This window comes from Acyrthosiphon pisum, chromosome A1 (genome assembly GCF_005508785.2).
Source record: "Acyrthosiphon pisum isolate AL4f chromosome A1, pea_aphid_22Mar2018_4r6ur, whole genome shotgun sequence".
Lineage (NCBI taxonomy): Eukaryota > Metazoa > Arthropoda > Insecta > Hemiptera > Aphididae > Acyrthosiphon > Acyrthosiphon pisum.
This window is the reverse complement of record NC_042494.1, coordinates 129,004,553-129,076,641: the sequence shown is the minus strand read 5'-3', so window position 1 is coordinate 129,076,641 and position 72,089 is coordinate 129,004,553. Positions and strand designations below refer to the sequence as shown.

Below are 72,089 nucleotides of genomic sequence, written 5' to 3'. Positions count from 1 at the left end.
ACCTATTTATAGACATTTAAAATGTTCAACTTTTTAGTTTTTTTTTGTATGCGATTAAAAAAGCTTGAAAATGTAATAAACATTTCTAATAAATTTTCTTTACTTGAATTTAGAATATAGTTTAGCTTAATTATGTATCAATATTATTTCGTCTATATGAAAATTGAAGTTTATATGTTGACGACATATTTGGATATTTAAACACGGTGCTTAATTTATCATCTACACTCAATGAAAATATCCACACTAATTTTAAGCTACCTACTTAATATTCAAATTTTGAATATTTAAATGATTTTAGTTAGTTGTTTTAATTCAAAAAGTGAGGTATCTATAATATCTTTCACACAATACATGGATTTCCTTGGTTTTTACCTTAACAATTAATAAATAATAATCACGAATAACATATTTTCTTAACCATCTGTGAATTAATACAATATTACATTATAAATAAAATATTACACGATTAGTAACAGATTTTTCATTATCAAATATTTAATCTTAAACCGTTTATTTCTTCATGTTTATCCAATAACTAGAATCTAGTATTTAATTTAGCTGTTCACTATAATCATTCACCAATTATAGAAAAAATATTAAAAGATGATAAAAAATAACGACTATTTGCGTAATCTTAATAATTAATGTAATTTCACATTAACTATTTAGTATACACATAGATTGTCAACATGAGTGGATGGCGATGCTATAAGGAATATATAATATGTGATAGGTAATAATGTAATATAATATATAGATGGTTAAGTTACAATATATTGATATTATTCTATAGGTATCGTACATTGTGTAAAGTGTTAAGTGAAGAATTAAAACAACTACCATAGGCCATAGCAAATGGTAAAATATGTACGGATTAAAATTAAAACTCAGTGATATGTAAAAATTGAAAAATATGACAATGTGCAGGGGTAGAAGATACAAATTTATACGGGTAACTATAAATGGGCATCACATCCTAAATCTCATACCTTTTTTATTTAATATCCATATGATTTTAAATTTAAGTTAAACTAAAAATTAATTTTACTCTATATTATACTTTGAGAAAAAAAATTCCAAATTAAATTTGTTTAAAAAACTTTAATAGGTAGTTTAATATTACTGTTGATATTATAATACTTTCCAAATATAGTAGATACAATAATACACCAAATAATTTATTATTTTTATCATCGTATATTTTAGACTGTTGTAACTGTCAATTGACAAATATTTTATTACAATATTACCTATACATTAAAGAGAAGAAAACAATAAATTAACATTAACAAATATCAGTGTGGAATTTGCAGGCCACTGATCTTGTACAAACAATTCCTTTACTCCAGACCTCATAATAATACAAATATATAGTTTTAAATAGGTACTAAACATGTGGGGTTTTTTTTTTTAGAAAACTTGGACTGGATTTAGTTCCTAGGTGTGGTGCCGAGATGGTTGATCCGGCTACAATGAGTGCCGTAGAGCTTTACAAAGTCGTAAGTGTATTTAACTATGCAAACATCACCTATATTATTTAATTGTTTTTAGACGTATAACTTTTCTTTTTTTAATTTTCAGCATGTTCAAAGTTCGGAAAACATTCAAGGTGTATCGGTTAGTATTTTATCCTTCTATTATTATAGAGTTATTTAATAACAATAAATTAAAAACCATTTTTTCATAATTTTAGGCACGAGGAACGATAAGAAGACCTAAGGATACGTCTAAAATCCAGACACGTCATATGTTTATGTGTATGCGAGACTTCGGTTACCATATCGGGGAAGAAACTGAAGTATATTTTTCACTCTACGATGCCAAAAACTTTAAATTTATCAGGCAGGTGTTTTATATTTGTTGTGAACATAATATTAATATTTTATTATGTTTCTCAATCACTTTATATTAATACCGCATCGTTTTTGAAAATTTTCAGTGAACGATTTTTAGTGAAAATTTCTAAAGAAGGCTTTTCTAATTATATAGAAAAATTACACAATAATTGTACGATTTTTACCGTAAGTTTTGAATGTCTCTCGACCATTAAATTATTTATCGATTAGACTGTTATAAATTATAATAATATAATATGAATGCATGCACCCGACTATATTTCGTTGGTATAATAGGAACTCGGGTTGCAAGACTTGTCGCGTGACCTTTACATCGTTGCTCACGTGATGCGCATAGGCAAAATGGTGTACTCCGAGTCGTCCAAAAAAGTGTCTTTGTCGTCGTCGTCATCGTCATCGTCTGCACAGACACCGGCGTCCTACTTCAAGCGTCCGTTGGGAGTTGCCGTCCTGAACATCGGCGAAATGCTGACCGCGAACAGCAGCGGCGGCGACGAGCGGGAGTTCACGTTCCGCGTGTTTCAGGCGGACGAGAAGGACTTCTGTCAGCTGCACGACACACTGATCCGGAAACAGAACAGCAAGTACAGCCCGCTGTCCAGCCACCCCAACTACGGTATCGTCATATCGCTGCGGATACTCGACGGCGACCTGCGGCAGGTGCGCGAGGAGAACCCGTTGGCGTTCAAAAACGTGTCGACTACGAAGAAGATGGGTTTCCCGGACGTGATAATGCCGGGACACGTGAGGAACGACCTGTACCTGACCCTGGAGAGGGGCGAGTTCGAGAAGGGTGGCAAGTCGACGGGCAAGAACATTGAGGTATCCATCGTCGTTCTCGACTACGAGGGCAACGTGGTCCCGGACTGCATATGGGGCGCGTCGGGAACGGACTCGTCTTCCGAATACCGTTCGATGATCATCTACCACCACAACGCCCCGTGTTGGATGGAGACCATCCGACTGGCCGTGCCCATCGAGAAGTACAATATTGCGCACATACGATTCGAGTACAGACACTGTTCTAGTAAGCTATCGCCTCGCTGCACGTTATTTTAATAGTAGAGATATAATTTAAACATAACCGTATCATGATAATATACAGTTACTATTTTGCTAGTCTGTTATTGCCCATCTCCTGGCCGTAAGAAAATTACCATCCCGCCAAGTGGAAACCGCTCATTCACTTGAGATTAACGCGATCAATAAATTAATAATTAAGTATTTTAATAGGTACTGGTATTATGCTATACTTGTTATACTTTACTTTGTATTGAAATAAAAATAAAATATAATATAAAAAAATGTTAGGCTTATTATTATAGGTACTAAGCAATTCTGTAAAATGTAATGTATTTACCTATTATAATTTATAAATAATAGTAAACATATTATATACATTATACATTATAATATTACAACTTTAATAGATATTTCTTAGTATAGGCACAGAATAGACATAATTTATAAAGGATGAATAGATGTATAAAGGGCTACAATTTTTTTATATTAGGTATATTTTATTTTTAGTTCAATACAAGGTATAACAAGTAGCAGTAAGTACCTACACGGCTACACCTACTAAATGATCAATTTATTAATCACGTACGACGTATCTTATACGAGTTTAATTGTTTAATTTTTGTTTATTCTTTACTATAGTTTATTAGGCATATGATGTAATAATATTATTAATTTTCAACTGAATAATAAGTACCTAAAAATTGATTGATTAGTGTTTAAGCCTTACACATCCATAGTTTAAAATTGATTCATTTCAATAAATTAACTTAGTCAAAATTACTATTAGTCATTTTACAGTCGATGGGCTTAGAGTCTAAAGATTAAGATGATGTTAAAATAAATACAATTTTACCTGGAAAAAAAATGTAATATTAATTTATTATTAATCCTAGGTACTCCAAAATTAAAAGTGCAATCTCATTGTCCTTGATTAATTTTGCTTACCTAGCTTTAATTGTATTAATATTTTTAATGATTATTATACTTTACTGACCCTTATAATATAGGTATTAAAAAATTCAATAAATGTATTTTTTTTATTGATCATTAAGCCCGGCAACTATGGCCATTAGCTGTTTGTTTGTAGGGCAGAATTTCAAATTGGGCACCCGTAGGTTTCTGTCATGCTCGGTCGGGGGTTGGCGGCCTCTCTCTCTAGACAGCAGACAATTGCCTGCCCAGAGAGAAAAAGCTGCCCGTGGTCAAGATTCGAACCGGACGCCGTAGTCCGCTCGGCCACACCGTCTCCATTAATTAATGTTAATATTGAAATTGAAAACTTTAATCGTAGAAAATTGTTTACCCAATGTACCTATGAATTAGGTGGCTGTATAATACAGTTTTAATATAGGCTGTATTAAAACTGCGCGGATTGCTATATACGGACCACCTAATCACGTTAATTTGGCATTTGCGTTTCTAGCTCGTGACAAAGCGGATAACAAGAAACTGTTCGGAATATCGTTCGCGCGGCTGATGGAACCCGAAGAGGCTACCCTACAAGACGGCGTACACGAATTGTTCGTCTACCGCTGCGACGAACGCACGAAACCTCACCCGGTCGATTACTTAGGTCTGGCCGCCAGCGTACACGAATCGTCTACTTGGACCAGTTCACCGGAGCCGGGTTCTGTGTTCTCGTGCAGCCATAAAGAGATAATGACGATTCGCACGATGTTGTGTTCGACAAAATTGACGCAAAATGGTACCTATTATAACCATCTGAATTATTTTATAACACGGACGCCAAGCCCTATATAGGCGACAGCCAATTGTTTCATCAAGTCTAGTTAAAAGTTTAAAACCACATCAGAAAAAAATCGAAATTGCACGTTTCAAATTCGTGTTGCACACACAAACATAAAGGCTTTAGTTGAAACGTTTATTTTGTTCGAATAAATCCGATTAGACTATGTCGTGATATTTCATTGGTTTTTGTTTACAAATAAACTGTAAATACTGTGCGATGTTTGTGTTTTCAGTGGATTTGTTGTCATTGTTGCAATGGAAAGAACACCCTCACCGGATTCAAGAAGCCCTGACGCGAGCTTTACGCCTGGATGGAGAAGAACTTGTAAAGTTCTTACAAGACATATTGGACGCTCTCTTCTCGATGTTTTCCACTGACGATGGTAATTCAACCATCCACTCTGGACTTGTATTTCACGTTCTAGTCAGCATTTTTAGTTTACTCTATGACAGCAAATTTGAACATTTTAAACCAGTAATGAACGCCTACATCAAAGAACATTTTGCTGCGGCTTTAGTATACAAGTAATTGCCTTATTATAATAAATACCATAGATATCTAATATGCCTGTGATAAATATCGTTTTTGTGACAAAAATTGTTTAATTGATTAAATTGAAAAACAAAATTTATATTTTATAAAATTATAAATATATAATACATTTTTTTGCCTATTTTATATTTAGAGGGTTATTAAGCAGTGTTCAACATTGTGCTGAGTTAGTTATGTCTACAGACCGCCAAGAGCCTATACAAAAATGTTTCCGCTCGTTAGAATATATTTTCAAATTTGTTATTCAGTCTCGTCTATTATTTTCTCGTGCTACTGGTGGACAGTTTGAAGATAGTTTCCGTTATGATGTACATCGTGTGTTTGCTTCATTGGACAAAATGTTGTGTTCATCTTTTGAAATGATTTTACCTACTCAGGTAAAAAAAAAATATTATTTATTTGAATAATTATTCAAATGAATGTATAATATGTTGTTTACAACTATTTTTCTTCCTTACAGATTGCGTTATTGCAAAGTGCAAGTGCTGTGTTTGATCAATTAGTTCAAGTATTACCAGTTATCGAGGTAGCTAAACTTGGAGTATCCATGTTAGATTGCTTGCCATCTCGTGATCTACCTACACCATTGACCCAAGCTAAATTAGGCGCTATTAAAGATTTGGTAGCTGGAAAGGTTTTCAAAGATGATGGTAATATATTATAAAATATGACTTATAGTACAATTTAAATAAATATAGATGTACATGTTTATTATATGTCTTTAGGCTTATAAACAAGATTTTATTTATTTATTTATTTATTTATTTATTTACGTTTGAATCAATTAGATTTTAGCATATTATATTGTAATTTTGTTGTATTTGTTACATTTTAGAAGCAAGAAATTTATTGTTGATAACAATGTGTAAACATCTAAGACACCATATTAGTGCTAGAGAAGAAATTCAACTTTGTACAGATATCCTGGGAGAAATTTTAACATTTCTATTCCATTTAAATCGATCACACGACAGTAGCAAGGTTAACATATGTTTTCGCCGCGATTTAGAAATATTGAGTCTTAGTACATTAGATATGTTAATTGAAACATGTCTTATTGTAATTGATAGAATGGTCTCTGTATTGGTAAGTTACTTTTAGGTCTTATTATGAATTAATATTAAATACTATTATAGTATCATTTATCTTAAATATTGTATAATTCTATTTTTAGGCCAACATGGTTGCATGCTTAGTTTCTCTATTACAACTTCTTGACGATTATCATTACAAACGACTTTGGGAAGAATTGGGCGATCGTAAACCTCTAAAAGATTTTCTATTGAGAGCATTTTTATTGTTTAGACATTTAATTAAACATGATGTATTTCCAACTGATTGGATGGTTATAAAAATGACTACCAACAATGTAATTCTAGCAGCTCTACAACAATTAGCCAAGCCACTAGTATTTTGCTTTTTAGAGACATGGCCCCATTTTGATTACCAAGTGTGGTCCACTTATTTTAAATTAGCTGTAGCATTTCTCACTCAACCTGCTCTTCAGTTGGAAACGTTCACTATTGTAAAGCGAACAAAGATTATTGAGAAATATGGTGATATGAGAGTACTGATGGGATATCAAATACTGTCTGTGTGGTCAAAACTTGGTAAAATACATTTTTGATCTTAAAAAAAAATTCCAATAAACTCAATTATAATTTTATAGGCGACCACAAGATAAATTTTATACCATCCATGGTGGGACCATTTCTAAAAGTGACTTTGGTACCAGAAGCTGAATTGCGTAAAGCAACACTTCACATATTTTTTGATATGATGGAATGTGAACAACGAGCTCGAGGCAATTTCAAAGAAGTCGAATCAGAACTTATTGACAAATTGGATTATTTGATTAGTGAAAACAAGGGTGACGATGAATACAGACAACTTTTCAATACTATGTAAGTTTTTATGGTTTTAAAAAATTTAGTCTTAAGTCAATTAATTGATATAGATAATTGTTTTGTATATGCTGCATATAGGGAAAATTTGAGTATAGTGTAAGTCCAATGAAACTTAATAAAAATAAAAGTGTAATTACATTTTATTTTTTGTATGATTTTATAGACTATTAGAAAGAGTACATCAAGAAGAACAAGATGGTAGTTGGCAAGAAACGGGTTCAGTGTTCATTCATTCTGTTACACGTTTATTAGAAAGACTATTAGATTATAGGAGTGTAATGCGCGGTGATGATAATCGTGACAAACGTATGTCATGTACAGTGAACTTGTTAAATTTCTACAAAAATGAATTTGATAGAAAAGAAATGTACTTAAGATATATTTACAAACTTCATGATTTGCACGTTTCTGCTGATAATTTCACTGAGGCTGGATTTACACTTAAACTTTATGCTGATCAACTGACTTGGACAGATGGGCCAGTACTACAAGGTGATCCAGCTACTTCAATTTGTCAATGGCAAAGAAAAGAACAGCTATATCATGAAATTATTCAATACTTTGATAAAGGAAAAGTAAGTTGTATAGAAACATCAAAAGTTAAACTATTTTATTTTATGTAATTATTGTTACAGTGTTGGGAAAAAGGACTACCTTTACTAAAAGAGTTATCAGATTTCTATGAAAAACGATTATTTGATTACACTAGATTAAGTGCAGTATTGAAAACACAAGCCAAATTCTGTGACAATATTCTTACTCAATTACGACCTGAACCAGAATACTTTAAAGTTGGATTTTATGGACAAGGATTTCCACTTTTTGTTCGGGTACCTACATTTTTAATTTATTGATTAGTATTTAAATATCTAAAATATTTTTATAATAATTATAAATTATTTTTTCAGAATAAAGTCTTTGTTTATAGAGGTTTAGAATATGAACGCATGGAAGCTTTTACCCAACGATTGCAAACTGAATTTCCAACTGCCCAGCTTCTAACAAAAAATAGTCCACCATCGCAGACAATTTTACAGTCTGATGCTCAATGTACGTTATATTTATTATAAATAAATTTCAAAGATTTAACTTTTAACTTACATTTCAGATATCCAGATTTGCAATGTAAAACCATTTCCAGACATTGGTCCACCTTCTTCTGACAAACCTTTAGCTATGATTCCTGAAAAAGTAGGACGTTTTTATGAAGTAAATGATGTTTGTACTTTCCAATTAGATAGACCTATGCACAAAGGTCTGGTAGATCGAGATAATGAATTCAAAAGTCTTTGGCTGGAACGTACTATTCTGATTACTAGTGAACGTCTGCCTGGTATACTTAGGTGGTTTGAAGTTATAAGTACAACAACCGAGGAAGTGCCACCAATTAAATTTGCTTGCGAAACTATTGATTCTGTTAACAAAAACTTAAAACTTATAATTAATCAATACACAAACGAGCCTAAAAGAAACATTAATCCATTAAGTATGAGACTTCAAGGAACAATTGATGCAAATGTTATGGGTGGCATATCTAAATACCAGTCAGCATTCTTTTCTCAAGACTTTGTTCAAAATAATCCTCAATATTACTCACACGTTTTACATTTAAGCTCATCTATAAATCATCAAGTAGGATAATAAATTTCATCAAAGATTTAATGTACTCGTATGAAATTATATTTTACATGTTAATTTTTCTAGATTGAAATAGTAGAAAATGGACTGTTAATTCATGGTCAATTGGCACCGCCTGAAGTACAGCCTCTTCATCAACGTTTAGTGGAACGCATGGTACAACTGAAGCAGAACTTGAGAGCCCCACCTCCACCAGAAAGCATAATTAAGTATGAATAACCGATAATACTTTTTTGAAAAATACAAATAAATAATTTATTAAATAATGTTATAACAAACCAACCTTCAATTGTTTTAGTACCCCATTACCACCAATACCATGTGTTCCAATTGATAATAATTTCCATTTCCGTTCTACTGAAGAGTATACAAATACCGTAACTTACTTTGATGAACGACGTGATGAGTACGAAGATATATATAGCAAGACATTTGATCTACCAGATGCATGTGCTCCAGTAGTTCCACATAGAGAAAATCGTATTAAATCTGAAGGATCCTTACCAAACAATAAGATTAAGTAAATAATATTTTGTAAAATTATGATATTTTTATTTATAAACTTACTGTAAATTTTGTTGATAATTTAGAGTTGATCCTAAATCGAATAGTTCTTGGAAACCAGGAAGTCCCAATTTACCAAGGCACTCTATAGATAGTAGTATGAGAAATTCATGGACACTTGAAGAGAGTTCTCCACCACCATTACCTCCAAGAGGTAACATTGAAGCTAACATTCTTATAAAATGTTCAATTAGTTATTTATTCATTTATTCATTTTTAGCCCCAGAAAGGAGAACCAGTGACGCGCCTCCATTGCCACGAAGATTACCTTTGCGCCGTGTAAGTAATGTTTCTATTGTAATTTTAGATCAAAATGTTTACCATTTTATTTGATAATATTATTTTTCTTTTTAGGATTCTGAAATTAATGATTTAGATACACCAGTGTTGCGTGATTCAGGCTATTCAGAATCTTTACATTCGGCATCATATGAAGAATTTGTGTTACCTTCAATCGATAAAGATAAAACGCCACCTCCGTTGCCACCCAAGAATACACAACCTCTATCTAATTCTGAGCCAAATGGTAGAAACCAAATATCTTTAGATCACATACTTTCAAATATACTTTGTTTAATATATTCGTATTTTAGAACTTCCGATTCTGGAAAATTATTCTGTGCCTGGAACAATGAGACGCTTGGAATCCAGCCCCTAGTCAAATACAAGACTCTTATTTTAGAATTGGTGCCATTATATGCATAAATGTAACTATTAGTTAATATGTATTAAGTTATTCTTAAATTATTTTTATACCGCATTATTGCATTATTGAGTGTGTTTGTGATGTTTTTATTTTATCATATTTTTTTTTAACAGTTTTTTTTTATGACTTAAGTTAAAAATTAGAATGTAATTCGATCAGTGTTATTTATGTGTGTATGAGCATTGAGCATTACTATTTATACCTATCAATCCTATCCGATTGGCCATTTTCATATACTTAACGATTACATTTATTCTATATGGTATTTAATATTTACTGGACGACCATCAGAGGGAAACAATATTCTTCATCTCTTTTGACAATATACTAAACTTGTATGGTTTTTTTTCCATTTTTGAATATTAATTCTCATTACTCATACTTAATTTTACTGTAAACATTATTTTTATTAACTATTAATAATTACAATTTTTAGTTCTTAAAATTTTATTGTAGACCGAAAATATTTTTACAATATTATTATACAACAGTTTTAGAGGAAGTTGTGTATTAGCATGCGTTGTCAATGTTTAACTTAACATAGATACTACAATGTACGTCTAGCAGTTCCAATTTTGTGAGGTTATCATAAAATATATTAGAGTGAACTGATCTATTATAAAACTTAAAGGTATAGAATCTAAGAGCATTATCTGTGGTCTCTCTCTTCGTTTTTTTATTTATTTTTAACCAAGTTATGAGTATGTAAAATATTAAAATTAAAAATTCTAATAGGTCACTTAAAAATTATATTATTGTAAAACAACCAACGTGAGAACACAGAGAACGTTCTTACTTCTTGTCTTTAACTTCTATAAAAGTTGAATTCATTCTTAATTATGAACAACACAAAATTGAAATTGCTGAACTCAAATTTGTACGGTATGTAAGGAATTATGGACAATTTCCTCCCGGACATTTTTCCTGTAGTTGGACATTTTTCCCCGATACTTTTTTTAACGCAGGCTTTTTTCTTCCAAAATTTTTTAAAAACGAGTAGAATATGAAAATATTTTTTTTTGTCTATTGTCTAATTTTGTCTTAAAAGAGTCACAGAGTCACAGAAATGTCCGTAGGGGAATTGTCCATTTACTGTTTGTATAACAGAGGACAACTCATGCAGGGGTTGCGTTCTCTTACAACAATACAGGGTGAAACAAGAAGACCTAACAAAAAAAAAAAAAAATTAAGCTACTTAAACGTATTATAAAAACTGTTAAAATAGGATTAGTAAATAATTTAAGAAATATACTCATGTCAGCAAATTCCCAAAAATAATATTTTGAAAAAAATTATTACGTTCCAAATTAATTTAATCAAAAAAATATTGATATTTAAAAAAATTCTAAAAAATAAATTAATTGACTTAGATAAATTAATTTACTATCAAAATTGTTCTTATAATCAGATTCACCAATTGACTACTTTGGATTTATCCAAAAAAATTTAAATCGACTTTTAAATTTAAAATGTTCAGTATTAAAAAATAAAAAATAATCTTTATATTAGTTATATGTGCAGCGCATGTGACTATAAATTATCTATTTAAAAATTGATTAGAACAATAAAGTTATTTCATCTGTCGGGTCTTCCTGTTACGCACTGTATATTGTTAAATAATACTCTTGTACAATATTATGTTTGTTTAAATGTTTTTTGTTTTTTCATCGCATCATAGTATTGTACTACTTGTCATTCAGCCCATTAACATATTATCATAAAGAACAATGTAGTTTACTAATTACTCCTATTGTATGACTGACGTTACCAAATCTGTATACTATGTGCAGGACTGGCTTTTAATTCATACATTAATATTTTAGTTCTCCTGCTCAATAATTTATTTTGTGTGTTATTTAAATGTGTGTGTCAATTTTATATTATTATTATTATTATTATTATTATTATTATTATTATTATTATACATTCCAGTCTTCCACGACTTTATTAATTATATTATAATTTTATTTATATTACATTATTAGCTACATTATTATAATTTATATCCTCGTAATCCGACTTCATGATGCTCATTATTTATTTACCATGAAAAAATAGATAATAAATTATTATAAAAAAATAAATAATCGATATATAAAAGTCAAAAACGTGTTGGTTTTATTTTAAAATTAAACATTGTACTAAGCGTACATCAGTCATTATCTCAAAAATAATTGACTTTTTTTTAAAAAAATTATAGATTTACGCTGTTCTAAAATTATATAATTTTTTCATATTTTTCACCCTTATATTTATTTGGAAAAACACTATGAACTTTTGATTTTCAAATGGTAACCTATACTTTTGATTTCATAAATTAATAAAGTTATTATTTTTATGAATTATCACGTTTGAGTTTTCATTTTTCATAAATCCATTGATGAGTTTTGGGAGATGTTTGTGTGTTAATGCGTGTTACACCTAGTCGGTAGATACCGCAACAATTAGGATTTTTATGCCCTAGGGTAAAACATATTACATTTTTCAGATCAATTCACTAGTTTCTTCAAGTTGTGCCCCTAAATGTATTTTATAAGTCCCATTTGGCAAGGTTCGCGCAGATAGTCCCACTGAAGGTGTTTGCGGCATTGGTCATAATAATATTTATCGATTACAAAGACCAGAAGCTATAAGTAATAAATTCGATATTGTTCGACCTCAAGGTACACTGTTGTACCTACTCACTACAAGTAATTGGACCATTACTGTCACTCGTCATAATATGACGCATATACTTGCGTGTAATCCTCTTGTCCCCACTGGCCATTATAAAATACCTACGGGTACGAAACAATACGGTGATGTCAGATTAGCATAAGCGCAAATTGGGGGGGGGGGCTAAGCCCTCCCAAAAAAAAAACCTAGGACTTACAATTTTAAAAGGCTACATTGCAAAGGTCTGCTTACCTTTAATATATTCAGCCCCCCCCCCAAGTCTAAAGTTGAAATTGCGCCTATGAAGATTAGGCTGATTCACGATTTTTTTGACATTAGGCAGTAGTGATACACCACGAACAACTGACTAACATAATTGTTGGTCGTCGTGATCGGCATAGAATAGAGATCCAATCGGGGTCGGAATTTTGGAAGCGACAAACGACAGAAGTAGTCCAATTAGTTATACGTAATAATATATTAGTGTGTTGTTGTAGGACGTAGGTATAGGTTTAGCTACCTCTATACCTTTGATCAAACGATAATAATTTATGACATATATAACTTCTGGTCTTTATAATTGATAAGTACTTATTATTATGAACAGTGCCGTAATCGCCTTCGTGGAGCGAACTGCGTGATTGCCTTGAAAATGAGCAGTATAAAATACATTTGGGGGCTTTGTGAATTAATTAAAAAAGTTTAATATCTTTTGCCCAGGCCGCCCAGGGGCATACATATCCTAATAGCAGCGGTATATATAATGACGAGGACACAAGGTATAACACATTTACACAGAAAAAACCAAAACCACCCAACTTTGAGGAGCAATATCTCATCAACGGATTAATGAAAAATGAAAATTTAAACGTGATAATTCATGAAAAAAATGGCTTTATTAATTTATGAAATTTACATTATAGGTTACCATTTGAAAATCAAAAGTTGATAGTGGTTTTCCTAATAAATATAAGGGTGAAAAATATTTAAAAAAAATATACATTTCTATAACAGCGTAAATCTATCATTTAAAAAAAAAAAAATTTGAAAAAAGTCAATATTTTTTGAGTAGTGACTGTTGTGCGCTTAGTGAATGTGTGTATAGTGCATAGACTAAATTATTAGTTAATAGGTCTATGGCTTAGTTTGCACCTGTATTATACAAAATAAAATTGTCAAAAAAATGTGGTCATGTGCTGTGCGCAACACAGCAGTGCCCATGACCGTATATGTGTGTAATTCCATCCTTGTCTAGGGGAGTGCTAACCGTCTCTCCTTTTATACAACACGATAAACATTGGCAATTCTCTGGTATATATACTATCTATTGTGTCAGGTACCGTAACAAGTGAGAGCGGTAGAAGATGTTTTAGATCGCTCTATGTGTCGAGTGCGCGTTATGCAATGTTTTCATAAACTTCTAGATAGCGTTGTATGTATCAAAAAAAAAATAAGACGTTTTTTCGCTGTCAAAAACATTTGAGCCAATATTAAAATATTAAAATTGGACAATTTGAAAACTTAATAAATTAGAATTTAACCGTCAGGCAGTAGAGCTATAGCTATTCGTATTTGTACATGATCTACGTAATTGTAATTTTTACTTATATTTTATTTCATATTATTTGATTATGACATCATTTAAAAAATGTTTGTGTGACGTACTGATGTCTGATGCGTGTAAATCATTTTAAATTTAGATATTTTGATCGATTACCATATTGTAAACGTACTCACGGCCTGTGATAACTATTTTGATTGAAATCGTTATTATGAACTTCTTATAACACTACCTATATTCTATATTCGTGTGACCATTCGTCTATTCAATCACCACAGTGACGTACGCAGGGGGGGCTAATGGCTTGTAGAACCTCCCCCCCCCCCATTGTCGTATTATTGTTATCTGCATTTATTAAAAATATTTATCAAGTTTCAACTAGAGTTCGTAGCCTACGAAGTCTCTTACTACTAGTGCTGGGCAACGATATAATTGAGTAAGTTACTACGGATATTTCTATTCCAAGTGAGGCGCTTATCCAAGTTAAGTCCTAGATATCTAACTGTGTCAGATGTGGGAATACACTGAAAATAATTTAAAAAATAGAATATATTTTGTTGATTCAACTTTAGATTCTTCGAGCAACATTTTTAACTCAATTATTCTTGAGAAAAAAACCTCACTTGAAATTTATAAAAAAATCTCGTATTTTTAGAAATTTCAACAGAATAAAAAAGAATATTTTTTTATAACTCCGACTTGAAGGATTCAAAATATACTTCAAATGTTTTCAAAATTATTATTGGAGTAAAACTCAAGTCGGTACATTAGAATATTTTATAGTTCATTTTGCTCCAAAAAAAAAACTGTAGTGTGGAATTTCCTTAAGATGTAATTTATAACAACTGGCAACTGAAAATAAAAATTAAAGATTAATGTAATTAATTTAGAATTAGAGAAGTAGAAACAGAGCAGTATATAATTTATTTATTTTATTTGTAATCTAAATAGGGTTTATTATAAGCTAGGTATTTTACTTGCTCATTCTATTCAAAATTATCTATTGTAACAGTACAATGTAACTACATGATTTGGATTCTAATTCTTTTATCTTTTCTTAGCAATTAATTTACCCCTTATTTTGTTGTACCCATTTTCTAGTATTCTCAGAATAGATTATTCAGTGTGTGGTCAGCATTTCATATGTAGGAATTAAAATATTATGAACTCAGAACTATGAGCACGCAATATACATCTTGTTTTTTTAAACATAAATGAGCTCAAGTGTATAGTCTACTATCAAAGCTCTGTGTAGAATGAGCACACCGCAATAATAAGCACATAATATTTAATTTAAAACATCATTATATATTTCTGTAACTGATAATTGTATCAATTAAAAAAAATAATAATAATAATAATCAATGCACAACATAGGTGTTCTAATATTAAGGATGGTAAAAATGTCTTGATTAATACTAGAGTTGAAACAATTAACATCTACATTATGAATACTTATTTTTTTTATGTTAAACTTCAGTGATTAAACAATCATATGCAAAAATAAATCACATTTTATTTTATTACTAAATTTTTTCAAATAATAGTAATTTTAGGGCATATTATTTTTTTTTTAAATTGTCAACGCTCTTATAAGATTAGGTTTTTTAAGTTTACGATCTTCATGCATGAACATAAATATTTTAAGATACTAATTTATACATAAATCATCAAAAAATAAAATTATAATAAACTTTAGAAAAAATAAAAACTATCGTTAGATTTATTCAATAATTATTAATAAGATATTTGTGATATCACTGATCACCTATCATTTTATCTATTTAAATTGTACTTTAAACCAAGTACAGACTAAAATCAAATTAATGTGACGGATTTGTGATGTTGATTAAACCATGTACAATAAATTGAATTATGTATACATATTAGTTATATAAATCAAATTCATACATTTATACGATATGATATATCATATATTATTATATCCCTAGATTATCAGTCAAGACGATAAAATACATTTTCTTGTTGAACATGACTATTCATGGTTAAAATAAACAACAAATCGGATAATATTTAATTATTTTTAATTAGTCGAGATATTATGCTGAAATAAACATCAAGTTATTGCTGTAAACATTTTTTTTAACAATATCCCGTGTACCCTAGAATAATTTTTTTCAAATTCGAAAATTGACTAACTTAACAGGCATTGTACAATTTTGAGTTAAATACATTTGCCAGAAAAAGTAGGTAAACAAATATACTCATAAATTGGTCTAAAACAAAAAAAAATTTACAATAATATTTAGTAATAATAATAATCAAAATATTTTATACATATAAATGTTTCTATACACTTCTATAATGGAAATTAATTGTAATAATTACAAATCAATAGTCCTACATAATCATTAATCATACACGTACACTTATACAAATGATAAAATTTTCAATATAATATACTCAAAAAAATAGAATGTACATAATCAATGAACACTTTATTCAATAATAATCTATTAACCCCGTATCAATGGGATGTGTATATAATTTTGCAGTGATTAGTATCAGTCTGTTTTGGCCATTTTGGCTCGCAGTTTAGCATGGACCTGTAGAAATTCTGGTTTGTCTTCGTCCTTTTCTTTTGCATCAGTTTTTTCCATTTGCTACAAATCAAAATAAAACATACTATTAGTGTCATAAAATATTTCCATCTCAAAAATAGTCGCGTAAAATATTTAAATATTTAATTTTTTTTGGAAAGTCGTACAATGTACATGTAATTTATATTTTAATACGCTTTACATATCATTGACTTTATTATAGTAATAATATGTACTCCACCCACATGGGACATAATATGGTTGAATTTTTTTTTTTTTGGGGGGGGGATAGGGGGGCGTAGGTTTATCGTTATCCAAAGTGCCCGCACTCCGATTATTACAGTTGATTTTCAATAAGTCTAATAAAAATAAATTTGACTTGTGTATTTTTTGAGTTAGGTAGATATACCTCAAACACGACTTAAAAAAATACTACAAGGAGCAAAAAAAAGTCAAGTTACCCAGACTCGACTTCGTCCACGAATGTACAAACAATATAATAAAGGAAGGAGATACTTTACCTATTATTGAAATTTCTGTGGAGCTAGAACCCCGGAATTTCTTGATGTCCCATGTCCCTACGAGTAGCGCCGTTTGGGTATTATATATATCTAAAATTTCAGCTTTCGGGTTATACTAAAATATTATATTATATCCTAAGATTTATTTCGCATAGCATGGGTTATTCGTTATAATTGAAAAAATGGTCTAAAATAAAGATAAAATATACTGGCAAAATACGATCAGAAGTTATACACAATTTCGGACTCTTGTTAACATTTTTATGAGAGAAAATATCAATGGATACAAATTGTCTGTACATAATATATTATTGCAATACGATTTGCGGTTAAGCCTCGATGTTAAGTGGTGTATATCGAATTTCTAAAGCAGTGCCCGACGCGGGTCAAATCATTATTATTATTTAAATATTGCCGCGGTTTGGCATACCTACTGCAAGGTTTAAAAATATGTCTATAGAAATCCATATATATTATATTATATATTATTATGTACCTACTCTTTCCCTCTCGAGAAACTTTTCTATGGATCTATTTACCGAGTTCCCCGTCCAATATTATACAAGTATATCATAATATTATAACAGCTATTCGGCTGTACAACCGACGATTTTATAATATCGAAAACGTTGGAAAATCTAGCGTTTTTTTTTCCGCCAGTAATATGAATGCATCTTTTATTTTCTCTATTTTTTATTTCTACACGGTTCGGCACCGGTGAACACAAAAATGACACCATCAATTTTCTATTGCCAACCTAAAATACTAGTGAAATGTTTTACATATATATATATATTTAAAATACCCGTAAGTATATCGAATACCGAAACGTAAGTTTTGTGATACATTGAGCCCAGGCCCACGGTTACTGTAAATAAATAAATATTTTATATAATATACAATATTATATAGAGTTAATGTAGGTACTACCTATACATTGAAGAGTACTGAGTAGATACATAAGAGAGACACATTGGTTTTAAATTTTAGTATTGACAGACAATAATAAATGTCGTCAATGTATTAAAACGTACTTAAATTATAATTATGGCGTAATAATAATATACACACAAATTGATATACGCGTACTTGAAGTGTTGAAAGGTACTTAAAAATGAAGTGGTATATATTATAATTAAGCTTATGAGTTTGTTATAGTTTGTGTACAAAGTTACATAACAGACCTGCCGTCATGACGTGGTTATAATATAGAATTTGAAATATAAAAAAGATCAAACTTCTAGTAAAATTTAGTCATTGTTATTATTATAATTACCTATTTAAGACACAAGTCAGGCACAATTGAAAAAAAACTATTGAACATTAAGTTGTGGTTTAAATGTTACATATTGCCTAGGCCGTAGGTATGACATAATATAATTATAATTACGAATAATAGTGTATTTTTATATAACATAATAACATAATAATTTAGCTATGTTTATTTATGTCGTTTCAAAAAACACTATCATCATATTTTTACACATATTATACCATAATTACATACCACAATATAGGTTATAGGTATTGTAAAATATTCCGGTCGTTGAGAATAAAATAAAATAATAAAATAGTAAAAATACCGTTTCGATTTTTTTGGCCCGCTCTTCAATCATTCGTTCGAATGGTGTGCGGCAAGAGTTCTTTTGTTGTTCGATCTCCTTCTGATTTTGCGTTCGCTTGTGTTTTTCCAGCGCTTTTTGCAATTCTGACTTTTGTCCCAGAACATTTTTCCCGCTAAAATGCCAATCAAGTCTTATGAAAAAATCAAAAAACATTTTAAACGCCTAAAATATACATTTTTTGATTGAATAGGAGTTCTCTATGAAGGTTTTGATGGTCAGCGGAGGTCAGGCATGGGTTGGCCGGCTTCCGTGGTAGGATTAGTCCATCCTGGTGCATGTCTCTCGTGCAATCAGTCGCCATTGTCATATCTGAATAATACAACACACATGGCCATAATTAATAACGAATAAAACAAAGCAAAATGTGTTTTTACAGAATTATATAATATAATTGTCACAATAGTTATTAATTATTTAGAAAAAACGCACATGTTCAGTAATAAAATAAATCCTACAGAACGTACAGACATGGTATCGATACTAGGAATTGATTTATGTTGAATTAAAAAAAATATTAATTTTTAAAAGACCATATTATATATTTTTATTCACCGAATGTATTAGCTAGTGTAGATTATTATATAAAACAACAATTAGTTCGGTGACCCCATTACACAAAGTTTAACTTTTAATATAATCACAGCACAAATTTATAAATTAATAATTTTATACTTCCTTTCAAAATTCGAGCATATTTTCCCGTTAGTCACTCCGGCTTTGGATTGATAATTTATGGGTACAATGTGGTCATGGACTAAGATATCTTATAGTCCGTGGATGTGAAATATAAAACTATAATAATGATTGATTATACATTGCCACTGTAAAGAGGCTAACCACCTATCACACATTTTTGTTATTTGCTCAGAAATTGGCTTTTTCATCTTCTGTTAATAGTTTCAAAAACTTAAATAGTAGTGTGACTATATGACGATAATCTAGCAATTATTTTTATATTTTTTTCAGAATGTATTGTACACAGAAAAAAAATTGATAAAATCAACAAGGCTTATGAAGTTTACAATTATATGTTAAATGGGTAAATTTAATTTTAAAGTTTTTATAGTATGATTATACACGCAATCAGTTTAATTCGCAATAATTTAAGTATATTTACTAAAAAAAAAATATTAACATTCATTATTTGTACATTTTGGCTTATTTTACAACTAATACGCGTGCCAATGATGTGATTTATTATATTTCTAGAGCACATTAACCTAGTTTATTATACTAAAAAATACACTACTGAAATCAATAGCTTTTCTGTACCTGCTCAGAATATAAAACGTACCGACCAAAGTAAATTTTAAATGTTTAATCTTACATCATAGAATTAATTAAATTTCCCTGGACGTAACCCGGGTACCTAATCAATTTTTATAAACATAAAATGTATTTGTATAGTATGACAATTATTAAAATAGCGTCATTACAATTACATTCAGCATTGTCAATTCATTAGTTATTTGATTGAAGTATATTGCGGTCATGCGGGTAAAGAACAACTCATGTTAATTGTTAACATATTATACCGACGCTCGCTTGCCACTTCGAATGTTCGTTCTTACTTTTTGAGTATATTTTTAGATCTACCATAGGTCCATGAATGATAAGAACACCACTTTAAGTTGGCCCTTGTATAAAAGCTGACAGTAGCAGTACGACCTTTTGTGTGAAATAATTCACAAAGATTCATAACGGGTAGAATCGACACGTTTCTATTGGTTTATAAAGAAGTTTGAAATTATAAAAAAGGCAAACACCATGATAACAAAATTAAAATTAAATAACGATGATTCAACGAAATGAAAACTAACAATAGAAACATTTTTTTTTTAGACGAGAATTAACTGACATCACGACGACTTGAGAACTTGAGTATTTTGCAGTAATAAGTTCACATTTTCAATTTGTTATACATACAATTTTTTTGAAAACTCTATCTATTATAAGTTAAATTATACTCAATTTTTTTTCACACAGCCAAGAATAATTGTGCAGACCCTAAAATGTTGTGATTTAGAGTTTAGAAGTTATTGCGCTACAATTTATAAATTATAATATATAATATAGGTTATACCATTTATACTATTTAATACTATTTATAAGTGTTTATAGTTTCCTTATTTATAAGCTAATTGTACTGACGTAGTGACGTATTATAGACACATAAGTAATTATTACATTGTTAAGTGTTAACATAATTCATAAGAATTAGAAGGCACAAACTATATAATTGTAAAATAAAATTATACGCATAAGGTCGTTAAAAACATAAGCGATTTATAAGAAACATGACGCCGGTTATGGCGGTTACCGCTAGGCGGTAATTTTAATATACCCATAAAATATTGTTTACCTTACAAAAAAACTTATGTAGATATATTTTAGTGGCATTGCCTGCAGAGGGTACTAAGAGGGAAGCAACCCTCCTAAAAATGGCAGGAAAATTTAAAAAATGCTTTCAGTGTTCTGTGAACGTATTATATATTTATATATTATATTACAATTGTAATCTATACGAGGGTTGCTGCATAAGTCTAAAACTATATGGCCACGGCATCAGCATACCAAACTTAAGAGGGGCTCTACAGTTAAATCTAATTATCAACTACCCCTAAAAAAAAAAATCAAAATTAATAATATATATTTTATATATATTGGGTATAGGTATATAAAAAAGTTGCTTTAAATTTATCGTTAATATAATATTATTTATTTAATATATATTTGAAGACCTTATAGACCTTGTTGAAGATCTGTATTTTTATCACTCATAATAATTAATAATGATATAATTTATGAGACATTTTGTAAAATGTTAAACGTAAATGATACATCTATATTTTTTTATGTTACAATTGAAATGAAACTTGGCCTGACTTAATCAGTAACATGTAAACAAAAGTTTGACATTGGTTGAATGTATACCTACTCTATAATATTTATTGCCCATCTGTTACACATTTAGAAATAACACACTATACCGAGTGTTGTAAATTGTTCATTTTAGTAATTTGTAAAAATTATATGCATGGAACGCGAAGTATAATGATTTGCGAGTTTCAATTGTTTTAAATGGAATTGTTCATCAAATATTAATAGCACAACATTTTATATGAGCAAGGTTGAGAGGAGTCATATTTTTTTCATGTTCAAAGGGTTTATATTGAAGTAGGAAGGCGTGAAAGGAAAAATGCAAATAACGTTTCACAGTAGAGGATCCTTGATCTACTCTTGTTGAATTTCTAAGGAATATTAATTGGTATATAATAGTAATATATATATATTTCTATTATAATTACTGCAGAGAAAACTATTTGTTGTGCGAAATTAATTATTAAAATAACCTATTTGTCTTGTCGTAGAATAACGATAATCTAAAGCAGTAAAAAAACAAAACCCATCCTATTTAATTAATTTAAAAGTTATTATTAAAATAATAAATGTTTAATATTACGAAATACTAATTGAACGGGTAGATATTGTACATGAATAATTTATTATAGGACCAGACATCTGCACGGCGTAAATTAAGCGTCCAGTGGGCAGTGACACAACTTCAAAAACACGAATTTTGGATTTTTTATAAAGTACTTAATCTTGAGATTTAAATTGAAAAAATTGAAGTTGGCCAAAGTATAGGACAATATCAATATAAGCAACAATAACACTCAATTAAAAACTATAGGTATATTAGGTGTAATGTTTATTTCGTATAAAATATAACATATTTTTTAACGTTTGATTTTCGATCCTATAACTAACTAGACCCTATAATATAGTTATTAATTACTAATTTTAACTAATAATAATTAGTAATTAGTATAGTTAAAAGTTAAAACGCACCAAATGTCTAAATAGTGTTTTAGGAACTCTGCCTTTAGTCTACTCGTCAATCGTATATTATACTATAAAGGTATAGTACCAAATATGTGCTTAGTATATTACAATAATAATCAACAAAGAACATTTTCAAAAGGCATTTATGTCGTTTGTTGATATCAATAATACCTATATATGATAGTAAGACACATTTTCTCTTTCTATAGTGACTATTATACGATTTAAGTGGCACAAACACATTTATGTCTTTCTGAAGATTTATTGTAAGAACAATAACAGTATAGGTTGATACCTTCATCGTGCACTACTTGTTGCTGTTCGGTTGGTGTATACAACTGCTGATACGCAAAACTGTCACTTTAGGAAATGGTGGAAATACTTTGCAGCGTTCTTATCGGAATAGCACAAAATATACAAAACACGTACGCATAGACATATACTTAACCGGCCTGACCTATGAGGTATTTTCTACATGTATATTAGGTATGTATTTATGTGTGTGTCCATATACCTATGCCTAAGGCTATTATGTGTGTGTAAATATAAGAGGGTACAAATACTACAAGATTTTCGGTTTTCTAGGCTAAGATGATGTGTCTGAAATTTATATGGACGGGCGCGACACGAAAAAAATAATAACGGTTTAAACTATGCGGCCACTCCTCTCTCACGAAAAAAAATAAATATAATATATAAGCACTTCTGTTAGAATTCGAGTGGAAATTATAATCGGGTAACAGGTAACAAGCAGTTATTTAAGTCATTAAAGTAATAACAAGAAGGTGTTGAATACATAATAAAATCAATAATAACTACCTATGTAGATTTTAATTATTTTGTCACATTTTTTTTGTATGAATATTTCTTTTAAAAATCAGAAATTTTAATTTATTGCAAAAGTATATATTATTATGATTAATATGTTCATGGTACGCGCGTATTATATTGCTTATACTGTTTAAATCGCATGCTCCAAATATATAATTTTTATTTCAGTTTGACCTTTGAACATCAAAAATGTAAGTACTTATAGTTAATTATTAATTAATTATTTCATACATGTTTAAATTTAGTATTTAAAATAAAATCTGAACCATTTTACAAATAAAATACGTCAGTTGCTAGCGTTTATTAATATTATCTTTTCAAATCTAACCTTTTACCTTTATAATAAAAGTGTAGGTATATGTCCTATATGAATGATAAATAAATTATAAATAATTAAAGTTATAATATATTATTCCATATATTTTTTTTTCTTCAAATAATTAAATCCCTCTCATGAATAATTGTATAAACAAATAAGCTTTATATAAAGTACAACAAAATATCCCATATTTTAATTTATAAATATATTTTTAAAATAGTTTATTATTGTGTATTTTTAGTTTGAATAGATTAGGTTGCGTTTACACTTTGTAATATTATGGCATCGTCGTATAGCTGGTTGAGTATACAATAAATAAATAAATATAAATACCTACATGATTATATAGGGTAATATGGTAATATAATTAGTTTAGTGTGTATGCAATTTTAAATTTTAAAAATATTTTCACTTTTTAACTATACCCATTACACATAGATACACTTTTGTACAAACAAATATATTATAACAATATATTATATTATAAACTTAATAATAATTCCTTTCTACAAACAATCTACTAAGTTTACTGTACACTCAATCTGCAGAATGATTACGCTTGAACTTTAAAAGGGGGTATTTTTCCGCATCATACTGTGTCCAGTGAAAAGCTGGTAAGTAACGGTGACTTTTAAGTTTAAAACTGTGCAGTACGAAAAGTCGGCGAAAAAATAGCCATAGTTATTATATTGTTTACTTATATTTTTTAGTATTGTTTGGTTGCAGTGGATAATGAATGTAGGTATACCGATAAACGAAACTATCGTCGTAATGTCGTTATTCATTCTACCCGAGTCTATAAGATGTGTATATTTAATAGTTGATGCAAACGAATATAATATACATTTCGTTGTACCTACGTATATTTTGTGAATATACCATATTTACGCGAATTTCACTCACGTGTTTCCGGGGAAAGAATCGTCTACGTCAACATGCGAGCTGCAGTTGTGTTCAGCACCACCACACGCAATAAATAATAATACGATGTTGCTGATTTAATATAATGTACATTATAGTAGAAAGCAAGTATTACAGTATATATACGTCGTCTCCTGCAAAAGGGAATACGCGTCGTAATAACCGGCAGTCGCCATTATAGTTGACATCCCCCCGGCCTTGGAACGACCTAGGGGTCAGAGCGCGCGAGGTCAAGAAACCCGTTCTTCTGAAATCCAATTAATACATAGGTTACCTACCCAAGACGTGTAGTATAATGCCTTTCCAACACAAAATACTATCAATTATTACATTCTGTGATACTATATACAGGAAGTTTTCTCACGAATGAAACACCACGACTGTATACGCTCGTCACAACCCGCAATCGATCATATCATTCGTCTCGGTCATTGTTTCAAACGCGTACGTGCGATTCTCACGTGTTGATATTATTCAATTTGCGTTGGCACTACATATATTAATATTATTTTATAATACGCCGCAATCGCAACCTACGATACGCAACTCAACACCGCGCGGCGGTATCTATTCATTTTTTTTTTATGAAATAAACGTTTGTTCGATGATCGCGTACGTGTTGGTCGTACTATATCATTTATAGTGGCACGGACACAAGTCGGTCACGATCGTCCGAGTGACCTACAATTGCGGCCGTCCTAGTGTCAAAGATAACGTGTTTACATTATTGTACCTATATTGTAGATTTTTCATTGTTCGGCACGTCTATTATAATATGTATATTATATATATATATATATATATAATACAGTATAAGGTCTATATATCTATATTATAAATAAGTAAATATATATTATATATTATCTACCTATTATACGTGTAAATATATATAATATATCCTATATATAAGGGGCAACGAAATAAATCGGCGCAACAAATGGTTCCGTTTACAATTCACCGATGAATTACACGCAGACAAACCGGAAACTAAATCGATTGGCATACTATATGATAATATTATAATGATCCGATTCATACTATATTAAATCGTATTAATGAATAAAAATAGAGTTCTAGCTCATTGTATTAGCGGAAAAAAAGTACGAGAAACTTTGAAACACATTCATTCATCAGACACCCAGACGAGCAAATGCAATAGACTTTATGCATAACTCACGTTTCTATTGTACATTTATTTGTATAAAATAATATAAACAAGTCGATTGGAAAGTCTTTCACTTGGACCACGATTATTATCAACACGATTATTATACATAAAAACTAATAATATTTAAAATACATATGTGCTCGAGATTTTTTGTGAGGAATTTCATTGTTCGTTTTTTTTATTTTTTGATATTATTATTTATCAATGTTTTTTTATTTACAAATAATAAATATCTTAAACATGTGTCATTATTTCAGACATTATTTGTAAACCAACGAAAGAGAATAAATTAGTATGAACTCTTGTCATATGAATCATAGAACAAAAAATATATATTAATTTAATATAAAAATATAAACCTCGGCAGCAGTGGACATTGAATTTTCATGGGATAGATTTATCTAATCGCATTATATAATATATATATATACAATGTTATATTATATGTATTACAAAAAAAAAATGAATTGACGGTCAGCAAATACGACACTATAATATACATAATATCATTGATTATACATAGTATATACTTTATTATACTATGTATAATCAATGATAATATTAAGACATATTATTTTAGTATAATATTATTATTATAGGGGTCTATATAGTATATCATATAGAAATATATTCATATCTATATAGAAATATAATAATATGAAAAGTAATTTACAACTAAGTTGACAAGTTATCGTGTGGTATACTAGTAAAAAAACAAAACTAAACACACTCTCGAGATAAAACTGTAACGATATAAAAAAAACCCTTATAGTTTAGTGATGGTGTCATAAATCATAATGTGTCTTTATTGAAGAATATGAAAGTTGGTTACTGTCCTGGATTAAAGTCCGTTACTAAAGTTTAGTAACTTAACTATAATAGCGTAGCGTAGGCGTTTTGTGTTTACAATAATGTGTGAATACTTAAGGGCGTCGGTGCCAGTATTTCCAATTTTCAAAATTGTTATGCTATTTGAATATTATGTTTTATATTTTAGTTATTGGCTTCATTATAATACTTTTCCACTAATCTACAGCTCGATACTTATTCAGACGGGGTCGATACGGTGTATTATATCAACGAAAATGACTTCACGGCGAAAAACTCTCACGCCCTGTAGAGTTGTCGGATTTCGTTAATTTTTTTTTTCTAAAAGATGAGAAGTTTCTACAGGTCGGATCAAAGCTCGATTTTTTATTTTACTTTGAATAGTAGTAGAAAAATACGTTTGAAAAAAGACAAATATTATGCATTTTTCAAATGCATATTCCAGTTTCTATAATTATAGTTTTCAAAATCGGGCTTTGATCCGACCAACAAAATGTTCTCTACTTTAAGATAAAAAAAAAATTAACGAAATCCGACAATTCTACAGGTTGTGAGAGTTTTTCCTGTAAGACATGTTTTTGTACCAAAAAACGCACCGGCACCGACACCCTTAAATATAAATTAATATAATTTGATTTAAGATTAATCTTAGATTAGATGTATAACTACTGCACACTGTATACGTAAATGTAAGTCAATAACTACATCAATAGTTATTATTTTTGTCTTAAAAAAATGATTTACATACTTAACGACCTCACTGAAAATATTGGCGGATACAGCAATTTATAATTATATGAACATCATTCATAACTACAACTAAAATGCATTGAATAATTTTAATAAATACCTAAATACCTAAATGCCTACTATAAAGTATAAAATATGGACGAAGGACGTTTATGAAAATATAATCTCAATGAGAATGTAATTTAATACACTATACAGTGTAGAATAAAATAGGTAGGTTGGTTAATAACATAACACCGCTACGGTTAGTAACCATTATGAATTAATTAATTCGATACGTAATAACAGTTATTAAATGTCTGAATAGAATAATAAAATATTTTTTATTTATTGATTCAAAAACCCAATGGTTATTGCATTTAATACGCAAATAAATGTATATTATTCGTACCATTTACCTACCTATTTGCTTTTCGATAATTTTATTTGCAAAGTAAATCTGTAATCAAATATCACAATTTTACACACGTCTAAACAGTATAAATTAGAAGACTAGAACCGCATCGAGGAGTTTTAAAAAAATTCAGATAATCTATTTATCCTATTAATATTATACATACTCGCTTAACACAGTTGTATTTTGAAGAAAAATCCATCTCTAGAGGTGTTAGACAAAAAATAACTAGTCGAAAATAAAACATTAAAATAATGCCAGTAGTCTCCCGAAATTTGGTGTTTCGAGACTTCGAGAGGATTTTTTAACAATTTAAACGAAGAGGTTCAATAACCGGATAACCTAATTAAATCAATTCATTTTTTCGTACCCAAAGTTAAGTTATCTAACCTTTATCTAAAAATATATACTACTGTATTTCATTACAAGCCAATAATTTATTTGAAAACTAAATAATTAAATCAATATCAATTACAAATTGTTACACTAAACACCGACTGTGTTTGCTCTTAGAATCGATTTCTGTATGAATAAATTACCATTGAATTTAAATTTAATATGTTCATCAGAATGTCTACCTTATTCATTGAGTAATGATGAGATAAGCTCGAAATCTTCTATACAGCAGAGCGCTTTTTCCGGTTTTTTCAATCGAACTATAACAATTGCTTTGACTTAAACAATTTACTGTCTTTATATTTTAACTTAAAAATTAATAATAATAACTAATAAGTTAATAATTATTATTATAGGTATAGGTTTTTTGTTTACTTACTGTTTAATTGATTGAGTTGATGTTTTTGCCCATCGAGAGTCTTGTTATCTGCCTGAAAAAAAAATATATTCATGAAAAAACTCATTTAATTTAAATTAAGACATACCCAATGTGTCATTGTGTTCATAAAATATTTGGGTTTTTATTTTATTAGTTTATTAATTTTGATTTAATATAATAATTTAGTTTGATATTTCAGTAGTAACCATGGTATAAAACATTAAAAATAATAAATATTACTTATGTATACGCATGTACATTATAATCTTTCAAATGTACCTACTATGCAGATAATTGCTTACTAGGAAAAAAACAATTTTAATATTATTACTTTTTATTGATATAAACTAATTATTCAAAACAATAAATTCTAAGCTGTAAATTAAATAACGAAAACATAAAATGTGTATTAGCTTGCAATTTATTGTATTATTATAACGTTATTTTTTAATGAGATAATTTTGTTATCTGTCAGTTCTTACAAGAAAATAACTATCATAAAGTAATTTTTATTCATGTTCATTATTTTGTATGGGATTGTCATTTATTTACTTACAGACCTATATGTCTGTAATATATCTATATAAATGAATAATCAATGTATATTTATAAAGGAATAAATATTAAATTATTCAATTTAGCTGTTTTTAATAATTTTCTAATACCTACAAAACAATAAGTTTTGTTTAAAATTTTTAATTGGAAGAATTTAACTAATTTAATTAACAAGTAAAAAAACTTTCATTAAGTATAAAAGTTAATTTATATATTTGAAGATCATTTTTATTTTGCTATATTAAATATTAAATTGCTATATTTTTTTTAAATATAAAGTGTATAATTGCTGTTCCCCACTAGTAGTGAATTTTACCCCTTTTCATGATAGATATATACAATTACATGTACACTTAATAAAAATATTCCATAAAATTTCCATATTTAGAAAGACGCGTTCTGGCTTGAGTATGGGATATCAATGTTATTAAAATGGAACTTGAGCTTAAAATACACATATAGCCATATAAAGGCAATACCTATCATAATAATAATAATAATAATAATAATAATAATAATACAAAATACATAGAATTGTATATTGTTAATTGATGACATTATTAAATTAAGAGTGTTATGCAGATACAATATCGTATGATAGTGATTAGGTAATGTAAGAGATTTAGAGATAATGTGTTATAAAATAATAGTCAAATTCAAAAATAAAAATTTGAAAGTTGTCAGTTGAACGTTATTTGATAGTACCGGTCCATCCGGGTTGTAACGCGGTACTCTTCAGGGCAAGTGATTATAAATTGTAAATAGTGAATAAAAAAAATAGAAGAGGGGCAAACTCCATATACGCAAGACTTAAAACACTTTTTATTGTCTGAAACCCGTTTCATCACAGATAGAAGTTTTTTTTACGCATCTAGTTCTAAACAAAATCACACGTGATGAAGGGGAAAAAACCATAACATCCGTTGCCTGTAGTGATAAGTTCAATAACAAAAGTAACAGTAATGTAGTAGGGGAGAAAAACCGGATATTAAAATTATAATAATAATATAATGTTATGTTCGTGCATATGCAGCGAATTATTTACTACTCACGAAGATTAGATAACAATCGTATACATACATAATCACTTGCAATCTCGCTTGCTATGTACTCCTAATATGTAACAAAATTATTTATTATTAAAAAATGCTCGGATGACACTTATTTTTTACCTAGCACGTTTAAAAGTATTATGTAACACGACTGATATACTACTATAATATATAGGTATATATTTCGTATGAAAAAGTATAATATAATACAAGCTACAATCATAATTATTTGGGCTTGGGTAGAATACGATTGCGGTTCGGTGCTTATTGGTAACACATTTTTCATCATACGACTCTGTACATTAAATTAATTTAATTTTTTTGCAATTTTGTTTCATCATGCCAAATTTTACAAAATATGACTTAATATTATAAATGTATAATGTACAAATGAAATACATCTATATGTAACAAAAAACGCTAAACGATTCAGACAGATTCCATAAAATGTACAACGGTCAATCATAATGCGCATACATCAATATATAAAGTAATATACGTATTAATGGTAGGTAAATGGAGATGTTATGTTGAAAAAAAGGTAAAAGTGTTCATTAAATGAAAAAATGGTTCTATCTAATTTACCTAATACGTAATCGGCCATATTTAACCATTTCAACGACTTGTTTGAAAAGATAATAAATAGGGATAAATAATGAATAATTGATATACAAGTAATATTATGTATAACAATACTTGTAAAAATAATATAAATAAAAATATTTTTAGAATTATTAGACACATAATACATCCCACAGATCAGGTGTAATAAACTAATAACATTAAATCTATATTGAATACATATTAGAGTTAATAGTTAATAACTCAGATTTCTAAAAAACAAAATTATAGTGTCTATATACACTGCAGATTGTAGAAACCTACTTAATTTAATTTAAAATAAAACTCGTTTTATAGGATACTTATGTATTTTTTTTTGTGTCAATATCTAAAATTTAATTTAAAATTATTACAGCTAAAGTAGATATGTGTATAACTTAAAAAATAGAAAATCAAATTTTTGACATAGGTGTTTCAATATAATATTAATAATATTTTTAAATTACATTAAGGGTATTTGAATATTTGATACTGCGATGTTCTGTATTTTTCTATACCACCCGCGCGACAAATAAATTTATTTTAAAAAGTATTCAAATTTAAAACTCATTTAATGATTTTACAAAGTAATAAGTAGGTATGATGAAAAATTAACAATATATTAATGATGAATGGATGATCTTAGACATTTAAAAAACTTACCATTGCGATTGCTGTACCTAGTACCTATCTCCTAATACGTTGTAAATATTAATAAAACATTAAGTTGTAATGCCTAATGAAGTATAATCAATTTAATATAAAAAATGTAATTTAAATATCATTGATTACGAAATTTTGAATGTTCACAATAAACCAAACAGGAAAAATACTTTAGCTGGTACACGAGTCCCGTGCCACTCGTGAGAGTATTTTACTCACTTACTCCCGAGCTTACTCCTATGGCAAATATGTTTTGAAATGTGTTTCCCATAATTATTACGATGCAATTTTAAAGGTTTTTCAAGGTTGCTGTGTATTATCGAAGTCACACCCACATGTTTTCAACATAAGTAAACATAAAACATCACTTGAACCGTATATAAAAACAAACAAGCTACTGCAGTATATGATACATAATTGTTTTAGCGACTATAGCAGATAAAATGCCATGATATCCGAGACATGAAAAAAACTTATCCAAACGAATAACGATCACTGAGATATAATACCATATTATATAACAAATAACAATATAATATTTTATTATTAGAATTTAGAGTATACTATAACGACTATAGGGTGGTAATAATAATGATTATCGCTGGTCAATTAAAAAAAGGTTATCGTGGTGTAAGAAGTCTATACATGTCGTACGGAGTAAAGGGCACATAATTGTTTCGGCAATAATTTAGTGTAGGTACTGTTGCAAATACTTAACGACGAAGACCAAATAATTTTCTAAAAGGTCGAAAATGAAAAGGTTGATACCTATTTCTACATATTGTAATATTTAAAAAAGTTCTATTCAAATTTCAAACAATAAGAAAATAGGTAGACATGTTTGTTATTTTATACCAAGCGGAAAAAAAGGCACATTTCCTACCTATATTATTCCCACTAAACCTTGCCACCATGAACCGCCGACGTCATAAAAACAATTAACACCCATTAGTCATTTCGATTACGAACAATTAAATATTATACATTTTGAAGTGTTCTAACTTCTAATGTAACAAAATACGTGTGGGTAGAGGCACATCCCGAGTCACGACAATCACGACAATAATATAAAACGACAAACAATAATACTCACGTTTGAGATAAAAAAACAATTTGAAATATTATTTACTACTATGGGGCTATAATAGGTACTGCGGAACTATGGTCGTATGGAATTCAAGGAATTTAGATTAGAAATAAATGTATTTTTAAACACTTTAACGATTATTATTTCCAATATCCCAACGATTATGTAAGACCACATAAGGACATGCGGTTTTTCTGATCATCACTCGTTTCCACGCGGTACAGGTTATAAGATCAAACGGACTACAGACGGATAAGGTATTGTATTTACTATTTATTCGTCCGTGTGCAATGTCATAATCTACACGACATCGAAACGGTCGTCAGAACAATTTTCGAAATTTTTTTTTTCATTGTCTCACAATACATATTTCAACATATTTCGAGTACGATACACTTAAACGTCTTAGAGGTACTTCATAAAAATATATTATTAATATCGTGGAATTATTTTGTATAGACGTATGATATTTACTTACGAATTATGATTACACCTGCCCCCCAAGTGTGGCGAGCGGTGTGCGTCGTGGAATTCTGTTATTTAACGAGTAAAAACCGGTTTATGCACACTGGTCCGTGGACAATCACAACAATAACAATAATATCACGCCGGTGGTTGGTCCGGGGGGTAACAATTCACCGCCGTTTTCTCCGGACTTGAGGGGTGGCTGCAGCGATTGGGATATTTCGAAACGACGAGAACGTCGGTGCTCCGGCGAGTGGAGCGATCGTCTGTCCGGTGACTTGTCGAATGCGTGCCGTCGGCGAACGCACACTTCGGTAAGGAGGTAAACGGGGGATCGACGACTGAGACGCCGAGTGGATGACGGAGAGCAGCAGGACGGCAGCACGCGACCGAACGACACGAGAACTGAACGATCACTGTGCCATCTGCCGACCGTTTGCGGGAAACTGCGACGATAATATCCGTGCGTCGGTGTTGAGCGGTCGGCGACGGCGGCGGGAGACCAGCCGGTGGGGGCGACCTTGAAAGGGACGGCAAGTGGTGAGCCCAGGAAACGCGCTCCCGCCCGCCCACCACTCTTTCACATAATATAATATAACATTATTTTATTATGTGTGTCAGTCATCCCTTTTCGCCGAATTCCCACGCCGCCGCTCGGCGCACACCGACGACGCTGGCGACCTCGACAGTACCGAGCGTGCACCAAGTCGAGCCGCACAGACGCGCCCACAACAGCGGCGGCGTGTCAAGATTTCGTTCGTTTATAGAACGAAAATAATACTGTGTACACTGTACGCGGACTTTATTATAGATGTGACACTACTTGAGCTACGTCATTACTCATTTACTACCCACAGGATACAATGACTGTTGGTTTAATATTAATAAAGACGAATCGTGAAGACGGTAGGCGTCTATATACCAACCGCGATTTTGGCGAAAATATTGTTTGTTCGACGAACGCAAAATATATTACATGATATTGTGTTTTACTTTTTCTACGATTTTTATATCATACTTTATACTTTAAAAATTGTATTATATCGGGCTTTGACGTTGTTTTTGTGTTTCAACAAAAATACAAATCTATCTGAATCCGTTTCATTTATACCCAGAAGGACTGTTTTTGAATCATCAAGGAATTTTATACGAATTCAATAATATTTAATCCCACCAACATCCCACAAAAAGATCGATCTCTATTCTCCACACATTTGTAGCATTAGTGACTCGTGAATCGTGATAATGTAGCATGTACATCGTAAATAAATGCTAAATTAACCTTTCATTTATTTTTCAAATAAATATAAATATAGGTATTATGTAGTGTTTATTATTGTATATTATACTACCCATTGTAATTATTTTAAATATGAAATATGGCTTACAGTTATTATTGCAGTTTAAAAAAAACTGATAGGTATAATAAACCGTTATAGGTTTTGGATTTAATAGACGTCATTAAGTGACTGTATCTAGGTGTAAATACCTAGATAAAAATAAGTGTAGGTATTAATAATTAATCAATAAGTCATGAAGACAATTTATAAACGAGATATTAATATTGATAATTTCAATAATTTGAAAAACATATAGGTACACCAAAGATTTATAATATTACAAGTCTATGAGATATTACACTCAATAATCAATCATTAAGTATTAATAAGTGATGAGTGATAAGTGATAACAGTAATAATAATAAAAATCGGGGAAGTTCTCTGCTGTAAAGTAGTATTTTGGTGTACCTCATCATGAAATAGCCTACATCCTGAAATGGATATTGGAACTTGGAAGTGATGAATTTGAATTCAAAGATTATTCACTATACATTAATTTATAAGTATACATTTTATACTTATATCTACCTCAGGGATGGATCCAGGGGAGGCCCAGCCCCCCAGATATATTTTTTATAAATACAAATATTAAATATTAAATAACAAAATCTAAACTTCTTTTCACATTGACACATTGTCGCTTTATGTAGGTATTAAATAATCAATAATTTATTTATTACATTGATTACCTATATCTACTATATTATGACAACATTTTTAAATGAAGAATAAAGTATAATATTTTATTATAATTCTATTTGTGTTGTAAAAAAATTGTTGCCCCCCCCCTCCGGATCTTTGCTCTGGATCCATGCCTGACCTACCTACATGAAAAACAACTATTCTGAGCGGAGACAATGTATTTACCTACAATTTCGAAAGATATTTTATAATTCATTTATATTACCATCAGTAATTTGTTTTTCTATTTTAGTTTACAAAATACAAATATATCTGAATTAGTAAAATGTATTGGTAACATACATTGGTATATACATTTACATAATACCATTGATTATAAATACTAGTATTTATAATCAATGATAATACATTTAAAATAAATGTGACCGCGATAGTCTAGCCGAATTTCGACCTACCAATTTGGATGATTTGGTTATTTGATTTCGAATATAGTCTTAATGTAATTAACTTTTAAGTCAATACCGAACTTCCATACAGAACAAGTTCATTAAACAAATATAAAATCAGTCTAAATAAATTATGTTGAAAATTCCATTAGGTATGTAGATTAAATGTAAAATTAAAGTACCTAATTTAAAAATAGTGGAATGTTTCAAGTTTCTACCATAATAATATATTTTAAATAGGTAAGTAACAACAATAAAATATTAAAAATCGTTTGAAGATAAAACGTAAATTGTCAACTATAAATGATTATAACAACTATAAATCGTGCTTTTGACAAAGCATATAAAATATTGAACTTCACAATTTAAAAAAAAATTAAGTAGGTGTGTATTTTCAATATTTATTAATATGCTTTAAGGAAAACAGAATGCTTTATGAACGATGTACGATGTACCCATTACATTTTCAAGAATTTTGCTTTAGTAACAAAACTCTCATATTAATATAAATCGAAAAATAACTACAAAAATTCAATTATTTCAAATAAAATATGTATGATGTATCAATAAATAAACCAAAATATCTAAAAATTTTAAGTCTGTTAATTTATTAAATTACAACAAATAAACCAAATAGGTTTTGTCAAAAATTTATCACGTACAAATTTCCATTTTTTTCGTATTTTTTTTTTTAGTTTTCCGATTATTTTGATATAATTAGGTATTGAAAATTTGATGAATTTTCCTCGACTATAAATATATACAATTTGCTACTAGAAATCATCCTCAAAGTTTTTTGAAAGATTGAAATACATTTTACTGCACTTAAAATATGACATCAGACACAGAAGAAAAAACACACACCATTGTAAAACCAAAACAATGATTATTCCGCTCACAATCTAAAATATACACAAATGATTGTATCAATAATTATTATAGCAATATTAAGGACTATAATATATTCAAATGGGTACATTGTTTGAGTCAAACATTTTATCTGTGCTTTTAGACAAAATTAATAATAATAATAATAATAATATTTATTTCTTACAAAAAAAAAAACAGTACTTAAATATACTAAATTACATTGTTTTTTTTTTATCTAATACATTATTTATATACATTTAATTACGTGCCTCATAATGGTAATGAATAATAGATATTATATAAGTTATGAATTACAAGCAATAAATAATTAATTAAATTTGTATTATTATAAAAAAAAATAAAATTTGAAGAAATTATAAGACATTAAAAATATTTAGTTGCGACTTTAATATTATATTTTATTAATTATGATTTTAAAAATTAAATTAAATTCGATTTTAAATTTAACTGCACATGATTATTGCATAGTTTAAAATAAAGTATTTTGTATACTATGTAAATTATGAAAATATTAATCCGCAGTGACAAAGGGTCAAAGCTAACTAAAAAAATATATAATTGTATATTTGTATTAATCACTTTAATAAACAGATTAAAAATGAAACATTACACTAAGGACTAGGCTTAGTAGTAAGCTTATTATTTATAAATAATATTAGTTTGTTTATTTCAATAGAAATCACAATGAATAATAAGAAGTAACAACACAATTATTAATCCGGAGTGCACTCGTCAAGAAAATTATATTCATTTTCTCCTACATTAAAATAGGTTTGATTTTTATTTCCTACAAAACTATTTTCTTTTTAAATTATTGTTTCCTGTAGGTAGCTAGTATAAAAACAAATAGGTAATTACAATTACATTTTAACAAAAAAAATTACAAATTTGGTTCATTCATAAGTATATATATAAAAAATATCAAATAGTTGTAAAATATAATAATTTTCTAAACATTATTTTATAATGGTGTAATTTTTATTTTTGACTATTAAATTAAATGTTTAATAAAAATAATTCTTCAACCACTATTAATGCAGAGTACAGACCACACTATAATTGAACCTAGAAGTCTAATTGTTTTTATATAGAAAATACAAGTTTATAGTATTTTTTAAATATAAAACAAATTATCCGTAGAAGCATTATATTTAGTTTTAAATAAAATCATTTTGTTATGACATTTATTTGGTGTTGGTCATTTTTTTTATGCCTTTGTTTTAACTAGGACACAGGCACACAGCTTTAAGAATAATCTAATAATATAAACCATGTATAGTTCAAGCTGTTCAAGGGTTTCTGTTTAGCTTATACATTTTACATTAAGTTAGTCGATAATTTAATTTAAACTTCACTCTGAATAGTGAATATTTTAGATTCTGAGTGGAGCGATGAATGTATTTATTTTATAATGTAGTGTTTTTATTTTTTAGTCTGAAGATACTTTTTATAGAAGAAAAAATTAATAGAATTTTGACTTTAGAGGTTGTTTCTGGTAGAAAAATTAGACTTAGTTTGTACTTTAGGGGTAAAAACTAAAAAGTTTGAATTTTCCAGTACTTTTTAAAATAATCGGGAATTACATATAAAAAAAAAGTAGGAAAATTTGTTAACATTTTAACATTTTAATATTATTTTAATAAAAGGTTAGGTCTTCGTATACAATAATATATCATTGAATTCAAATTTAACACATCCATTATACATACTATATAATTATGTTTTTCAAATAAAATATTTGTTTAATTTAGCGTTATAAATCTAGTTTAAAGCCCACGCAATTTTTTTAAATTTTTTTCGGACACTTATTTATTATTACAACCAGTTATGAATCCAGAAACCTATAAATGTTTCAACGAGTTAATAAGAACGATGGTGCAAAAATTAATTGCCAGTAATCGCAGTGAACTTTGTAAGGCCATAACTTAAAAATTACTGATTATCGGTAATTAATTTTTGCAACATCGTTCTTATTAACTCGTTGGAAAAAATATTAAAAAATTAGCGTGGGTTTTCCCCAATAAATTATTATAATTACAAGTAAGAACATATCTTATATTCGTCAAGTGTTCGTAGGGGAGTTTGAACCCCCTATCACCCCTAGAGCACGCCCATGCCCCGGATATATGCATGAAACTGTAAATAGGGGCCAATTATAATTAATATATAAAATCTACATGGAGAAGTGTCAAAGTCAAATATACGGCTTAAAACACGCGGTGCCACACTGAATTGAGTGGTGGTGGCGTGGCTTCACTCAATATCTCCAAAAACCATTTCGAAAAATTCTTTGAAGATATGAAAAGAAGTTCTTTGATGTAAAAAAAGGTGAATAAATAGATAGATGACAGACACCTACATATTGCGGGGTGAAAGATTGTAGATAACATACAACGCCAACAAACGGTTGCGGTAGATACACAGAATAGATGAAATAGATTTGATGTATTCTGTGGTGGATACATTTTCATGTAGATAACATATGATGCGAATTCGTCCAGTTTTAAGTGTTTTAACTTCATAATATATTAGTTGTCACTAGTGGTTAGGTAATGCATATTATGGTCTTTAGTAAGCACTTATATAATTTATAAATTATAAAATGCAATTGTTAATTTATGAATAGGAAACTAATAAAAGAGCATATTATGCATTATTCATTGTTCAGGTATTTTATCTTATAAAAGAGTACCTTTAAATAAATTGAATTTCTTGTTTATTTCATAGGTATGCTATAACTCTATATATGCAGTAATATAGTATATATATATAAATACATTATATTATACCGTTAACAATTCTAATGTATACGATTCAATCTAAACAAAACATAATCATTGGAATTTCCTGTTAAATAAAATCAATTATTGCGGTCATAATTTTTGACTGAAGGCAGATACACAAAATAATCAGATAAATATTTATACCATTAACGCCTTTTATTTATACTATCATCTAAAAAGTCAATGCCGTACTTATTGTAAGAGGTATTTTTAGAAAATTGTTTATGTTGTTCTAAAAACCCAAGGTCCAAGAGTATAATATATAGGTACAATAATTAATTATTTAAACAATTCATATTTTAATAAAATGAACAAAAGAAAGAAACATAAAAGTATTGTTAACAGACTTTATATAGTATATACTATATACCTATATTTTGTGTATAAACTATAAACTGGGGGACGGAGTGGCCGAGCGGACTAAGGCGTCGGTTGCGACGCACACCGACGCCGGTTCGATACCTCGGCCATGGGTGGCATTTTTCTTCGGGCAAGTCACGGTGTCCGGAGAACAAGTGCCGCCATCCCCCACCCGGGCATGGCAGATACTTACGGGTGCCCATATCAAAAATTCTGCCAAAACAAACTCACCTCTCCCTACCAACAAAAAAATCTACAAACAAAACAAAAATAGCTAATGGCCTAAGTTTCCGGGCTTAAGCTACATAAAAAAAAAAAAAAACTATAAACTATAAAATGTATAGATAATAGGTATATACTATATATTGTATATTGCAGCCTATATGGTACACTATATTATATTATAATATATATATAAATCGAAAAAAGTATTGGGAAGTTCGGTCATTGTTGATGGGTTTGGACAATGTGAAAATGGTAAATTTAAAACCCAATATATAACGCTCTGGAATATAGTAAGGTAATAGTATGGTTAGGATACTCTGTCCAGAATCCTTTGGGCATTGAATAAAATTATTACTAACAAAAGAACGGGCATGTATAGTATGAATAATAATATTAGGTATAGCCCCCCACCCCCTTGATTTGGTTATTGTTCACAAACTGTAAACTTTTTCCTATTTTGACCACTAAAATCAACCATTTTTTACATAATTGCCCGTGATTTTTTACTTGGCCCGTAATGTAAATATAATACCTATGGATAAAACAATTTAAAATATATACAATTATAGATTCATTGTTCTTTGAAAACATAAAAATATTATTAAATTAGGTTTCTGCAATATTTAAAGAATCGAATTATCTTATAAACCAATATGGCAGTTTAATTGTTGGTATGGTACATATTTTATTTAGACCTAACATAGTGTTACTAAAATCTGCAGCGATATCAACTGTAACTAATCATTATTGACATCCTAATATTTTAATTTAGGTATAATAACCGTACAGATTTTTTTTTAATCATCCATTAAATTAATATTAAGTATACCTATATCTAAAATGTTTATCTTTATTTTCATTAAAAAATCTATTTATATTTTTTAAAAGGTTTATACTGTGTATAAAGAAATGTTAGCATTCACGTGGGTACACCTACTACATACATAGTGCATAAATGTAATACACAAGTTCCTTGGCCTTATTATAATCATCAATCACTGACGAGTTATAGCTATGCTATTATACTAGTATTATAGTAGTATACCAATATATAGCATATACAATAACATTTGAAATACTTTTACAATGATCAATGATTCATTGAAAGGAAATTAAACACTTATAATAAAATAAAGCATCAAACCATTAACTTCGTCTGCGTATTTATCAATTATATTAAAATGTTACATTTTGTATAAAATAATTCTTTCTGCCAAAACTAATCAATTTTGAACGGTTGTCAAAAGAATATAATCGAGTTACTGCTGAATGCCGATATCATAAATATGTCCATGATATCGAAAAATAATGTTGCCTAAAACTAAATAAATATAACCAAAAGTATGTCAATATGCCAACATGCCATATACGACAACTATGAAATATTTGTAGTTAGTAGCTATAAATACTATACTAAATTATAGACTAATAATAATTTTATATCCATACATATACATACGAAGGTAAATAAAAATAAATGTTTAACATATTAATAAATGTATTGTAAATTATGTATACGTGTGTAATATGTATGTGACGTTATAGTCTTTGGGGTAGGTATGCAGCCTATAGGGATCTGGTGGCAGTATTGTGCTAAACTGTTCCCACCCGTTTCTTGTCTTTTTGAACGGAAAAAAAGGTATGCACTTTATTATACAATATACACTATTTGTTAATATAATAATCAGTGGCATATTTAGTTGAGTGGCGGAATGCAATTTCCGGGGCACCAAATTCTAAGTCCATTAAATGGGCGACGCACGTCTCTAGAGGTTAAATTGAGTTCAAAGTGAAGTTATAACAAAAAAAAAATATTATTTTATTGGATTTGTTGAGAAATTATATTAGTGATGACCTGTATTTTTTCTTTTATATCTTTTACATTTCTATACATATTTCTATATATAATGTATTTTATCATATTGTTATATGCACAATTTAGAAAAAAAGGCTAAAATCTAATATTTATTTAATTATAAAGGTCGACTTTTATATTAGGAATAAATGGAGTGGTAATGGTAAAATAAAAATGTTCTCTAATCTAGTGGAAGCATAATCATAAGTACTTAGACTAGTAGATACAATAAGATACCTACTATATTTTATTATTTGAGAAAATTAAGAATACCTAACTATTTAGATATATTCGCCCTCAATATTACCAAAAATAAATACAACTATATTTTTATAATAATATTTATACATAATAGATTTATTTTTAATATCGGACGCTTTTACAGATGCTTTAAAATTACTTATTTTTATTCAATGTTTGAAGGAATATTGTAAAAATCGTAGATTGTATATTTGTATAGCAATTAGTTCACATACAATCATACTGAATGCTAATTTATTCATAGTTCATACAATAGTCATACAAGTACTATACGACTATAGGTAATTAGGTAGATACTACTACTACTATTATATCGTTATATCTCGAAATTTGATGGTAAAAATGATAGCCTTTATAAATACTAAATGAATACCGAGATGAAAACGGAAGCACGGAGGATATTATGTACAATTACGTAAATACGAATAATTAATAATTTATGATTACTGATTAGGTGTATTAGTTAGGTATTTTTAAATTTATCTACGCACGTAATTAAAAAAATGTATCATAAATATTAATGTGCCTATTAGAATTTTTAGAAACAAACAACTTATCTATACGTATTAATAAATAAGTTAGGGAACACTATCCTCGTTGTATAATAATAAAATCTTGATTAAAGGGAAAGTATTTAACTATATAATATGATTTTATGAATAAATGGGCTATAGTATATTATATTATTATAATATTATAATTTATAACCTTTAGTGATTATAACGTTATGATATCTAAATATGTAAAAACTATACTTTTATTCCGCGTAAATAAAAATTTTCCCTGCTTTACATATTATTATATAATTAATACTTATTTATATATGTATAATATAAATTATAATTATTATTCTATGTTTGTATCCATTATGTATATAACGCATATTATTCACAGTAAATATGTTATAACACCATAACTTTCCGGGCAAGACTACTAGAACTTTACGACTAATAAGAGCGTTTGAACACCACATAAAAGCAGCGGATTTTCCCATGTGCGTGAAAATCAAACCACGACATTATATTAGTAAACTAGTAAATTATATATTATATAACTGAAATAAACCGCAATAATATTACCTATTGATCCTATATTTACAATAATATATTAATACGTTTAGACATACCTAATTATAATTTATATCGTATTGTGAGGCGCTAAATAATAGACGGAAATCGTTGGAGGCATATAATTATAATAATCCAATTCGCAATGACCTATTATACAAGATTAAGTTGCGGGAGAGATGACACCCCAAGACATAGCGATTATAATATTATGACACCTCCCCCATTTTACCATACATCCACACATCGTACTCCCATTGTTACTATTATGCTATATTACAGTATATTATTATGTATTAGGTAGTTTAATATATAATCATAGGCACCGAGTTTTTAAAATTTCACAGGGTGCTACTAAATTAATGCCCATAAAAATACCTATAGGTACAAACATTTAAATTAAAAATATTATATTTAAATTTAGTTAATAATTATAATTTCACTATTTCTGCAAAGCACAGTATATATTGAGTGTAGACGTATCCATGGTATATTATTTTATGTGGACGCCGTCCTTAAAAAGTTCTATAGTCACGACACTGTAGATTATATTATATTACGAAATAAAGGCGCGGCTTACCTTGCAGGGAGGCGTGAGAAAAGTGCCACTCAGGCTGGTGACAGGCGCCCGTCGTCCGGTATCGGTCAGACAGCCGTCGGATTTGGAGTCTGGACACGCGGACGCCGGAGCGGATTGGTGATCGGCCGCGGGCCCGTCGCCGTGATGATGCCTTTTCTGCTGCAGGTCTGGCACGGACGCGGTCTTCTCCAGTTGCTGCAGTTGGACGACGGCCCGATACGCGTTCGGGGACGACGGCGTTGACCTGCAGGCCACCGCAGCGGGCGGCACGAGGCCGTCCAGAGCGGCCAACCGGTCACACATCGCGCGCGCAACCGGCAGCCGCAACAATGAGTCACGAGCGAGCGAGTAAGCGACAAGCGGGGCACAGCCGCGGCCACAGAGCGCGGCGACAATCCCTGCGCGCCACCGACAACTTTGACAGTGTGACCACGGCCGTTACACGATATACGTGTTTAATCGTATCGTTACGGCGAGTAAACACAATAATTTACCACATCCCCCGCCAACGACAACACATTTTCGACCGTTTCCGGGTTTATTATTGTTATCGAAAGTACGAACGTACGCGGTTGCTGAAACCCTTTTCCGTTACTCGGCTAACCGTGTATGCGACTGATATCGGTTTAAACGCGAATCGCTGCTCAGCCGTTAGTGGGGTAGTTCCGTCGAGCCTATTCGCGATCTTTTGGTAGCAGGTCACACTGCGGTCCACGGCTCCTCCCTCTGTTCGATCCCGCGCCTGTTTGACGACGACCAGACATAACGTCATAACGAGTCGTGTCGACCCCCTTATTGCGTGAGGTCGACCCTTACAATTACCTTTACTTTTGTACAGCTGGTTATGCGTGCGAGGTTTCGCAATACACACGTGATGTATATTCTGCAGAGAGCAGCTACCTATGTAATAATAATATGCTAATACATGAGGGCCCATGTAACGCCAAAATAGCTTACTATAATCTATAACTATATAATTTTAGGGAAATTTCGTTTGCGTGCTACTCAGCTGGTATATGCTGGAATTAAATATTTACACACCAGTGCCAAAAGTCAAAACAACTTTTTTGAAAGACCAATTCTATTTTAAAACATTATATTCTATGTACATAATATAATAATAATTTTATTTTTTCTTTAATAAAACATGATTGGTTTTTTGTAGTGAAATGTGTTCAGGCCTTATGCATTTATGCACCTATATAGTGTCCTTGAATAAATACGATAATGCATATTTAATAAAGCCATAGATAATAACTGATATTTAGGGTAAGGTCCGGATTTAAATGCCCTAAAAACAAACAAAAATGCTCTAAAAATAACCAAAAATATTTTTCAATGCTGAAATGCCTTTGAAAAATAATCAAATATGTTTTTATAGGGACGCAACCGATAGAAAAACGATTATTTAACTTTCAGAACTTTTAACATATTATAGGTATATTAACTAAACTAACAGTAATTCAAAAACTAAATACCAAACTTAAACACGCATAATAAATAAACATTATATCCTAAATAAATGTGATAGCGATGTATCTCCATCAGGCAACCCAACTGACCAAAGTTGTTATTTGGTTGAGTCCTAAAACACCACAACAAATAACCGCGGGATACAGATACAGACATAATCGCTTACATATAACCTATTGATATTTAGAACGGATGAAAAATAATTAAAAACTATTTAAAATTTTAAATCAATATTATTATAAAATTAATATTTGGAATTTCCTAAATTACACTAAAAGCTCGTACGATGTATGAATATATATGCACTAAAAACTTATATAATGACCTGCAGAAAATGCCATACAAAATGATAAAACAATGGAAAAACATCAAACTATTTAAAATTAAAGTATCACCTTCGAAGTATCTGTTACACGAAACATAACCTAACCTAATGTACTTGGAGTGCGTTGTCCTAGAGCACCCAAAAAATGATACACTTTGCATTGAAATCCGGGACCTAAACAGATTATAATAATAATATATTCAACAGATTTTGTGGTCCATGTATAACATCGTTATATAAATATGTCTGCAGCTTTGCGTGAATATCATTATATTATAATATGTGAATGTGTCGAGACTCGAGAGTCGAGAGTAATTATATAATAGATAATTAATATTATAAACATATTATAATGATGATGACAATTACTGTACCGAAGTCGGAGATGTTTATTTGCATTTTTATTTTACCGTGGCATTTCTATAATTGTGATAGCAATATTATATATGTATACCGAGTACTGCGCAGACGACCTCTATACGGTAATAATTGGCTGTGTGCGCGTAATAAATTATGAATTTTGTAATTAAACAGAGCGGTCGCTCGTTGCGTGCACGTTACCTATTATATTATTGAGGGTAAACAATGGTGACTGTCCAGCAAACACAGTCTTTCCGCACCGGTACACTTAGTCATAAACTCATAACTCATAATAATTCGCGGGAGCTATATAATATTAACACGCAAAATAACAACACCAACTTTGAAAAACTAATACAATCTTTAAAAACATAAATATACAAATTGGAAAATGTATACTTACTTACGTTTGTCTACTAGAGAGAAAGGGGCTGTTCATGTTCAAATTTAACTTTTTAGTATATAGGCATGTAAACTTGCATGTTAAAATTTAAAATATCGTAGTATCCAACATTATTTTTGTATACGAATACCTATTGGTTATTACTCAATAATATAACGATGTATCAGAAGATATCTTCTCTATATATCGTGGGCGGTACCTACCTATATAGTTTATTATATACCCTTATTTTAAAACATATCGATATTTCACACTAAATATAATGGGGGCGCTATCTATATATTCTACTATTCTTATACTTTGTATATTTTAACATAAATACTACCTGGAAGGTAGGGTGAAATTAATACACTTAATCGGAAAAAAAATCCTCGGTCTAAACGTTAAACATCGATTTTATATTTTTCGAATGATAATATATATTCGTGTATAATGGCACTATGATCGAATAGGTTCTATATTTAAGAATTAAGAGTATTTTTTCTATAATAGGTATAATAAGTATTAATAATGACGTATTATATGTAAGTGCAAGATTTGAGATAGGTATCTAATAAACTTGTTCCAATTTTGTACAATCACAATATATTGCAATTGACAAGTGTCATAGCGGGCATATTTGTTATCGTCCTAACTCAAAAAAGAGGGATTTGGTTTTCGACCATAGAAATATTAATCATCAAAAACGAAAAAAACATTTTGGTTAAAACTGTATTTTAGATTCTGAGTGGAACGATGAATGTATTAATTTTACAATGATGTGTGTTTTTTTTTTATTTTTTTTTGTGTCTGTCATCACCTTTTAGGAGGTGAGTGCTTGGATTTTCTTCAACAGTACTTTTTCTGATGGGAAAGTGAATCTAGTTGGTACTTTGGGGGGTCAAAAGTAACATTTTTCAAATAGTTTTCAAACGAAAAAAACAAAAGAAAAATTAAGGAAAAACGGGCATTTTTACGCAAAATCTGTTTTCGAGAAAATTGATTTTGGTTTTTGCTGTAACTTTAAAACGAATGACTGTAGATACATGAAATTTTCAATGGTTGTTTAAATTTCCATTTTCTATATATGATAAAATGTTCAAAATATTTTGATTTGTTTTGAACTGTTTACGGACAATTTCAGTTTCCAATTTAATTAGTTTTTTTTTTCTATGAATGTCAATAAAACTTTATTTGTTGAGTAAAACTACTTGACAATTTAATACAAGGCTCCCACTATATTGTTACAATGACATTTGAAAAATATTAAAAATCCTAAGTCACAGTTTTTTTTTATTAGCATTTAAAATTAAAAAATTGACAAAATATGTAAAAATCACGAAAATTAGCAAATTATTTTGAGTTAATAATTCGTAAAAATTTTTCTTTTTCTTTTTAGATTTTAAAATGTAATACAAGATTCCTTATAGGATAATCTACCTTTATCTAAAAAAAAAAATGTCTATAAGAAATTCAAATTAAATTTTTATGAGCGTTTGAAATTCATATTTTTACAACATTTGATATTCACTCGATTTCTTACGTAACGATTTTCTTATTTTGTTGTGATTAAAAAACGAGTGACTGTAGAAACTTGAAAATTTCACTGAATGTTTATTTTAGCATTTTCTATATACGATAAAATTTTGAAAATAATTTGACTCTTTTGAGCTGTTTACGGACATTGTCAGTTTTCAATTTTTTTAGTTTTTTTTCTATAAATATCAATAAAGTTTTATCTATTGGGCCAAAAAGTGTTAATACAAGGCTCCTGATACATTGTTACTATAGCAGTTAAAAAATATTAAAAATGCATAGCCACAATTATTTTTTATAAGCATTTGAAGTTAAAATTTTGACAAAATTTATCAAATTTAAAATTGAATAATTAGTTTGTAGTTAAAAATTCATAATATGTTCAACTTTTATATCTAAGGATTGAAAATTTAAAACAAGATTCCACGTTAGTAGTTAATTCAGTTACCAAAAAATCTAAAAAATACATAAGCATAGTTTATTTTTATAGTCATTTTAAGTTCAAATTTGGACGAAATTACATATTAATAAACCTAGAAAAACTATTTAAGTTATTTTGTTGTGATTGTATAATATTATTCGTGGGTATTTGAAACTTCTAAAGTATACTATTATAGTATTATATATCTATGGACTATGATAGTATCACGGTTTGTTGTTAATGTATAACGCGTTATAAGTACCCAATCGATATTGTGATATGATTAATCTGGAATTTATTATAGGTCAATTTTTTTTTAATACCATAGATATTATATAATATAATATATATCTTATACCTAGATTCAGTCTCCGCTCAGAATCGTTTTTCTTATACAATGATATTCTATCATTGAATTCAAATTTAATACCATCCATTATACAGTGACCCACTTGTAACCTACTATACAGCAGAGCGACATCCACTTGCCCACCTTTTTACCTATTGTTCCTACCTATTTAAGTCAAATGCATTTCATTTTCCACATGACTCATACTAGCGAACAGTATGGTACCCAAAATGTGTTTTTCGTTTATGATGAATAATATTTCTGTGGGTGAAAACCAAAAGATTGATTTTTGGCGAAAACACGGTTTCCACCCGTCATCATAGCTTCCATACTTACGTGCATGGTATAAGTAGGTACCAGTGCCGGATTTAGCATGGGTGAAGGGGGTGCATGGCACCAGGGCCTCAAGACCAAGGTTGTATTAAGAGCCTCAGGTTGAAGTCCTAAATTGTCCAACTTTCTATAACTTTGTATTATAAAATGAAAACATTTTATTATTTTAAGATGTTACTGGCAACCATTTATTTTGGACGGTTTGAATTTTTGATAATAGTATTTATCATTGTTATTGTTTGTTTTACATATTTATTTGTATAAACATTAATTATATATAGTATGCATCGTATACTAATTTCGTATAATCGTACTATATATTTAATTAATTTAAATTAAATTAATAAATTAATAAAATATTTAAATAATTGCATGTTATATTATCATATTATTATTATTGTATTTATGGATAGAAGTATTTTTTTAGAGTCCCACCCCAAAATTAAACCCTGAATCCACCCTGTTTACCTAACTACACTATCTTTTATTGGCTTTTGAAAAAAAAACATGTCTAAGAGATAATTTGAATGTGGTACATCTAAAAGGCGGAGAAAAATGTTCAAAACAATAAATTTAAAAAAATATAGGTATAATGGATTAATGAATAATTTTGTATTAAATTCAGGTAATTGTACCTGATTAATATTTGTGTCCTTTAATTTTAGGGCAATATAGAGAATATACAGCCATTATCATATTAATGATATTTATTCTTAATTTATATCATACTAGCATACGGCATAGAAGCATACATTAATGATTAATACATCATAAGTATCTAAGCATGGAATAATAGGTATGAGAACAGTGAGTGAATGTATGATTTCATAATTTACCTATTCGATTATGGTATTTTAATTTTGTGATTTTTAGTTTTAATATATCAACACGACAAAGCGTATCAAATAAATAGATAAGTGTTATGCGTCGAACAAATTTTTTTGTAAGGGGCCTCCTGACACTTACATCCGGCACTGGTAGGTCGTAGTTACTAAACAAAGAAACTGTTTTCCGTCATTTTAGACTCTGGGAAATTAATGTATTGATTTTACAATGATGTGTGATTTATATTTTAGGCGGTCATCACCTTTTGGAGCAGTGAAAATGCTTTTACCATTTGTTTTCAAGAGCACCGAGAAAAACTAAAAAAATTAAGGAAAAACGTTAATTTTACGCAAAATCGGTTTTCTACAAAATTGATTTTGATTTTTGGCATAACTCTAAAACGAATGAGAGTAGATACATGACATTCTCACTCAACATTATAGCTTTTGATATAGGTACACAATTAAATATTTTAAATATTTTAACTTGTTTTGAGCTGTTTACGGACATTTTCAGTTTCCAATTCTTTTAGATTTTTTTTGTCTATAGATGTCAATAAAATTGTATTCGTTGGGTCAAAAAGCTTGAAAATTTAATACCTACAAAACTTTTAATATATTGTTACAATGGCAGTTGAAAAATATTAAAAATACAGTCACAATTTTTTTTATAGGCATAAATAAAATTTTGACAAAATACGCAAGAATCACGAAAATGTGCAAATTATTTTGTATTAGAAATTCATAAAATTTTTTCTTTTTTAATCTAAGATTTTAAAATTTATTAAAAGATTTATCATACGTTTGTCTACCTTTACTTAAAAAAAAATGTCAGCAAATATCAAATTAAGTTTTGTCAAAAACTAAAAAGGCAAATGTACGACCAGGAGAACGCGTTTATCTCCGTTATAGGTACCTAGTTTAAAAATTAGAGCGAATCGACCTATTATGAAACTTAATGGTAACTGGTAAGTATATTATCTGTGTTTGTACTTTGTATGTGGGTTTTTTACGGTAGTTCAATTTTTTTAGTAATTTATGCGTACATAATATTGCGTAAATTAAAAATATTCATAACTCACTTAAAAATTGAATATTATCGTAAAAAACCACATACAAATACAGATAATGTTCTTACCATCAAGTTTCATAATAAGTTGATTCACATTAATTTTCAAACGGAGTTAAACGTGATCTGCTGAGCGTAAATTCGCTATGTTATTCACTTGTAAGACACTAAGACGGAGACAACAAATATCTGTGTAGCATTTTAACACAATCCATTACAGTGACCCACTTGTAAGTAGTAACCTACTGTACAGCAGAGCGACACTCACTTGCCCACCTTTTTTTATACTGTGATTATTTCCTAGTATGCGTCTTTATCAATGGATGAAATCAAAACAACACTCAAAAAATCATTGAATTAATAATTAATATACACATCCAAAAAAGCTTGTTATTAATTTGACACTGCTACATTGTGAGCAGTTAGGTACCAGTTTGATCAATTTTTATACCGTGATATAATTTAAATTATTCATGGAACAATATAGTATTCTATAATCTATTTATTACCTATAAATTATAATTTATACATATATAAATATTTTTTTAAGTTACATTTTATAAACACTAAATCGCAATACTTATATACCTTTTTGGCTATATGTATAAATACAGCAGTCGTTCAAAATGTTAGTTAAGAAAACGATGCAGTTTACATTCCATTAATCAATTATAATACAATACAATCTAAATGTATTATATAATTCTGTACATGAACATGGAAAACGTCAATTAAATCAAAAACGATTTAAAAAAAAAAAAAAAAAACCTAAAGAAGAAAGCTACTGTACGCCGTATTGTTATTGTTATACATGTAAAACCACAGTGATAAATTTACAAATAATTGTATAGGCCAATGGCCATAGGTATTATATAAGTATACCGTATACGATAAAGTAAAAATGATTCATATTCTCGAAAGAGGAAGTTGTTTACTTACACACTACATACACACTTTTCTTGTCTTTATTTATCCAACACTATTGTAAGTAAAAAACTCATTTGTGGTCCGGAAAATTATTCCACATTTTTTTTAGATTAAAAATATATAATAAAATTGAGAATATTTGGAACGATTTTGTAGGCATAATTTTAGGAAATTACAATTTACAATCAGTCCTTTTTTTGCTACTAAATTAAACAAGTAGCCACAGCGTGATTAAGCACCTAGATATTCCATAATTTGCCAAGCTATGCCTATCACCATAGTTAAAATTAACAAAAAGTTACACATCATTGTGCTATAGAAATTCAATGTAAACAAAACAGAGTTTATATAATTTGTAATATCCGGCCCTTGGGTTGTCAAGATAATTTAAATACAAATATTATGATATTATACAATCCACATCATACTAATATTTTATTTATTTTATAAATAGGGTTATGTAAAAAGTAATTGTGCCCCCCCCCCCAGGGGCAGTGGCGTAAGCAGGATATTTCAGTGGGGGGGGGGGTTAAAATTAGTTCGAAATTGAAAATGCTCATTGCTTTCTAAAATAATTGGAGAAAAAAAATGAAAATTTATTAAATTTGTTTGGTAACCAGCTTGGTTATACCGTCCTCATTTGGATTGTATTTGATTAATTTAAATTTGTTTTTCTATAAATGTCAATAAAAATTATTCATTCGGTCAAAAAAGCTTAAAAATATAATGTGTAAGTTTTTTTTATAGCTAAAATATTAACAATACATAGGCATAATGGTTATGTTTTATAAGCATTTAAAGTTCAAATTTCGTTAAAACCACAGTTAATTTGTAGTTCAAAACTTATAAAATATTAAATGTATATAGCTAAGGCTAAACAATTTAATACAAGGTCTTTCATACAAGTAATTAATCCTTTATTTAAAAATTACAGATGATTTATGAAAATTGGTATGCAAATACATTGTTTTTTCAAAAATGAATCCATTTTGGTAAGGAAAAAAGGAAAATCAATTTGAGAATAAAAAACAAATATTAAAAATTAATCTTTTACTTTCACTTCCTACTTCAGTAGGTTATAGGTCATATTAATACATTAGAACAAGGGTCAATACAACATTCTAATAATTGCCATTCACTCTCTCTAAATGTTAATTTAAACAAAATGTTGTATCAATTATCAATATCATACCAATCAGTGAATTTGAAAACCAAATAAAAAAAAAATAATAATGCATGTATTTGTATAGATAATAAATACAAATTAAAATATGTCTCATAACAAAACTTAAAGTATTATTAACACAAAATTCTACTTAAATTTAAATCCTATATTCTTACCAATTAATCTGCAATTTTTAATAGAATTTTACCACTGCTTTTGTCAGTTGAAAAATGTTCTAATGCTTCATTTACTTGATCAAGTTTTAATGTTTCCGATATATTTGGAGTAATCACACCCATTTTACACATGGTTAATACATCTTTGACAGATTGCCTGGTAAAAAATTTGTTTTAATGGTTAAATTAACATTTTATGCGTGTTATTCATACAATTTATATATGAAGTTAGTTATTTAATATTTAAGGGGGCTGCAACAGATGAAAAAAAAATTACTTTTAGACCAATAAGCTAGACAAAACCAGAAGAATTTGGTTTGACAAATTTTAATTTTTAAAACGGATTAGGAATTGATCAACAAGTTTACTAGGGAATGATCGAGACGATTTTGAATATTTTTATTTTCAGCTGTGATATCCAAGAATAAAAATATCGAAAAAATATGATATTTTTGTATTTATATTATTCATTATGACACTAACAATAATTAGAATATTAAAAATCGCTTCGATCATTCCCTAGTAAACTTGTTGATCAATCATAATTTGTTTTCAAAATTAAATTCTGTCAAAACAAATTCCTCCAGTTTTTTTGTCTAGCTTATTGGTCTAAAAGTCCTTAAGGTTTATTTTAAGATAAGGAATTTAAATATATTGAAAAACATTATAACAAAAAAATTAATGTTTAGATAAAATCTATATTAGTTTTGACTTTAGATAAAACCTGCTGCAGCCCCCTTAAGTGTACATTTTAGTATTTTACCCATACACATAATTTATGTATCTATGTAAGTAAATTGTTTACATATAATATACTTTAAATATTATACATATTATACATATTTAGTAATTTAGTATTTATAGAGTATAAGACTGTTACTAAGAAATATTTTGAACTATTAAATTTATCCTAGTAAGAAATATACTGGATAAAAATACCTTATAAACTCCAAATTATACCAAAATTTCAAGTATTACAAATTACAATACAATTTTCAACATTCAAATACTTGTTTATTTAATATATTTATATATTTTAGTAAAACATTTCAGTCAAGAGGACGCCACATCCGCCTTTGTTGCCGGGTCTTATAAACGTGCAACATAGCAAATTTTGGCTTAGTAGTCTAATTTTGCATTGTTAGCTTTAATTTTAGAGTGTATTGACCTATAATCAAACTCAAAGGTAAGAACATTATCTGTGTTCTCTCATTAATTTTATATGATATTTTTATTTTGAAGTGAGTTATGAAGATTTTTATATTTTATATACTCATACCTTGCTTTAAAAATACATTTTTGTAAAAAACCAATGAGAGAATACAGATGATATTCAGACTTTTAAGTTTGATAATAGTTCACTCCAAAATATAAGCCAACAACACAAAATTGGTTCAGCTGAACTCAAATTTGGTATGTTGTACGTTTGTAAGATGGAGACAACACATGCGGCTTTGGTGGGATTTTAATAAAATGCTTATAATTATTAATTTTATTATTTATGAAGCAAAACTCTACCATAAATAGGAAAACCTCTATAGAATGTATCCTACAATAAATAGTATAGTAAGTAGACAGAATATTACAATTATCTGATGTATTGGCATTGAATCTTATTTTGACATACCATTATTCAGAAATGTATAATTTATATAATCATTTCTAAAATTGGTTAATTCGTAAATATGTCATATGAGTAATATTATGTATATTATTTTTTGAAAAGTATAATATTGCACAAATCATAACGGAAATTATAATATGTAATAACAATTATCATCTTATGCAATTATATCAAATAATAAATTATTAATACTTTATAGTTTATTTTATACACTAATGTAACAATTGTATAATTAACTAGCTGTCCTGATCAGCGTTAATGTTTTACTGCATTATCTGCGTTGGAAATGTTTAAAATATTTTTAGGAATAATTAGGTTTTGAGTAATAATATGTTATTTGAATTTTTCCCAATCTGGTTTACAGGTGATGAGTTTACAAGTGGGTGTTGAAAAGGGAAGGGACACATCTATTGTAATTTTTACTTGTAAATGGTCCAAATCGAGTACAAATAGTGGTTCTTGGCGAATGGAAAAACGGATTGATTTTAGTAGAATTACATCTAAATTATCAAAACTTCTGTTGAAGATATTATTGAGTCTTTGATCATATAGGAAGTTTAAAAGTAGGTAGGTGTATCTGGAGCAACATGAATGTAGAATTTTTTGAGAGATTTTTGTATAATGTACGTCCGTTTACATTAGTGAATTTGCAATTCCAAGTTCTGTTTGCAGTTAAGATCACTTACTAGCAACATTTTTTGATAGCTATTTTATATTTTGTCAAAGTCAATTGTGTACATTTGAAAGCTAGGAGACTGGTAAGCACTAATTATTGAAATAGATATTTTTACTGCTTTGAGCGTTTGTAATGTAGGTAGATATAATATGTTTATTGATGTTTAATTTTTGTTTTAATTACTATAGCGATACGCCGACACCACCTGAAGGTCGCACCACTAGCCTATCTTTGCGATAAGTGGTATACCCATTAAACTTAATTTTGTTGTTAGTAATTAGATGTCTTTTACTTTACGCACGCAATATCGACATTAGTAATATATATTATATACTATTACAAATTTATATAATATATTATAGTACCATAATGTAAGAAAGCTGTGAGCTCTCCAAAAATGTTTACCCTACAACAAACACAGTTCTGAATATAATTTTTAATAATGTATATTCGATTCATCTAATTTAATTAAAATTTTATTTTAATGTTTACTTAAAATATTAAATAACAATATTTACCTGTATATCCTTACTGAATGTGTACGATAATTATTTAATGATACACCGATTAAACTAAATGAAGGCCGACGTAGAAGTTCATTAATATTTAACTGTGGTAGTTGTAATGATGCAAAACCTGCAACTATTACTTTACCTTCATGGCCAACACTAAAATAAAAGCCAGAAAATATACTGAAATAATAAATATATTTCAATAAAAATTGATTGAAAAATTATTACTGTACCAATCTAATGCTGATGGAAAAATTTCTCCACCAACTGCATCAAACACCACATCCACTCCTTTGCCATCAGTTTCTTTTAATACTCTTTTGCACAAGGACTCAGGACTTTTAATTTCAAATGAAATAAAAGCTCCTTTATCTCTTACAATAGATGTATTTTTTTCCAAACGACAAGCTCCAATAACCTTCAGTTTTAAAATTAGGATACCTAATTATTTTTGTTGTTTGACACACCAATAAATTATCATACCTTAGCTTTACACATATTAGCTGCTATATCAACTGCAGCTAAACCTAAACCACCAGCAGCTGCTGTTACTAAAATGGTATTATCTTTTTTTAGGTTTGCACGACGAGCTAATCCTATTAACGCTGTTGCATAGCTGTCTCCGATCGACACAGCAGTTTCATAGGACAATTCTGATGGTATTCCAAAAATATCCTAAACATTAGACAAATTATAAAATGTATACTTATAATAAATAATAATTGCATACTTTTTCATCAACAATACATTCTTCAGCAAATCCACCCATGATTTCTTTGTTTAAAACTAACACTCGATCACCTACTGATATATCTTCTTCTTCATCGTCAGCATTTGTAGCTTTGGATTCAATTACTTCGCCAACAATTTCAAAACCAGGAACATATGGTAATACTGGTTTGATTTCAGATAACCCAGAGCAAATTAAAGCATCAGACATGTTCACAGCACAATACTTTACAGCAATCCTGAGCTGGAAATAGATACAATTAATTTATTAGAAAATGGCAGTATTTAAAAATAAAAACTTTGTTATAATATTTACTTGGCCTTCTTTGAGTTTATCCGCTATTTTAAAATCTTCAAGAACCAATGGTTCTTTAACAGTTTTTAGAACAGCTGCTTTTGTAAATTTAGAACGAACATTTCGTATATCGTGATTTACATGAAGTTTATAAATATTACGAGTAATATATTTCATTGTATAATTAGATTGACAACTGGTAATGTTGATCCAAAAACGTAAGTTCTTTATTTAATATCTATATTATAAAAATACAATATTCATACAGAACACAGATACAGTTTATTACAATAGGTAGGTATTTACTATTTACTAGTTTTTTATTATTTTATTACACAATTATACTGTTATCAATAAAATAAAATATTATCATGAAGCCGGCAGTCCATACATGGAGAGTACTTATCTTAATTCATGAGAGTACTCGATGGGTCCATAATATCATCAATAATATAGTACATCAAAGGTGATAACCACAAATCTTTATAGATCTTGGGACGTCTTGGATACCCACAACAACGAATTAAAAATTAAAATAAATTATTTATTATAAATATTATATTTTAATTCGTACCCACAACCTATGGTTATCCTGGTTGTTTAATTTGGATCATGGGGATATAGTTGGTCGGGGATCTAAATGACCGTTTAGAAAATAATAAATATTATCTATGCTTATCATGTTACTATTATGAATAAAACTCACGATTAAAGCTGATAGTATCTATCTATAGCCGTGATAAAACTTAAAGTATGAAAATTTAAAATGAAATTAATAACAAGTAACAATTGCAACTGTTGTGTAATAATAACATTATAATTTATTAAAAATATTTTAATTCTCAAATTTTGAAATGGGCTTAAGTTTGTTAAATATTATTTCGAAATCAAATTTTCGAATACTTAGACCAAAATTACTAAGTAACTATGTTGGAACGAATAAGGAAATGGGGCGCACAAGATATATGAGTAACTATTTACGTAAAATACCAATTACCACATCCAAAAAGGTAAATAATTTATTTTATATAATCAAGTTCAAACATTTTAAATCCAATTAGTGAAATATTTCTAGTAACATTCTGAAGCAAAATAATTATAACTAAACTTATTGAATATTAATATATTCATTTTTAGCATAATATAGCAGTACATAAAGAAATAGCTGCTGTAAATAAACTTATCTTAAGATATACACATTCTCAAAAGAATGAAAATGATGGCAAAAACACTGATGATCCAAGAAATGCTATGATGATTAAAATCATGATGGCGATATTCACTGTATATATAACAGTATATGTTATAAGTATGTTATTCCCTAATGCATCAAATCCTGAAGTAAATATAAATAATCAACTTCAATTTTTCTTGCTCAAAAATATTAATTTGTAATGTTTGTAGGATATGCGCTATGTATCTTGGAATGAGTTTGTACATTTAATGTTAGCTAAAGGTGAAGTAGAAGAAATAATTGCACGCCCTGATTTAGATATTGTAACAGTAAGATTACATGAAGGTGCTATTATTAAAGGACGAAAAGTAAATATAAATATATGACTATTTGCATTTCTATTTCAAAAATTAGTTAAACTGTTTGATTTAATACCTTGTTCAGTTTTATTTTAAATAAGAAATAACCCAAATATTTTTACAGATTGATCAAAGAACTTACCATATGAATATTGCAGATTTAGAAAGATTTGAACAAAAATTAAGAGAAGCAGAAACAAAATTGGGTATAAAACCTGGTCATGGAGTACCTGTTGTGTATGATCGTTCTCTTAATGCACCAGAATTAATATTATTTTTATTTTTTGCTGGCCTTCTTGCTTTGGCATATTTTGGCCGTTCAAAGGGGGGTTCAAAGTCTCCGATCAGCTTAGATATGTTTGTAAGTATTAGAATAAGTGGCATATACATGAGCCATGAGGGGAATGTTTAGGGTATATGAAATCCTGCTCTGACTGTTGTTCTATATCATACAATTTACATTATTTCACTTTTCACAAGATATCAATACTTAATATAATATCATTAACCATTATACAATGATATATTTCTGAGTATACATTATAATTGCAAAATAGGGGGAAGACTTTAGGGGCTAAGCCTCCCCAAACATTTCTTACATTTTGTTTAAGCTAATTCAATATTATTATATTAAACCTTCAGCACCCCCCCCCCCCCCCCCCCTTGTGCACATGCAAATTTTAGAGCAGCACTATGAACATGATTTCTTTATACAATATACCCTCAAATGCTCAATGATAATATATATGTATTTATAAGGATGACTTGAACATGTCAGATCTTTGTGATACACTCTTTACATGAAATCCTAGATATACCACTAATTAGTATTATAAATACATTATATATTTAATATTAACATTTAACTGCCATTGGTAATTATTACTAATTACTATTTCAATTATTTTAGTCTCAGATAAAACGAGCAAAGTATACATTAATTGACCCATTGATTGGTCAAGGTAAAGGAGTTCGCTTTAAAGATGTTGCCGGTCTAAAAGAAGCAAAACAAGAAGTTATGGAATTTGTTGATTATTTAAAGAGACCAGATCATTATAAAAATTTGGGTGCAAAAGTTCCCAAAGGCGCATTACTTTTAGGTCCACCTGGTTGTGGTAAAACAATGTTAGCTAAAGCTGTTGCAACAGAATCAAATGTACCTTTTTTATCTATGAATGGTTCCGAGTTTATTGAAATGATTGGAGGGCTTGGAGCTGCCAGAGTACGGTTAGTTAGTTAAATATGAGTTAATTATATTAGTTATATGTATTTTAGTTTGTTTTGATAATTTACAAAAACTAATAATTTGTGGTTATAGAGATTTATTTAAAGAGGGGAGAAAAAGATCTCCATGTATAATTTATATTGATGAAATTGACGCTATTGGTCGTAAAAGATCTTCAAGAGGTCCAGAAGGTGGTGGTGATGAAGGAGAACAAACATTAAATCAATTGTTGGTTGAAATGGATGGTATTGGATCCAAAGAAGGAGTTTTAATGTTAGCTTCGACAAATAGAGCAGATATATTAGATAAGGTTTACAATAATTTTGTTATAAATGTGGTGGATTATTATTCACCTTGTTTAGTGTTATAGATTCATAAATAATATATAAATGTGTGGATATTCTAGGCTCTTTTAAGACCGGGACGTTTTGATCGTCATATTCTAATCGATCTTCCTACATTAGAAGAGCGGAAAGAAATTTTTGAACAACACTTAAAAATCAAACTTGATAAAGAGCCTAAACATTATTCACAAAAAATGGCTCATTTAACTCCTGGATTTAGCGGTAAATTAATTAATGATACCTTTTTAATTTAAACATATTTCATTAATTATTATGTATATTAACTAGGAGCTGACATAGCTAATGTTTGCAATGAAGCAGCATTACATGCTGCTAGAAATAGTCAAAAAGTTGTATTAGAAGCTGATTTGGACTATGCAGTTGAACGAGTGGTCGGAGGAACAGAAAAACGATCTCATGCAATTTCTCCTGATGAAAAGAAAATTGTAGCCTACCATGAAGCTGGACATGCATTAATTGGCTGGTTGTTGCCTACTACGGATGCTCTCCTGAAAGTCACAATTGTGCCTAGAACTAATGCAGCTCTAGGATTTGCTCAGTATACACCCACAGAACGATATCTACTTTCAAAGCAAGCTGTAAGTTTTAATTATACAATTAAAAAGATTATGAAATGTTAGAATACATTATTTAGGATGCTTAAAGTACTGGAGTCAAAAGCATGATTTGGTAGGTTGTTCTATTAAATTTGTATGGCTTCTTTTCAATCTCATATGTACGCAACATTTTTGTTTAGTTATTTGAAAAAATGTGTTTGGGACTTGGTGGCAGAGTAGCTGAATCAATAGTATTTAACAGCATTACAACTGGAGCTCAAAACGATTTGGATAAAGTTACTAAAATTGCAAATGCTCAAGTAATATTAAAAATTATTATTTTGAAGAAGTATTAATATAAAAAATAATCTTTGAATTGTATCTTTTAAGGTACGTCAATATGGTATGAATGATAAAGTTGGATTAGTGTCATTTTCTGAAGATAAAAATAGCTTAAGACCATATAGTAACAAACTTGCAGCACTCATGGAAACTGAAGTATCCAGATTAGTTTCTGATGCTTATTTCAAAACAGAAAAACTACTAAAAGAAAACTATAAAAAACTAGAATTGGTATTGTTTTAATTCATGCATTTTTATTTAAAGTATTCATATGCTAGGTTGCATAAACAATTTGTTAAATTTAATGGACCAATTGTGGGCCACTAAATCTTGTTTTGAGGACCATTAGCTCACTATTGATTCATTAAATGTTTTGTGCACCCGGCATTAGTATCTTATGAATTATGATACTGTATATTTGTATATTTACTATTTAGATATTATTAGTATCAAAAACATAAACTTTCAATTTTTAAATGTTATACTCTAAGTATAATATTATTCATTGATTAAAACTTGTTATCCCTCATTTTTTTTTTTACTTTTTAGATTGCTGAAGAGTTGTTGAAGAAGGAATCATTAAATTATGAAGAGATGGTAAAATTAATTGGTCCACCACCAAACGGGGAAAAACGTGCTGTAGAGATGTATGAGTTTAACTCACCTGTAGATACAAAAAATACTGATTCCTCAAAAAATTAATGATTGTTTAATGTTTAAAGTGTTTTTTTAACTGATATTAGTTTAAATTAAATTATGTAAAATAATAATAATAAATCTATAAGACCATGACTTCTGAATTATGATTTTGAAATATGATCATAATATACTATTCACCCAGAAAAACTAGTTAAATATCAACGTTATTTAGTATTTTTGTACATTGAATTAAATCAGTATCCATTATAATGTTTAAAATATATATACATGAATAAGTATGAAACTTAAAAATAATAACCTGGTTAACCACATTTCAGACACAACATAAGGAATATCTATTGATCAATAAGACTCATTGATCATTAAAACCAGTGGTGTTAAGCATAAGGTATACAACGTACACTCAAGCTTAAATGAATTAGTAAAATAAAATAGTTATTGCTATTGTAATAGAAAATTGAAAATCCATAAACATTTATTTTTTTTAAATAAATAAATATTTTTTTTTAATTTTACCCTTACTATACGAAGACCAAAGCCTGTAACTTAATGTTGTTAAAAGCATATGGAGGACCTATTCATAGACTTATTAATAGGCTGCATATTAGTTGATTCACATAGGTACCTGTCTACCTGCATCAATACGCAGTGGCGTCATTTCAGTTTTTGAGAGGGGGGGGGCAAAATTTTTGACCGGCCCAAAATAAAACTGAAAAAAAAATCTCGTTAACATTTACATTGCATTACATAACAATATTGCATTTTTATATCAATACAAATACCCTCCTTATACATAATTGTATACTTACTAGTTAGTATCAAAGGTTAATATCATAAGCATACAAGTAACCCATTTTTTTGAGAGATTATAATAACTAAATAATTAATACATATATGTAGAGCCGAGCCGTAGAGGTTACTTAAATATATTACCTATTAGCTACTATATAAAGGCCCAAAACTAGCTCATACCCGGCCCGACAGCGGCCCGCTAATGACAAGGGGGGGGGGCAAATTCCCACCCTGCCCTCCTCCAAATGACGCCATTGCCAATGCACTTAAATTGATTCCGTGCTATTAAGAAATAGGTACGAGTTGATTTCCTTGTTGTATAACAGTAACGAAAATTACAAATATTTTAAATTTTTAACCCAAGAAAAACCGAGATTAACAAGTTTTTATGAGAGAAATGTTTTATAACTTATAAGTATACTGGTAATCTCATTTATAGGCCTATTTACCTACATCAAAACCAAGAAGATACACCTAGCACCAGATCCGGATCTACAAATTATGTAACCTGGGGCACATCACAATATTAGCGTCCCTTAAAGTTTCCAATAACAATGCATTTGTCAATTAAAATGTAATCAAACATTATGAGTTTAAAATTAAAATTAAATAAAAAATTATGAGTTTAAAATTTGAAATTTGCGCCCTTCTAAGATTAGCGCTCGGGGCATGGGCTTTATGGCATGGACTTTATTGATAGACGGAATAATGTAATACCAGTAGTTATGTACAATACAAATAATTGAAAAGTGGCGGGCAATACATCCCCTGATCAACTGACAATAATAAAAATAAGAAATTACATACCCCGTGTCCGAATCAAAATTGCTATCAAACGGTAGGTACTTACACATTTCTAGTTCGGAACTAAAATATGCGGCTACGACACTATTGAATAACACATTTTTCGTGACATTAAATATTTATTTTAAGTTTTAAAAGAAAATTTAAACCCCAAAATAATATGAAAACAGACTTACTTTAACTATCAACTCTTCCGGCGTAATCTGACGTGTGACTGCGATGCTATATAGTAGGTATAGTTACTTACATATGAGTCGATCAAAAACTATTTACAATGAATGTTAATAGTTGAAAGCTTTTAAAACATCCATTATCTGTATTTATTTATTAATAATAATTAAGACTTTAATATTAGCAGTAATCGTGTTCCTTTCGTGTTTTTTAATTAATTTAATTTAATTTAATTTACATTTGTACTTTTGTCATTTATCCCCAAGTGACCTCTGAGTCATCATTTAATGATGAATTTAACAGTTAATACGATAATTGGATTATAAATTAGAATAGACTGCAGTTGCCAGTTTCCAGCTTCTATTGAAACATTATTTTATATACCTTGCGCCAGTGATCCTAGACTTAACTAGAGTAATAAAATTGATGTCAGTGATACCAAATTGTTTAATTACATTTTTTACCCGATTTAAATTAAAAAAGAATTATGAAGTACATATATCCACATAATATACATATATCATTATGAACAATAAATATAATATATTCATTTTATGAGCTAGTTATATAAAATGTATAACATTTCTTCGTTAAATATATTGCATTATATGTTTTTCGAAAAAACTTTAAAAAAAAAAAACAAGAATAATTTATATTTTGTCACACGGGTGACGGGTTGATCTAGATTAGGTAGGTACTGTATAACTGCTACGACAACTATGTTATATTGTTTTTACCATAATAATCTGTTTCGAAAACGTCCAGAAAAGAGTTTTAAGGCCGTGAGTCTTAATAACAACCAATTTATATTAAAGTGTATTATTAAATTATATTATAATATAATCAAAAATAATTATTAAAATAAAATATTTGATACCCTTGGTTTAAAGTACACTTAAAATTAAAATATGTGTAAATAGCTACTAGTATTATTTTATTAGTACTACTAATAAAATATATAAGGTGCGTAGGTATATAAATGTTTATAAAATATAAATGTTAATAATATAATATTGTTTTAAATACTTCGCGCAAACCTAATATGTTACCCGGTGTATAGTACATCGTATAGGTATGCAAAAAAGGTAGGTGCCTACGTATTAAACTTTGAGTGGTCGACTGTATTAGGGCTCAAGCATTTTATACTTTGCGCTTTTGGGAGTAAACGTATATACCTATTATGCTTCTACGTCACACAGTGAACAGATTGTCCGTAGCAATAAATATATAATTCAAGTTTAAAAAGTAAATGTAAGCCCTAAAATAATATGAATGCAAACTTACGCGTAAATATTAACTCTTCCGGTGAAACTTAGCTAGAATGCATCAAAAGTGCAGACTGCACGTACGTGCACACCACCTAAGGAACAGCAATCTTCATCTGTTTGCATCTCACTCCAAACTGAAACTTAAAAGTATCTATCTAATGAAAATAACCTGAACGTAACGAAATGTGCGAGTTCGTGAAATAAACTTATATTTTAATATTATATACCTAATACCTATTGCTTAACAAACTGTCCGTGGTCCGTCTATTGTTGGCTTATTTTTTTTGTTAACCGAAATTATTATAGTTAATCGTACTCGACAATTGGCGATTACAATAGATGACATAAAATATATTATAATATAAATCCATAGAACTTATATACTCAGTACCTATCTATATGGTCAATTGATAAATCGTATGTTCTTTTACAGAAATCTTTGTGATTTGCAACGTATCTATTCTGGTTTTCTATTTCAGTTGTTGTTTGCGTGCCATACGTAACTATAGAAACTAGACCAACGTTTATAGCCATTCTAATGCATTCTCTCGCCGGTGCCCCTAGAGTGGCCTAGACACAGTGTTGGGGAAGTTATATTTCTTTGGTAATTAAATTACAATACGAATTATAAGTTAGGTATTATGTTGTAGGTGCTTGGCCTTAAGGGAAACTCAATTAAAAAAAGAAAGAAAAAAATTTGGTTACATATGGTGTACATTTAAAGTTTGAAAAAATTTCAAAAGCTGATTCATGTTTTTGGACTTGGTGTGTTTTGCATGAACGGGGCGATATATTATTAAGAGGATGCCACACACGCATGTGTGGTCTCCGTTTTACAAATGTAAAACATAGTAAAATTGGTTTTGCGTGGATAAGAACCACTATATGGCTATAGTTATAGTTCAAGTTATGCAACCAAATGTTGCTATTAGGAAGAAGAGAACAAAAACAATTATTCTTCAAATCATGGAGGGCATCGGGCATACGCCCCCACAGCTAGTTCACTCCCGAACAAGCCACTGATATAGGTATAGAATCATGTTGTTAAGGTATTCTTTTGGGCTGCGTACGAGTTGATTCCCGGGTCATTCTATATTATTTTCAATATTTAGTCAAATATTCAGTCTATTAGCCTAACCCAAGAAACACCACGAGGAGGTTGCTGACAAGTTTCTCAAAAATGTTGTTCTCTTTATTTTTTTTATACTTTGAAAATCATTAAATTTTTTGTTAAAAAATTATTAGCAAAAAAATTTAGTAGGTAAAAAATTATTATTAAAAAATTTGGTAATTTGGTAAAAATGTATAAAACAACGTTTTTAAAAATTGTTACCTGGTAATGAGATTACCTGCAGTATACCGTGACATATAATGGGAATCAACTCGTACATACTTAATAATGACCCGGGAATCAACTAATACATAAAGTAGGAGTGTAGGACTCGGGAGTCGGGAATCAACTGCGTTTTTTTATGATTGTGGAATGTTAAACATTTTGGGGGACTTTTTCCTAGTGTGTGTGTAATGTGTATATCCATATACCAATCTACGTGTAGAACATTTTTTACATGTACTTTTTTTTTTCAAGTGTGGTACTTTTTTGTTTTTTACCACGATTTGATTTAAAGTAAAATATTATAATATATAAGGGTTGCTGGGTGCGTGAAGCCACTTTATTTATTTAAATTAAATATGTCTTTAATACCTAATTTACATTTATTATTCTGTTGATTTATAAAATGGCTAAAAAATTATGTAACATTATACATAATGGATTTGTTGTCTGTATTATGAAATAATTTTTTGTTGAATAAGTTTTTTAATAGGTGCCTATATAATATTATGCACTACACAGTTCCCTGAGAAATACAGTAGGTGCCTTATTGTATAAATTATGTTGTATGCAACAAGAAAAAAATTATATTGTGCATTCATGCAATTATGCATATTGCCTATCATTGTATATTGGTATGCAAAATATGTAATGCACTAATGCAAGTTACTAATGCAAGAGATCAATCATGAGCATGAGCCATGAAGTTCCTACTTTTAGAAATGTAGACCCCTGAAAATAAATAATGCAATCAGTATTAGAAAACCACAGATAAAGGGTCGTTTCTTCCATGATTTTTCGACGAAACACAGATACCAGTCATTCGGTATAGTGCGGTTGTGGTTTTTAGTATTTCCTGTCGTATGTTTTGTACCTAAATTTCTAATTTCAATAACTTCATTAACATTTTGTTTTTGTACAGCACAAACGCCACAAACATTAGTGCATTACAAACTCGTTTGCTGTATAGTACATACTGTATTGCTGTGTGGTCTGTGCTGTGTACACGGTGTTACGTTCTTGATAAACAAATTTTTTTATTAAACTGGTATGATTATATATTACGACTTAATAAATTCATTATCTCTTTACATTTTAATGGAATTCGAAATGTGTTGTTTTTCGACCAGTTTTTAAACCATGTGCCCTTATCCGGTTAGAAGAAAATGTAGTCAATGGTACCTACTCTTGTAGTCGATCATCGCACCACAAGTTGAAAACTGCGATCAAACAGCAAAATCGGCGATGAATTCAATATTTCAATATTCAATGTCTTCCAAAAAGACTTGTATGCTGCTGGCTGTATGCTTTCTATTTACATTCAGTCACTCTGTAAATGGTATAATCATTTTTTTAAATTGTCATTAATTTTGCAACTTAATACTTATTATAATGAATTATGATTATTTGTTATTATAGGTTTATCATGTTATTGTGACATATGCGCTGATTCAAACTACACTTGTGTTACCGATGGATATTGTTTCACGAGTATATCAAAAGATACAAGTGTTATTCGTCATTCATCTCGGTAAGTTTGATTTTTAATCATTTTTACTTGTAATGTAGTATGTTTGTCCTAAAATATGTATTATTATTTTCTATAAGTAATAATAATTTAAGTTATTACTTAGCTCTGAACTATATAATAGGTAAAGATAATGTAATCATTCAAATTATTAATAGTTAGACAACTATATTTTCCAGTACTGGTTTTGCTTATATTTGCTCATCAAATCAATTAAAACTTATATACTATATGATATATATTTTAACTAAGGTTCAGAAGTAATGTACCTCTTTCTCTAAAGGAAGTACATACAATTTTTTTTTTTAAAGAAGTTTTGAACCAAAAAATTGCAAGACTTTATATTAAGTCATCTATGGGAATTATACTGAAAAATAATTATTTTCATTTAGTTGAGTATTGAGCCCTTCTTAGTAATGGGAAAAATTAAGGCATTTTTGATGTTTGCAAATTATGTTATATTGTTGTGTTAGTTGCAGTGCCGTAGAAACAACATAGCTAAATGGTAGGGAACAATTGGAAAATCCCCCACCCTCTTTAAACTTTTTACCTAAGTAGTAAAATATTTAACAATTAGGAACAATGAATACAATTTGAATTGATATAAAATTCACATCAAACACAACGTGGAAGATTATCCACTCCAAAGCCAATGGCAGGGGATCTGACACCCATGTCCCTTCCTCCTTGTATATGCCACTGGTTATTTGGAAAAAGTGAATGAAAGATTGGAAAACTGCGCTGGAAAGGATGAAATTATGATAGGTAGAAATAAAACAGAGACAATTGTGTATGAATTTGGAGGAAGTAATTGAGAAGTTGATTTGAGCAAGGCAAGAGATTATGCAGTATCTAAGATGAACACGTTTAAGTATTTAGGATGGTATCAGAATGACAATTATGTGTGACCGTGCGGATGGATGATGTGGAGAGATGTATCAGATATTTTTAAATCATTGAAATTTAAAGGTAGGTAGATTTAATTAGCAGTAGTGAGCCTAGTCATGTTGTATGCATTGACTTGGCTGTGTATGTGTGGAGTGACTAGGGAATATAGAATAAGAAATTATAGTGTTGGAATGGCACCAATTGTAGATAAAATAATGAAGAATTAGTTGAGATGATTCAATCATGTTGGGATGGCATATTTTTTATGGTCAATCAGGGCCCCAAGGGCCAAACGAAACTTTTCGCCAAGTTTCAAAACTTGAGTATTTTTTGCAAGGCAACGCCTTTTTTGGAGCCCCATTGACTGGATTATTGCATTTGTGCATTTTATTACCAATATATGATATGTATATCTAATGATAATATAATTAATAGTTACCCAAAAAATAATTAAATAATACTGAAATCCAATTGTGTGTATGAGTTTTTAGAAAATATATATTTTATAATTGAGTTCATTTTAAAAATGCAATAATTTTTCATTGCTTATAAATTTATAACAATAATACTCCAAATCTTGGACCATCATGAGCTTGATGCGACAATAGCCTAATAAAACGGTCACTTTATCTTGTGCTGTGTTTTTCATTTACATGCTTTTCTATTTCATATCCTTACAAACAATTAAAGTTAACTTAATTACTAACAATTTTTATTTCCATTGTATATTAATTATTATATAATCAAAATTCACTAAATTTTATTTTCTTTATAAATTGTAACTCAATTATATTTTAAATAGGTATCTATGTATCTAACAGAACATTTTCATACATGAAATTTTCTTTAATCATTTAGATTAGTTCTGTTCTATCAATAATTTTTTGTAGCTTACAAAATTATACTTAGTATATCATGTCATGTTTTCAATAGCTCTATTAAATTTAAATCATATACATTTTATATAGTATACTTCTCCCTCATCAGTTAAAATGTTGTAAGTCATCGGAGAACATTCAAGAACAATCTTTTTTTTTTTTTGCATTTTCTTAAAATCATAATATTTTGTACATTTTAATTATTTAAACTTATGTCTTCATGTGTAATTTTAGCTGAAAAATGCAATGAAATTAAAATGAATATAGTTAAATTGGTTTTTAACCACATTTAACCTATCTTACTTTTTATGTTGATCTTTAATATTGGTATACTTGGTTCATTAGCTAAAATGTAGTTAGTAACAATTTCTGATATAATAAAATTATATCATATATAGTTATTTGATACATTATTATATTTAAACATATTACCTATTTTTTATAATTTACTATTATTTGCAAAAGCAATTTTATAAGTTCTTTCAAAAATAATGACAATATTATTAGAGGAAAAACTGGTCCAGGTTACTTAGACAAAACGCCGAAAATTATACTTAGTTCCAATGTACAAGACAATATGCCGTATCTTCAACGATACATACGGCATTTTTGCATAGCCTAGTAGTTTTATGCCGTATTTACCATGGATCAATGAAATATTGAAGAATTTATGATACCCATATTATTTTTGTTTTACAATTTTTTATTTTACTTAAGTCTTCATTTTTTTTTTTACATTTGCGATGTTTTAGCTCATGAGGTCATCAGTTAAACATTAGTACAAAAAAGTGTTTATTTATTAAAAAAAAAATAATAAAAATGTTGATTGAATTTGAATTTACATTTGCATTAAGTTAATGCTATTCACCTGAAACATTAAAAAAAATATTTTTTTTGTATTTATTTTGTTAAAATAATAAAACAAACTTAAAGATATTTATTTTCGGGTACCTTATTTACCCCGTTATTTACCTTTAGTATTTACTGTTACATTGGACAACAAGTGTTCGTTTGATGTTCTCAAATAAAAATTACTGCCCATTGTCTGTAAACAAATTTTTAAATGCCGAAAAACTCCTTTCAACATCTACAGACGTAATAGGAGCATATCGCATAAAAGCCATGTCATCAAAGCTGAGATCATCTGGGAGAGACGTTCTGGACAGTTCAGTTCCCTCGAGAATTTTCGATATATTGCAAATTGTATTAAGTCCCGTATTTTTTTCCATTAAATTTTTTAATTTTAAATCATTCCTCTTTATTAAAAATACTAGAAAATGAACTAAAAAAGAAAAATATGACCTGAAAATGCGAAAAAATGACCTAAAAAACTGAAAACGTCAAAAAATGCAAAAATATGCAAAATAAAAGTTTCATAGATGAATTTGTAATTATATGATTCAAATTATGTACTTACAAAGCTATGTTTTACAATCACCAAAAAAAAAATGCACTTTCCCATAAATTCACAGCCCTGATTATAGGATATATTATATTATTAAATATGCGTATACAGTTTTTACTCTATAGGAAAAATGTTAATGCTACCTTTACATCTCTATGAAAAAAAAAATATAAAGCCCAACCCTAGATATGTTTCTGTGTTGTATGTATTAACTATTCTGATTTCTGTGAACTGCCTATAAGCCTTGTCCTATATGTTAAAAGATATATTAAAAATTATAAACATTTTTTTGGATGAGTAATCTTTAAAACTACCCACTAATTTTCAAGCCAAAAATTAATGTGTAGACAAATCTAGGTTACTTCCATATAAACCATATTCTGTCTACATTTTTTTCCTTATAATTTGGTATTGTTTTCACTTTTCACAATGAGTTCATCTTATTTAAATTACTGATAGGTGGCTTTAATTTTAACTTTTAAGCAGACATAAAACTTTATTTATATGATTTAAGTGATTTAACCCAGCCTTCTATTGAATTTATTTCCAAATTATTCTATATTTTGTAAATTATTTTTACTTCTAGTTCTTGAATCGTTGTTAAATTTTTTATGTATATACATTTTACAGTTTGAGTATGTATAAAAAAGAAGGGATCATAATTACATTTTTAAACTCTTTATTTATTATTGCTGTTTTAATTATAACACAACCAAAACAATTAGTATTTTTCATGGTATAACATTATAACCACAACTTAAAATATAAAACCCTATGTACCTATAATGTATTTATAATTAGGCATATTTTAAATAATTTGTATTGGGAATTGGCTTTAAGTTGCTTGCACAAGTACCAGTTTTTCCCACCAGAAAAGCCAAATATTTGTTTTCGAAGAAAGTTTCTGGATGAAATCTCAGTGTCGTGTTGCCAGGATCGAGATTATTGCAATCGTTGGCTATACCCAAAACTGGTTGAAGTTAAACCTACAGGTCTATATACAATTTATGTGTGCCCTTTGTAATTGTTGTTGAGTTTATTTGGTTTTCCCAACTAATATTAATATTTAAAGGTAGAAATTCTTTTTAAATCAATATTTTAACATTAATTTTTTTTATATTTGTTTGTTTGTTCGGTTTTTTTAATAAATAAATAATTTATTATTGTTATTTTAAAATAATTTTTGTCAACTAAACTAATAATAACTGTAGGCTAACATTTAGGTATTGTGTGTTAATTAACGCGTTGAACTTTGATAACTGTGCTCGTTTTAGGTGTTTGGAGAATAACATAGTGATCCCACGAGAAAAACCTTTGATATGTCATTACATTAAAAAACATAATGATTCATTTGTAACCGAGTGTTGTAAAGATTATGACTTTTGTAACCGAGATCTTAAGCCGACACTACATATTAAGCTTCCAGGTAGAATTTGTTTTTTATTTTCTAAAATAATATTTTTTTCTAATTATTGCATGGATTTTAATTAATAAAAAAATATATTATATAATATATACTTAATGTACCTATTTTTGCAAAATAAATATGTTTAAGAAAC

General features: G+C 29.0%; 5 protein-coding genes and 1 non-coding gene across 11 annotated transcripts in view; 3 read left to right on the top strand and 3 right to left on the bottom strand.

Moving 5' to 3' along the window:
• LOC100160173 (dedicator of cytokinesis protein 3) overlaps positions 1 to 11,221 on the top strand; it is a 38,495-nt gene extending 27,274 nt beyond the window's left edge. Inside the window, exons 7-29 of the mRNA XM_029486347.1 lie at positions 1,418 to 1,502; positions 1,585 to 1,620; positions 1,697 to 1,845; positions 1,943 to 2,024; positions 2,136 to 2,886; positions 4,306 to 4,587; positions 4,865 to 5,156; positions 5,318 to 5,561; positions 5,645 to 5,834; positions 6,020 to 6,270; positions 6,359 to 6,794; positions 6,854 to 7,088; positions 7,170 to 7,187; positions 7,255 to 7,666; positions 7,727 to 7,921; positions 8,000 to 8,141; positions 8,200 to 8,723; positions 8,796 to 8,938; positions 9,028 to 9,249; positions 9,320 to 9,447; positions 9,514 to 9,572; positions 9,648 to 9,819; positions 9,887 to 11,221. Of these exons, the coding sequence (XP_029342207.1) occupies positions 1,418 to 1,502; positions 1,585 to 1,620; positions 1,697 to 1,845; positions 1,943 to 2,024; positions 2,136 to 2,886; positions 4,306 to 4,587; positions 4,865 to 5,156; positions 5,318 to 5,561; positions 5,645 to 5,834; positions 6,020 to 6,270; positions 6,359 to 6,794; positions 6,854 to 7,088; positions 7,170 to 7,187; positions 7,255 to 7,666; positions 7,727 to 7,921; positions 8,000 to 8,141; positions 8,200 to 8,723; positions 8,796 to 8,938; positions 9,028 to 9,249; positions 9,320 to 9,447; positions 9,514 to 9,572; positions 9,648 to 9,819; positions 9,887 to 9,951 (5,113 nt within the window). The 3' untranslated portion in view covers positions 9,952 to 11,221. The remainder of the gene's footprint in view (positions 1 to 1,417; positions 1,503 to 1,584; positions 1,621 to 1,696; positions 1,846 to 1,942; positions 2,025 to 2,135; positions 2,887 to 4,305; positions 4,588 to 4,864; positions 5,157 to 5,317; positions 5,562 to 5,644; positions 5,835 to 6,019; positions 6,271 to 6,358; positions 6,795 to 6,853; positions 7,089 to 7,169; positions 7,188 to 7,254; positions 7,667 to 7,726; positions 7,922 to 7,999; positions 8,142 to 8,199; positions 8,724 to 8,795; positions 8,939 to 9,027; positions 9,250 to 9,319; positions 9,448 to 9,513; positions 9,573 to 9,647; positions 9,820 to 9,886) is intronic.
• A 2,610-nt stretch (positions 11,222 to 13,831) lies between these two features.
• On the bottom strand, positions 13,832 to 13,943 carry LOC115033958. Its single transcript, XR_003839304.1, has one exon. It is a non-coding gene; the product is annotated as a U6atac minor spliceosomal RNA (small nuclear RNA).
• Positions 13,944 to 16,243: 2,300 nt separating this feature from the next.
• Positions 16,244 to 43,989, bottom strand: LOC100165703 (protein FAM107B). Of its 5 annotated transcripts, XM_029488299.1 has the most exons (6): positions 31,625 to 31,642; positions 30,390 to 30,422; positions 28,755 to 28,806; positions 19,096 to 19,231; positions 18,881 to 19,034; positions 16,244 to 16,839 (listed from the first exon to the last, which is right to left on the bottom strand). In XM_029488299.1, the coding sequence occupies exons 1-6, from the start codon at positions 31,625 to 31,627 to the stop codon at positions 16,741 to 16,743; spliced, it is 477 nt and encodes a 158-aa protein (XP_029344159.1). In that variant the 5' UTR covers positions 31,628 to 31,642; the 3' UTR covers positions 16,244 to 16,740. The 5 variants fall into 5 exon arrangements, with proteins under 5 accessions (XP_029344159.1, XP_001944072.1, XP_029344160.1 ...); XM_001944037.4 differs by lacking the exons at positions 30,390 to 30,422; positions 31,625 to 31,642 and adding an exon at positions 43,627 to 43,989; XM_029488300.1 differs by lacking the exons at positions 30,390 to 30,422; positions 31,625 to 31,642 and adding an exon at positions 33,190 to 33,621.
• An 8,671-nt stretch (positions 43,990 to 52,660) lies between these two features.
• LOC100162211 (quinone oxidoreductase-like protein 2 homolog) lies at positions 52,661 to 57,134 on the bottom strand. Its single transcript, XM_001943034.4, has 6 exons — positions 56,824 to 57,134; positions 56,509 to 56,751; positions 56,262 to 56,453; positions 56,012 to 56,196; positions 55,785 to 55,934; positions 52,661 to 53,123 (listed from the first exon to the last, which is right to left on the bottom strand). Exons 1-6 carry the CDS (start codon positions 56,977 to 56,979, stop codon positions 52,970 to 52,972), a joined length of 1,080 nt encoding a protein of 359 aa, XP_001943069.2. The 5' UTR covers positions 56,980 to 57,134; the 3' UTR covers positions 52,661 to 52,969.
• A 403-nt stretch (positions 57,135 to 57,537) lies between these two features.
• LOC100167726 (paraplegin) lies at positions 57,538 to 61,595 on the top strand. The gene is made up of 11 exons (XM_001943555.4): positions 57,538 to 57,812; positions 57,940 to 58,143; positions 58,207 to 58,344; positions 58,460 to 58,696; positions 59,246 to 59,562; positions 59,654 to 59,870; positions 59,967 to 60,126; positions 60,193 to 60,503; positions 60,662 to 60,781; positions 60,852 to 61,034; positions 61,353 to 61,595. Exons 1-11 carry the CDS (start codon positions 57,657 to 57,659, stop codon positions 61,503 to 61,505), a joined length of 2,196 nt encoding a protein of 731 aa, XP_001943590.2. The 5' UTR covers positions 57,538 to 57,656; the 3' UTR covers positions 61,506 to 61,595.
• A 5,092-nt stretch (positions 61,596 to 66,687) lies between these two features.
• LOC100164283 (TGF-beta receptor type-1) overlaps positions 66,688 to 72,089 on the top strand; it is an 8,390-nt gene continuing 2,988 nt past the window's right edge. Inside the window, exons 1-4 of one of the 2 annotated variants that reach the window (XM_001942982.5) lie at positions 66,688 to 66,879; positions 66,962 to 67,170; positions 67,251 to 67,362; positions 71,371 to 71,522. In XM_001942982.5, coding sequence (XP_001943017.2) covers positions 67,077 to 67,170; positions 67,251 to 67,362; positions 71,371 to 71,522 — 358 coding nt within the window. In that variant the 5' untranslated portion in view covers positions 66,688 to 66,879; positions 66,962 to 67,076. Of the gene's footprint in view, positions 66,880 to 66,961; positions 67,171 to 67,250; positions 67,363 to 71,370; positions 71,523 to 71,804; positions 71,957 to 72,089 lie in introns of both variants that reach the window. The other variant, XM_003244971.4, reaches the window with a different exon arrangement.

Excerpts from the sequence above, each read along its gene's own strand:
- LOC100165703 (XM_001944037.4), bottom strand. The coding sequence starts at position 43,929 with ATGTGTGACCGGTTGGCCGCTCTGGACGGCCTCGTGCCGCCCGCTGCG. Across the intron at positions 28,807-43,626 it reads TTCTCACGCCTCCCTGCAAG|GCAGATAACAAGACTCTCGA; the intron begins GTAAGCCGCGCC and ends TTTTTTTTTCAG. Across the intron at positions 19,035-19,095 it reads CTCCTATTCAATCAAAAAAT|CGGGAAAAATGTTCTGGGAC; the intron begins GTATATTTTAGG and ends TTGGCATTTTAG.
- LOC100162211 (XM_001943034.4), bottom strand. The coding sequence starts at position 56,979 with ATGAAATATATTACTCGTAATATTTATAAACTTCATGTAAATCACGAT. Across the intron at positions 55,935-56,011 it reads TTTCCATCAGCATTAGATTG|TGTTGGCCATGAAGGTAAAG; the intron begins GTACAGTAATAA and ends CTTTTATTTTAG. Across the intron at positions 53,124-55,784 it reads CATTCAGTAAGGATATACAG|GCAATCTGTCAAAGATGTAT; the intron begins GTAAATATTGTT and ends ATTTTTTACCAG.
- LOC100167726 (XM_001943555.4), top strand. The coding sequence starts at position 57,657 with ATGGGCTTAAGTTTGTTAAATATTATTTCGAAATCAAATTTTCGAATA. Across the intron at positions 59,563-59,653 it reads CTTGGAGCTGCCAGAGTACG|AGATTTATTTAAAGAGGGGA; the intron begins GTTAGTTAGTTA and ends TTGTGGTTATAG. Across the intron at positions 60,504-60,661 it reads ATCTACTTTCAAAGCAAGCT|TTATTTGAAAAAATGTGTTT; the intron begins GTAAGTTTTAAT and ends ATTTTTGTTTAG.